Source organism: Triticum aestivum, chromosome 6A (assembly GCF_018294505.1).
Source record: "Triticum aestivum cultivar Chinese Spring chromosome 6A, IWGSC CS RefSeq v2.1, whole genome shotgun sequence".
Lineage (NCBI taxonomy): Eukaryota > Viridiplantae > Streptophyta > Magnoliopsida > Poales > Poaceae > Triticum > Triticum aestivum.
Genome location: NC_057809.1, coordinates 125,453,292 through 125,525,380, shown reverse-complemented (window position 1 = coordinate 125,525,380; position 72,089 = coordinate 125,453,292). Strand labels below are relative to the sequence as shown.

At 47.7% G+C, this 72,089-nt stretch overlaps 1 protein-coding gene and 1 pseudogene across 2 annotated transcripts; one reads left to right on the top strand and one right to left on the bottom strand.

The window, feature by feature from the left end:
- The first annotated feature begins 45,418 nt into the window (after positions 1 to 45,418).
- LOC123132453 (uncharacterized) lies at positions 45,419 to 48,362 on the top strand. The gene is made up of 8 exons (XM_044552246.1): positions 45,419 to 45,977; positions 46,067 to 46,197; positions 46,320 to 46,501; positions 46,610 to 46,894; positions 46,997 to 47,055; positions 47,149 to 47,185; positions 47,296 to 47,367; positions 47,444 to 48,362. The coding sequence occupies exons 1-8, from the start codon at positions 45,893 to 45,895 to the stop codon at positions 48,207 to 48,209; spliced, it is 1,617 nt and encodes a 538-aa protein (XP_044408181.1). The 5' UTR covers positions 45,419 to 45,892; the 3' UTR covers positions 48,210 to 48,362.
- Positions 48,363 to 60,182: 11,820 nt separating this feature from the next.
- On the bottom strand, positions 60,183 to 63,838 carry LOC123132452 (putative FBD-associated F-box protein At1g05080; annotated as a pseudogene). Its single transcript, XR_006464734.1, has 3 exons — positions 62,675 to 63,838; positions 61,032 to 61,155; positions 60,183 to 60,891 (listed from the first exon to the last, which is right to left on the bottom strand). The product of XR_006464734.1 is annotated as a putative FBD-associated F-box protein At1g05080 (transcript).
- Between the last annotated feature and the right edge of the window lie 8,251 nt (positions 63,839 to 72,089).

The window sequence follows — 72,089 nt, the reverse complement described above, 5'->3', positions numbered from 1 at the left end:
TAACTATTTTGGTTCTTTTGGTCTGCTGTCCATTTAACTGTTTGGTTCAATTCTGCAATTTGATTTTTATTTGCTGTGGGTACAATTTTGTATTGTTATGCATGTGACACCAATCGAATTTGGCTGTACTCAATACATATTCTATTGATAGTATGGCAACTCTCAGTTAACCTGATCAAGATCTTCCTTATGTGTGCTGCAGGGAAACAATGAGAGACACTGCGGTTTACCATCGAGGTTTGTTCAAGCAGAGTCCTTTGGCTAATAGCACATTATTGTGCAGTTGCGGGAATCATTTTAATATTTATGTTTCTTACAATTTGGTCTTGCACATGTAGGTCCTGTTGTAAAAGGCTTAGACCCACTGTTCGACCCATTTTGCATATGGGGAAATGAGATGTCCATGAATATCAGCCAAGTTAAGAAACTCAGAAAGATTGTTAGGATGAAGAAACTTGCGACGAATAATAGCAAGATCTTTGTTTGCAAAATGAAGGTGACATCAGTCAACTATAGGATGGTACCAACTCTTTTACCTTGTTTTTACACCTTGCGCCATTTCAAAATTTACAATAGCGACTTAAGCATAGCTTTTTTCAATACTTTTCAAAGCAGCTCACCGATGATCACCTCTCAAACCACCTGCATGGTCAAGAAGCGAGGAAGGTATTCATTCAACACCCACGGTACAATATTGAAGTCTTGCTGAAGAGTACGAAAGTTGGGCGCGCAATTATCCATAGCCACTGGCCTAAAGTTGCAAGGAAATTCAACATCACTGAAGGCTCAATATTTGCCTTCCGCTTCTGCAGTTTTCCAGATGAGATTCGTCTGTCTATTTACCGTGCATGATGCTACTTTCCAAAGGTTTTTTATGCTGCATGTGAAACTTGGTGCTGTTGTGTAATGGCATAATGAGTGCCGAAGCTATCTGATGTAATTCGATTATGAAATCCTGGTTGCTTTTATACAGATATGAAATATCTGGCGTGTTTTATAAGAAATATCAGTTTGATTAGTACATGGATTATCAATAATAGGCTAATTACCCTGCTTATTTGGGGTTTTCTATTGCAGACGGTTACTCAGACAGCACCATGGGCTATGAACTCAAACAACCAACATGGTTTCTAGAAAGTAGGCGTGTTCGATCAACTAACAATCACGCACGGCTTCCGGCAGCGAACTGTTTGCGTTAGACCACCTTGCACAAACGTTTCCACACAAAGAACTGTGTGTGATATACATACGAACGGAAACATTTTTTTTTGGATTGACTATGTGGGATGTACATAAGAACATAAACGAATTCCTTGGATTAACTGTGTTTGATATACATACCTACGGAAATGTTTTTATGGGATTTACCGTGTGGGATGTACATACTTACGGAAATGATTTTCTCAGATTACCGTGTGGGATGTACATACCTACGAAAATGATTGGGTTTCGATGCCTCACCGGATCGCACACGGCCCCAGCCTGGGTCCCAGGAGGGCCTATCCCCAACGATTTCTGGGTCGTGTGGGAAGGACACCCTATCGCACACACTCACTTGACGACGGTTCCAAATGCCGTCACGGAAAAGGGTTAAAAACCGTTTGTTTAGCACGTCGTTGTACCAGTGAACTGGAACATGTTGACCTTCTTGACACGAGCACTCCTCAAAACTGCAGCACTTAGTGGCACAAGACTAGAGTGGAAGTAGGCACACACTACTCTCGTGAGCGGACATATGCCGAGTGCAGATTCTGGCGATTCCGTGCTGGTGTCTTGGTCTAAACTTTCTGTAGAACACTTGGATGGCGCTGACATAGGAACACATGGGAACATGCTGATGGCACATGTGTACGGCTTGAGGTGGAGATCATCTAGGCAAACCAATGGGGTGGCCACACTTGGAGCGGGTTTGATTGTTGCTGACACCTCCACAGCGATAGAGATGAGAGTTGTAGCATTGTCCCCTCGTGGGCTCGTGGTCGAGCAGGTGGTAGCTGATGCGTCGACGGATTCCATAGGCATTGTAGAGGGGATCTGTGTAGATGTCGACGCACGCACAGAGGCCATGGCCGAACCATTATTGGAGACAGCATCGTGCGTGAGGGAGTTCACCGTGGTTGAGTGGTCGCCCGAGATGCCCAACATGGGGGTTGGACTCAAGGCCACGGCCGCTGGCTCGAGGTCGAAGCAACCGCGCTCAGGGACGACACCGATGGTGACCTTGGACGAAGCTAATGTTGAGGCAGGAGTGGGCGCAGACACTGACATGGTGATGGCGCAGCTTGGGCATTGCATCGAACATGTTGCGTGCGACGTGGTAGTGAGGTCAACGCCGTCAGGTGCGGCCATGCCCAGGTCGTTGCCGAGCCGTAGAGTGGCCCCGCGGTTGATGGAGGTCTTGGTGGTGGTCGCAGCAGGCATGAGAGAAGCGATGTTGTCGACACTGTGGAAGCCCACCGCTCAAGCATGGCACACATCTCCTTGATAGCCGGCTGCACCGTGCGTTTGACGGCCGCCTCCACAGCCGCCTTGATGGAGCTAACGAGTCGTGCTTTCCAATCCATGGGATTGAGGATGAGTGGTGAAATTGAAGGAGAAAGGTGGTAGGAATGGCTCTGAATATCAAATATTAACAACACAGTAGTATATATGCCAATTGCTTACTGATTCTAGCTACAAGCCATTGATTTGGAGGATGAGGCCATGGCAGGGGAGGAGAGGAACACGAAAAGAGGAAGAAGATACATAAGCGGTCTAGATTCTAGCCAACTTGCCTATTGCCGATTGCCTCGTATATGTAGTTGCTTCCTTGCCAGGCCTCCGTGCAGCCCAAGCCGAGCAGCATATGGCCCAACCCAGCACACTAGTAGGGTTCGCTAACACATATTTTTTTTGAAGCCAGGCAAAAGATTTGCCATTTTCATTAAATAAGAGAGGAGGTTCAGACATATGTCGCAACGCGACCAAAAGAAAAGACTACTCTCGCAACATGAGACTACTCAAATGCTTGGCCCCAGCCAAAGTCCACAGGTGGGCCTTCTCTTTAATTCTCATGACGATAATTGTGGTCGGAGTCGCGGCGTTGCGAAAAATTCTGGCATTTCGTTCTTTCCATATCTCCCATGAGACAAGCATCATAATGGAGGCAAGAGCCTTTCTGTTATGATCCGCGTTGCTCACCGCATTTTGCCACCAAGTTTGAACCGAAACTTCATTTCGCCAAATCATTGGTGAGCAGTCGTGGATTCCCAGCCAAATGGTAATCTCATTCCAAACTCTATTCGTGAATCTACACTGAAATAGCAGGTGGGCAGAAGACTCTTGAACTTGCTTGCAAAGGGGGCAAAGGTTGCAATTGGGCCATCCCCGCCGAGATAAGCAATCGGCTGTCCAGACTCGGTTCTGGAGAACTAGCCAAGTAAAGAACTTGCATTTGGGAGGAGCCCACGTCTTCCAGATCATGGAAGTATTGGTACTGTAGGTGAGTCCCGCAAATTGCGCCAAGTAAGCGAGGATGTCGTGTACTCTCTGCTGGTAGTGAATTTCCACAAAATAGTGTCTTGTCTATCCTGGCTTAGAGTGACACCGACAACCTTCTTCCAGAGGTTGGCGAACTCCTGCAAGTGCGTCAAGGTGAGGCCCTGTGTGGTGTTGATCTGATGGATCCAAAAATTGTTGTCCAAAGCCTTGCTAACCACACAGTTCTTTCTTTTTGAAATCTCAAAGATTTTAGGCGCGATGTCTTTGGGTCGAAAACCATTCAGCCAAGAGGATTCCCGGAAAATAGCCTTGTTGCCATCACCAATGGTAACCGTCGTGGCCGCCGCAAAGAGATCTTTATCCTTGTCAGAGCAAGGCGTTCCCATCCGGGCCCATGGTTTTGGCGGATCCGCCCACTCAAACCACAACCAACAGAGGCGTAGAGCAGTAGCAAATTTCTCCAGGTTGAGCACACCTAGACCTCCATGAACTTTGGGCTTGCAAACTAGATCCCAGTTCACCTTGCACTTGCCTCCCGTCACCTTATCACATCCTGCCCAGAGATAGGCATGTCTGAGACTATCAATCTTTTTCCTCACTTCTACAGGTAGGTCCAACGGGGTGAGGTGATATATCGCAATCGCCGTAAGGACAGCCTTGACCAGGACGATGCGCCCCGGGGTAGCCACATGTATGGCCGACCAGGGAGCTAACACATATTTGCTTCTTTTTTATTGTAATCGGGCGATGCGGTGCTATTGTGAAATCCGGCGCGCTTTCTAATCAAACAGATGCTTTACTGGCAGACAATATGTGATTAATTTTAGATGGTCGTCTTCCGTGTTCGTGTTTATGGACCAATCTTCGATCCACAGATGAATACGGGTTCAATTTACAGGCCAACGTTAAAGATGACTAACACTAACACAAGGGGGAAGCCTCACGACGCGATGCACGGGGAGTGGATGAGCACCTATGTATGAAAATTCCGTGTGTGTGTGTGTGTGTCGCAGGGGGGCGTCGCGCGCGCGTGGTGGCCGCATGGGGTGGGCGTGCGTGTGGCGGATCGTGGTGCCTATCGGGAGGTGACTGGGGAGGCGCTCGCGCAGCCAAACATGTGGCGGCAAGGAAGCAAAGTCAATGTCCAATCTCCATGTTCAGGCAACGTGAACGCACATGGGTCGCCAGCACTAGTCGCCCGAGATTGTGTCGCAACAACTTGGTCTAAAAGACGGAGTGGTACTCAACAAGTTCGAATCAGTGCTCAGATCAGCTCAGAAGAAGAGAAATACTCCGGTCCTTTGCTAAGTTTGATCAAATTTATATTAGAAATTATTAGCATCTATAATATCTAATAAATATAATATAAAAATATATTCCAAGATGAATTTAATTTGTCCAAAGTCAAACTTTGCTAAGTTTGACCAAATTTATATTAGAAATTATTAACATCTATAATATCTAATAAATATAATATAAAAATATATTTCAAGGTGAATCTAATGATATTTGTGTTGTTATGTGAATGTCTATAATTTTTTATATAAATTTGGTCAAAGTTGGATGAGATTGACTTCGGACAAACCTAATATACAGAGTAGAAAGGACCGAATGAAGTACATGTATACATAACAATCAGTGCTTAGATACTGTTGGTAGTCTGTCTACATGGCTACCTACGTACTCCATGGCGCTACACACGGGATTTGGCTGTTGACGACTTGAGGCAGGGGAGCAGCAACCGGTCCTGTTGTTTGTATATTTCTTTTCTTTTTGTCGGTGTTGTTGCTGTTTGGGTTCACTGTACCTACGAATGCGATTGTTCAACACGGTTTGGCGCGAGACGTATAGATAGCGTACCAATGTGTAGTAGTAAGTGCGTATTTTAATTGCTACGATGTTGACCGCCCACACGAAATTAGGTACAATGATCATCAGAGTGCGTGTACCAAATTTATGAAATACTCTCTTTGTCACATAATGTAGAAGCAGAAAATGCGAAAATTCATCTCTACACCCGAGCTCATCTGCGCCTGGGCTGACGAAAAAATCAAAATAAATATTAGAAAAATTCAAAAAATTCTTTTTTTATGCGGTAGACAATTTGATGCGTGAGATCCGCTTCAATTTTCAAATCATTTGGGCATCTGAGCAGCTCTCGGCAAAAAAAGACAAATTGGGGGTCTATAAAAAAGTTTACCGTTCATGTATTGTTTTGGTCCAATTTGTCTTTTTTGCTAAGAGCTGCTCAGATGTTCAAATGATTTGAAATTTGAAGCGGGCCTCACGCACCAAAGTTTCTACCGCACAAAAAAATGGAATTGTTTGAATTTTTTTATAACCGGGTGCAGATGAATCTTGGCACCGAAACGCCGCAACCCGGAAAACGCTTTTATATTATAGTACAGAGGGAGTAATTTTACTTTTTCTTAAATGATTCACTACGGTCGACTAGCCGAGCCACACGCCGACCACACGTGTCAGCCTTGGCCCACCCACCGCTATATTTCTCCCGTATCACATCCTTATCCCCATCATTTCCATCTCCCCGAGCACAACCCCCTCCCTTTCTCTTCGTTGAGCGGTTCCCGTCATGGATCTTGTCTCCCTGAGACGCCCACCCTCCTCCTCTCCCCACCGGCTCCTGCGCACCAGCGCCACCACGTCGCAGCCTCGCAGGGGTGCTATGAGGCTGGCCGGGGGGCGCTGATTCGAAAGGGCTTGCGTATGGCTGTTACACGGGCATCGTGAGGGGGGGGGGGGTCGATGGTGGCCGCCGGATAGTCCTGCACGGGGCATGGCAGTGTTGCAATATGGGGAGGGGGCAGCGCGGTGACTGGCTATAAGTGGCGGGGGGCAGTGCTATTTTGGCGTCCACAGGTCCTGCAACCTGCGGACGTGCTGGAACCTATGGGCTAAAAAGTTGCAACCAGCGGTTGGTCATGTTGGAAGTGCGAACTGGCCATATTGGAACCGTCGAGCGGAGAAGCTGCAACCGTTGTTGGTGTATGCTCAAACTGGTGACCGCCGATGTGGCGACCAGCGGAGCCAGGTGCTACAAGTGCGACAAGAGGGTTGTTTTTTGTTGTGACCGGCTAAGTTTATGCTAGTAACATGGTGTCAGGGTGTTGGAACCAGTGTGCATAGACGTTGGAACCGCAATGGGCGAAGCTTTGACGACAGAGTGGAAGTTGCAACCGCTGCCGGAGGTGCTGCAACCGGTGAATCTAATTGTTATGACCCAGGCGACCGCGCCTATGGGATGCTGCAACGGTGGAGCTAGATGTTGGAACCGACAGCCACAGTTATGAGTGTGGTGACGTGCGAGCCGAGATTGCCGGCGATGGAGAGGATGTTGCAACCACGATGACGATGGTGTTGTGACCGCGGTGACGAGCTGCTTTGAGTGGCGATGGTGCTTTTCTAGGGAATCTGTAGTTTTTTAACGGCCCTCCCTAGTGCTTGGAGCCGACGTTGGGGAACGGGCCGATAGAGGTGGAGTGGTGTGGCGCCGGGGTGCTGCAAGAAGCATCGAGGGGAGCGACGACCTCGTCGATGGGTGCTTGCTTTTACAGGAGTTGTTAGGATTCCCCTAAGTGTAAGGGTGAAGCAGAATGGTAGCAAGTAACCAAGATTATCAATCTAGTAGGAATCACACACACACACACACACACACACACACTTGTACCCAACATGTCAAGAGGGTTCTCAGTCCCCTTGATTTGCTAGTTACAAGATTAAACGTAAGTGATAGAGATTGATAGTGGCAAAGTAGAATGGAAAAAGAGTACCAATTGTTTAGAAGAATCACCTAATGGAGAATAGACCCAGGGGCCATAGGGTCACTAGTGGCTCTCTCGAAAACAGCAGATGGCATGGTAAACAAATTACAGCTGGGAGATTGACCAGGTTGCAATATTTATGACTATGATCATTTATGGTATAATCTCATATAGACATTACGTCTGTGATAAGTAGACCGTTAATCCAACTACATCTACTACTAATACTCCACCACGAAACCACTATCTAGCATGTATCTCAAGACATTAAGTTTGCAAGAAATAGAGTATCACAATAAGTAAGATGACGTAATGTAGGCAGGAATATGACAACACCCCATTGTTTTATCCTTAGTGGCAGTGATAGAGTAACAGTAATAACAACAACAATAGTAATAAGTACTCCCTCCGTCCCATAATATAAGAGCGTTTTTGACACTACACTGGTGTAAAAAAACGCTCTTACATTACGGGACGGAGGGAGTATAAGTCAATCAATATGACAAAACCTTGTCGTTATATCCTTAGTGTCACTGTAGAGTAATAAAAATTGCAGCAACAACAGTAACAAGTTTGTAGCAAAGCAGAACAGTAGTGATTTAACCGAGACAATAACAGAAAAGCGTAGGCATGGAGTAGCGATGGGGTGTTTAGATGAGATTCAATATGCAACAGTCATAACCTAGAATGAGACAAACTAGCTCCAATTCATCAATCATATGTAGGCATGTATTTGTTGGGAAACATAGTAGAAAACAAAAAAATTGGACTACGAACACCCATGAACAATATGAAGGTGCATTAGAGGATTGGATCATGATCGTTACCAACTCCAAGTTGTAGTGGAAGTAGACGAGTCGGTGTAGGTCATACTTGGAGTCTCTCATACCACCCATGAATGATCATCACATGAACCGCCCTCGAGCGATCCCTCGAACCGAAGACCGAAAGAACGACCTTTCTACAGTTTGCAAGCGTACGGTCTTCACGATCCGGCAATGCTTCATCATCCATAACTAATCACCACCGGAGAATTAGAGGAGAAGATTAGAGCCACATGAGGCTTCTAATTATGAGGATTAGAGGAACTGGAACTAGCTCTAATTGTCTGAATTAGAACTAGTAGTATAGGACTAGAGGAGACTCATAAAGTTGTCTCTCGATTGTGGCCAATACCTCAAGTATATATAGGTTAGAAGGGAAGAAGAGGGCAGTCACCACGGAGGGAAAGTCCCTCCTTGGGGCACTGGCCAAAGGGGGGAGGGGTCTCCAATTCAGCCCCCCACAAGGAAAGGGGGGGCGCCACTTCCTATTGGGACATGGTGGCCCAATACTCCTTCCACCACTTAGCCTTTTAAGGCCCGTTGATACTAAATTAAATATAAAATCCATCTAACAATTACTAGAGCCTTTTATATATAATTTAACACCTCCAAAAACATTTTTCACCTATATATTATTTATCGATAATACCCAATATTGCCCGATAAACTCCGAAACCCTTCCGGTGACCCCGAAACGCTTCCGGTTCCTCCTGGAACTATTACGAACATTAATGGAACTATTTCAAAAATAAATCCTCAATACTCCCATCCTACTAACACTTAGCAGATCATGATTACTATAATCTTTTTACCCTATAGGTTTGGTAAAGCATAGACACGAACGAAGCCCATTCGTTCAATGACCGATAGCGGAACCGCGGACATCCATATTGATCCCTACGATTACATGAATGACATTCGAGTGAACTTTCAACTATCATGTGATGTTCCCTTTACTTTGTGATACTTTACAGAACCCGAGGTGAGATATCTCGGTATCCTCTTGAGTCATAACATGCTCACAATACCGATCTCCTCGTTGCCACTTTTGTTCTACTTTCTCGTTGTCGTGTTCCGCCATTCCCGTGACAAAGTCACCTATGTCTGGCCAGATGATGATGGATGTCGTCACAATGCGAGGGCCCTAAGAATATCTCTCCATCGTCGGAGGAGCAAATTCCACTCTCGAGTTATCAGGTTCCTTGTCAAACTTTTCAATGAACCTGTAAGTTATCGTTATGATCACCAAGTTATCGATGATGTTTGATCAACCCCAAAGCTCATCTTACTGTAAGAAGTGACTATGATACTCTCATGGTCTAAGGAACTAAAATCACAAGTTAAACACTCTGTGTTATAACATTTGACTTATGACGATATTATCTCAAAGCATAAGAAACAAGTTTTGGGTCGATACAATATGATCGTTCTTCTAACGTCATACTCTCAATGTTGTTTTGAGACTATCTTTAAACTTAACAATATCTCAAGATCCAGAAAACATGATCACCAACAACACTTGAACTAGTCTTAGAGGCAGAACTAGGTATCTTATTTTAGCGTTTATCGTTCTACACGTGCATATGAGTTTTCCACTGAATCGCATATTCCAGGATCATAACAGTTATAGCATAGAATATAAACTCTAAATTCTGAACTCAGAAATGTAATGATACAATATTATTGCCTCTAGGGCATACTTCCAACAGAATTTCGTATATAGTCATAGGTGTTTGTGATAAGAACTTACATAACATCTTTTGTCTTACCCTCCCTTGGCAGCGTTGTCCTAATGGAAACTAAGGGTAATTAAGGCACTCCTTTTAATAGATAACTGGAACAAAGCATTAACACATCATGAATACATGTAATCCTGAAATGACAGTTATCCCCATAGAGTATCCCAATTGTTGTCACTTTAGGGTCTAGGGTTCAGAACAATAACATGTGCATACAACTTGTAGTCAAGATCAAGAACTCAAATACATTCATGAAAACATAATAGGTTCACATCTAAAATCATGTCACTTGGGCCCTCGTGACAAGCATTAAGCATACCAAAGTCATAGCAACATCAATCTCGGAACATAGTGGATACTAGAGATTAAGCCCTAACAAATCAGATAACGATTACGTAAGAAATCTCATTCAAATCCCATCTACCTCCATATGCCTACAGAAGATTACTCACACATATATGTGAGAATCATGAAATTGTTGATAGAGAAAGGTTAGTGATGATGATGGAGACAAATCCCTCTCTCCGGAGGCACAAAGGGGCCTAGATTAGGCCTCACAACGAAGAACAGGAGATGGCAGCGGCTTTGTATCGTAAAACGCGATGAAACTATCTCATGATTTTTTGGATGAGATGTGGATTTACAGCACCTGAATCAGGCCAAGGCGGTGTCCAGGGGTCCCACAAGGACATGTGGCGTGACCAGGGGTGGCCGCGCCTCTTGCCCTTGTGGCCCCCCGAGGCTCCTCTGCGGTACTCAATCTCAAGCTCATTGTTCTTGGAGCTAGTGAAACAAGCCTTGAAGCTTTGAGCAATGAACTTCTTCCATTTGGAAATCTTGTGTCGGTGTCAAAACTGGCGGATCTCTGGTAGGGGGTCCCGAACTGCGCGTCTAGGCGGATGGTAACAGGAGGCAGGGACGCGATGTTTACCCAAGTTCGGGCCCTCTTGATGGAGGTAAAACCCTACGTCCTACTTGATTGTTCTTGATGATATGAGTAGTACAAGAGTTGATCTACCACGAGATCAGAGAGGCTAAACCCTAGAATCTAGCCTATGGTATGATTGTATGTTGTTCGTCCTACGGACTAAACTCTCCGGTTTATATAGACACCAGAGGGGGCTAGGGTTACACAGAGTCGGTTACAAGGAAGGAGATCTACATATCCGTATTGCCAAGCTTGCCTTCCACGCCAAGGAGAGTCCCATCCGGACACTGGACGAAGTCTTCAATCTTGTATCTTCATAGTCCAATAGTCTGGCCAAAGGATATAGTCCGGCTGTCCGGATACCCCATAATCCAGGACTCCCTCAGTAGCCCCTGAACCAGGCTTCAATGATGATGAGTCCGGCGCGCAGATTGTTTTCGGCATTGCAAGGCGGGTTCCTCCTCCGAATACTTCATAGAAGATTTTGAACACGAGGATCGTGTCCGGCTCTGCAAAACAAGTTCCACATACCACCGTAGAGAGAATAATATTTCCATAAATCTAATCTGCCGACGTACCCTGTAGTGTGACATCACACCACAGCCATGTCTTTATTCGAATCGTTTTTCATAACCAATCTCAGCGTGTTTCGCGAGGCAGTTTCCTTGTCACGTCTTGTCGAAGCAGAGATCGTGTCCCCTTTATTACGGGATTCCCATCAATACGGACATGGGTAACCCAACTGCGCCATCAATTACGGCGCTTGGGGGATAAGCGAGTTTTGCCAGGCTAGTGGGGGCGCATAGTTTAGTCCGCCCTTATAAAGGGATAAGGGTTCACCTTTTTCAACCCACCCCTTCTTCCTCTTTGCTCATCCATTCTCGCGCACTCGAGCTCCAGCACCCAAGTCCACATCCTTCTCCTCAACTCTCTCCAAACATGTCCGGAGCGGGAGGCAAGTGGATGGTCTCCTCCGTCACAGAGGAACACATCAAAAAACTACGTGGGGCCGGATAATTAGCCGCAGATATCGCGCACCGGCTACCAGCCGCGGGGCAGATCGTCCCTACCCCAGAACCTTACGAAAGGGTGGTTTTCCTCCCCCACTTTGTCCACGGACTGGGGTTTACCCTCCATCCATTCGTCTGCGGCCTTATGTTCTATTATGGGCTGGACTTTCATGATCTGGCCCGGAATTTCATCCTCAACATCTCGGTGTTCATCGTCGTGTGCGAGGCTTTCCTCCGCATCCGGCCCCACTTCGGCTTGTGGCTGAAGACCTTCAATATCAAGCCGAAGGTAGTAGGCGGCCAACAAGCGGAATGCGGCAGAGCTATGGTGGGCAAAATGCCCAACGTTACATGGCTTAAGGGCTCCTTCGTGGAGACCATAAAGGGGTGGCAATCGGGGTGGTTCTACATCACCGAGCCGTGCGACACCAACTGGGTGGCGGCCCCCGAGTTTCGATCCGGAATCCCCACGCGGCTCACTTCCTGGAAGGAGAAGGGCATGTCCTGGGGCTCATCGGTGGAGCTGGACGGACTCCAGAAGTGTATCCGGAACATGATAAGCAAGAAACTTAAGCTTGTCAACATAGTCCAGGTCATGCTCTTCCGCCGGATCCTCCCGTGTCAACAACGGGCTTTCAACTTATGGGAGTCTTGCTCCCTTTGCTCCTGGAGTCCGGAAGGTCGCCTTGAGGCGCCTCCCATAAGTTCGACCTCCCGGAGGCGCCTCAAGGCGACCTTTCGGACTCCAGGAGCAAAGGGAGCAAGACTCCAAAGGGCTCCAAGTTCGGCCCTCAGCCGAACACCGCACCAGAACCTCCAGTGGTTCCGGACTCCGGCAGGCGGCCCCCTTCCAAGAGGGGCAAGCCATCCGTGCCGGTGACCTCTGTCCATCCAGAGGCACCGGACAACCTGTTGGGAGCGCTTCGTGGCGCTTCCATCGACGAAGAGCACCGCACTATTATGAGTGCGGTGATCAAGAAGGCTCAGTCCGCCAAGAGCGGACTGACTGAAGCCTGTGCCAGCCTTCTAACAGGCTTTGAGGTAAGTATTTAAAATATAGGCAAATATTACCGCATAGATAGTATCCCCTGATGCTCTGTTTGGTGTTCACAAAGAAAAGCCGAATAGAGGATCAAATAATATCAGCAGGAGTCTAATATAAGTATGTTTGTATGCGTATGCAGGCTTCGCTGCTGACCTCTGCCGCACTGACTACGGAGGTCGCCGCACTGAAGCAGGACCTTGAGCGGTCCGAGAAAGAGCTCGGCCTTGCCAAGAGGCAGCTCGAGGAGAACAAAGGTAAGTAATACCTTGTCTATATATATAAAAAAAGATGTGGTTGCAAAATGATAGGATCATCATGGATGTGCCAGGGGCCATGACTGAAGTGGCGACCCTGAAGCGAGCGCTGTCCGAGGCCGAAAACAAAGCGGCCGAGGAGCGCACCGAGCGGGAGAAACAAGAGGCACGGGTGGACGAGGTGCAGCAAGAGCTCCAAGCTCTCGTGAAGAAGCACGAGACTTTGGAGCTTGACTCGAAGACGCGACAGTCCGAGCTTGCCGCGGCCCTCGAGAGCACAAAGCATGCCAAGGTTGAAGCCCAAAAGACCCTCCAGGAAATTGAGGCAATGAGGAAGATAGCGGCGGGTAAGGCATTCAATATGCAAAGCAAGCATGTGGAAGTAAATTACTTGTTACTTACCCGAGTCCGGAGCTCTCCAGGAGCATTCGCAGATTTGCCCCACAGCGTGTCAGATGCCGTGTAGTATTACCAGGCCAAGGAGGGAAGCTCGACGGAGAAGTTGTTCTGGTCTCAGTATACTGGGACCGAACACCCGATGCCTGTGAGCGACCAGCTGAAGCAACTGGTCGAGCTGCACAAGGCGGCCGAACAGGCCATGAGGGGCCTTATAGTCCGGATGTGGCATGGCAACTCCCTTCCCAACAGCTACTTCGGCCTGGTGAGGCAGCTTGTGGATGCCTGCCCACGGCTAGAAGTCATAAAGCGGTCCGTCTGCATCGAAGGTGCACGTCGGGCTTTTGCCCGTGCGAAGGTGCACTGGGCCAAGATGAACGCCGAGAAGCTGGTGAAGGAGGGGCCGCCGCAGGGCAAGGAGCATCGCCACCCCGAAATGTATTATGAGGGTGTCCTGAAGGGTGCCCGACTTGTGGCGGACGAGTGTGCGAAGGATGTAATTTTTGAATGAACTTGCTCGTGTGATCCTGTACTATGAAAACTTGTTCATATGCGCTATGCAACGCTTGTTTGAATTTAAAATATTACCTTCTGTGCGGTAGTTTATTAAATCTGAGAGATGTCCAGTCGTCGGCTTCTGCCCCCATGCCACGAGTACTAGGGTGTTCGGGATAAATCTGAGCACTCTTTTTCCCATTGTTGGGTCCTTCGAGGGAGGTGCTCAGCACAACGAACAAGGCAATCAGACTATAATGCTTTATCACTCTCACTTAGCCATAGAAGTCTACAATTTTAAATTTTGGCGAAGCCCCTAGTATTCGGAAGGCTGAATTTGGGGCACTATACACGCCTTAAGTCGGACAAAGCCGACTCCTCGCTCTAAGCGGCATAAGTCTTTAGGGACTCGAGACCTCTCGAACAGCGACCAGCTCTCGCCTTATCATGACAGTCAGTTTTAGCTTTCTCTACTGAGGTGCTTGCCCAGATGAACCGGGGCACAATCGCAGTAGTTCTCCCAGTGCTACCTTATCTGATATAGCGGAACGTAAGGTACCAAAACATGGGAGCCGGGCAAACCCAACTATTGACCCAAGACATGATTCAGAGCTGATGCATATAATGCTATAAGTTCGGGGTGCCGCACTGTCGAAAGTGTTCGGACTTCTCACGCCGTATTATGGGGTATGCTTAAGCCCCTGGCGTATTGGCCGTACCAGAGTGTACGGGTGTTGAATGTCATGAATGAACATATATATATATATATATATAAGAATAGAGAATGCGGTAATACTCTAGTGCTATGCATTGTTTACTCAAAAAGGTGCGTCGAAGCAGAATGATACAAGTAATGCGATAAGCAAAAAGTAGGACTATTTGACATGTCCCCTCCAAGGGAAAGATGAGGAATGGTATTTAAAGCAGGTATTTCACTCGTTATGAGAGACCACCTGGGAATTCCATGATGCAACGTAGCTTTCTGCCTCCATGGTTGTTGTATCGTGTGTCCGGCAATCGTACTGCCGGACGGGGTTTCCAGAGAGTAAAGTCCTGAAAGAGAGAAAAAATAATAAGGCGGGAAGCCCCTAGTGCGGTTGAGCCACGTTTTGGGGCGTGCCGTAGTTGTGACCCCCCCCCATCTATGCCCATGGTATTTTCAATGCGTAATTATGTACGCGTGGCACGGATTTTGCCGTTTGGTGGGGACTGGGGTGGGGGCCGCATTGCTATGCGAGCTTGAAGCGTGCCAGGCGGTCTTGTTGCAGATTACTCTGGGCGTGCTTGACGGTGTCCGGGCGTTTAATCACCGAACTGGTGGATTGCCTAAAGAGGCTGCTTTGTGCTTCTGCTGCGAGGGCCGCAGTGTGCTCCTCCATGCGGAGAGAGCGCTCTGTGTTTCCATTGACTGTGATGACCCCCCAAGGTCCTGGCATCTTGAGCTTGAGGTATGCATAATGCGGTACCGCATTGAATCTCGCAAATGCAGTTCGCCCGAGCAGTGTATGATAGCCACTGCAGAAAGAGACTATATTGAAGATTAACTCCTCGCTTTGGAAGTTATCCGGGGATCTGAAGACCACTTCCAGTGTGACTGAGCCTTTGCAATGGGCCTCTACACCTGGTATGACGCCTTTGAAGGTCGTTTTTGTGGGTTTGATCCTTGAGGGGTCTATACCCATTTTGCGCACTGTGTCCTGATAAAGCAGGTTCAGGCTGTTGCCGCCATCCATAAGGACTCGAGTGAGGTGAAATCTGTCGATGATTGGGTCTAGGACCAGTGCGGCGAATCCGCCATGACGGATACTAGTGGGATGGTCCCTGCGATTGAAGGTGATCGGACAGGAGGACCATGGGTTGAACTTTGGGGCGACTGGCTCCAACGCATATGCGTCCCTTAACACACGCTTCCGCTCCCTCTTGGGGATGTGGGTTGCGTATATCATGTTCACCGTCTGCACTTGTGGGGGGAACCTCTTATGTCCTCCGGTGTTCAGTGGTCGGGCTCCTCCTCGTTATCGCTATGTGACCCCTTATCTTTGTTTTCGGCATTTAACTTGCCGGCCTGCTTGAACACCCAACATTCCCTGTTGGTGTGGTTGGCTGGCTTGTCGGGGGTGCCGTGTATTTGACATGAGCGATCGAGTATACGGTCCAAACTGGACGGGCCCAGGGTGCTTCTTTTGAATGGCTTTTTCCGCTGACCGGGTTTAGAGCCTCTGAATCCGGCATTGACTGTCGTATCCTCGGTATTATCATTGTTGATGCGGCGCTTCTGTTTGTTGCGACGTGACCTGCCATTGCCATCCTTGGTATCTGAAGTACCATGGTCCTTTATTATATTATTGTTGCGAGCCAGCCAGCTGTCCTCTCCCGCGCAAAAGCGGGTATGAGTGTCGTGAGGGCTGCCATAGATTTTGGCTTTTCCTGGCCAAGGTGCCGGGCGAGCCACTCGTCGCGGATGTTGTGCTTAAAAGCTACTAGGGCCTCTGCATCCGGACAGTCGACGATTTGATTTTTGTTTGTCAGGAACCGTGTCCAAAATTGCCTGGCCGGTTCCTTTGGCTGCTGAATTATGTGGCTCAAGTCATCGGCATCTGGTGGTCGCTCATAAGTGCCCTGGAAGTTGTCGAGGAATGCAGCTTCCAGATCTTCCCAACAGCCAATGGATTCTGCTGGCAGGCTATTGAGCCAATGCCGAGCTGGTCCTTTGAGCTTGAGTGGGAGGTATTTGATGGCGTGTAGATCGTCACCGTGGGCCATGTGGATGTGCAGGAGGAAGTCCTCGATCCATACCGCATGATCTGTTGTGCCGTTGTATGATTCGATATTTACGGGTTTGAAACCCTCTGGGATTTGGTGATCCATTACTTCTTCTGTGAAGCATAGGGGGTGTGCGGCACCTCTGTACTGGGCTATGTCGCGGCGCAGCTCAAATGAGTCTTGTCCGCTGTGTTCGGCCTGGCCGGATTTACTTTTACTGTATCCGGCGTGACGGTTATCGTCTCGTGTAGTGGCGCGCCCTCGTGATCCGTAGATTGATCTTGCCTGTTTTGCTTTGTCCTCCAATATGTCTCGCGGGTCTAGAGTGTTTCCCCGTGCCTAGACATTTTTATTTGAGTGGCGTCGGGGTGCAGGCTGAGCTTTTGGCTGAAATGCCTCTCTGTCGCGGCCACGAGGTGGCCGATCAGCCGCGTCATACGCTGGAGATGTAGGTTTTAATGCTTCCTCCTCCAGTCGGGGTAGCAACCTGCGCTTTGGGTAACTCTTGGAGGGGCGTTCGAGTTCATATTCCTCGGCCGCAAGGACTTTAGTCCATCTGTCATCTAGCAAATCTTGATCAGCTTGAAGCTGCTGTTGCTTTTTCTTAAGGCTATTTGCCGTGGCTATAATCCGGCGCTTGAAGCGCTCTTGCTCGATGGGATCCTCAGGCACGACAAATTCGTCATCGTCGAGGCTTGCCTCGTCTTCGAAGGGAGGCATGTAATTATCATCCTCCGCCTCTCCATCAGCCGCTCTCTCGGAGGGGCTGGCTTCTCCATCCTCCTGCTCTAAATCTTGCTGGAGGGGATTGTTGTCATCTTCGGAACTGTCCGGAGTGCTATTATCTCCTGTGCCGGTATCACCTCTTTTGCTTTGGCGAGACTTAGAGCGGCGCCACTGACGTCGGCGCTTGAGTTGCTTCTTGGAGGGGTCATCCTCCGTTGTCTCGTTGCCATTGCCTTCTTTGGGTGTGTCCACCATGTATATATCATATGATGAGGTGGCTGTCCAGTGTCGTGTGGGCAGTGGTTCCTGTTCGTCTCCCGCATCGTCGTCCATACCGTCTGATATAGGATGAAATCCTAGAGGGGGATCTTTTCACACTTGGAGGGGGAAAGGGCAAACTCTCAAGAACACAAAGAGGAAATCACTCAAACAATTCCCCAATTACACATCCACTAGAATAGCAATACAAGATCCACAAGTCACAAACAAAATCAAAGGAAAGATACAATGGCAAAGTTCTTCCCACTCCTAGGAGATGAGGTCTTGAAGATAGTCTTCTCCTAGAGGAGGTCTTGAAATCCACTAGGATTCTTCCCAAAGGGGCCTTGATTCCACAAGTGGGAAGGTAGAAGGAGCAAAGCTCACAAATATCTCATCTCATACTTTGCTAACCCTAAACATAGCCCTAGGTACGGTTTATATAGTCTTGGGGTCGAAGTAGATGAAGAGGGGCTCGGATTGGGGATCACAGCCGTCCATCCTAGGAGGCCCATGCGCACGGGGTAAGTTGGGCCCGTGCGCACGGGGGTCCCGTGGGCACGGTACAGGCCCGTGCGCACGGGGTGCTCCAGCGTCAACTTCCTGGATAGCCCGTGGGCACGTGGTCTCGGGGGCCTATGCGCACGGGGTCACCTGGGACTTCCAGTTTTGCTGCTGTTGCACTCCGTCTTGGTCCGCGTGGCCTTGGGGTGGTTCCTCTTCTCCTTGGGGGGTGCTCCTGAGCCTCTTGGTGGTGTTCCTCTTCGTACCTAATGAGACATAGCGTATCTTGGTGAGGTAGCAACAATGTTCCATTCGTATCCATATGCAAGCTAAGTAGGAAGGAGTTCACCTCAGTTTCCAAAGCACGTGCTCTAGCTCTTGTCATAGGTCCACGTGGGGCTTAATGTGTCGGTGTAGAGTCCATGGGGATGATGGAAGGATGCTCCGCATCATCTCCCCCCCTTGGGAGAGATCCGTCCATGGATCGTGATCTTCATCACCATGGTACTTGGCCAAGTCTTTGACATTGAATGTGTCACTCACATTGTACTTGTCTCGTGGGATGTTGACCTTGTAGGCGTTGTCGTTGTAGCATGCGAGTACCTTGAATGGGCCATCGGCTCTTGGAAGTATCTTGGACTTGCGCTCCTTGGAAAAAATATCCTTGCAGAGATGTAACCAAACTAGTTCATCCGGTTGGAACACCATTGGGGACGTGTTGGTGTTGCTCTTGGTCGCGGGTCATTGTACTTGGCGCTCTATGGTGTGCCTTGTATCTTCATGCATCTTCTTGAGGTGGTGCACTCGGTCGCTCGTGTCCATGTTGATGCTCTCTTGTAGTGGTAGAGGAAGAATGTCCATTGGGGACAATGGGTTGAATCCATAGACGACCTCGAAGGGGGACTTGCCAGTAATCGAATGTCTTGCACGGTTGTAGGCGAACTCGGCGATTGGGAGACACTCCTCCCCCTCCTTGATGTTCTTCTTGATCAAGAGTGTACGGTGCGTCACCTCTGTTTGGCCGTCGGTTTGAGGGTGGTACGCCGTGGAGAAGAGTAACTTGATTCCGAGCTTGGCGCATAAGGTCTTCCAAAAGTAACTCAAGAACTTGACGCGGTAGGGAGCTTTGTTCGGAAGCGGTGCTCCGAGGATGAGGTCGATGCGGTGCTCAATGCCTCGTAGTGGAGGTAGTCCCGGAGGTAGCTCATCGGGGAAAACATCTTGAAATTCCTGCAAAAGAGTAGACAACACTAGAGGAAGAGTGTGAGAAGTGTTAGTTTGTGATGCATTGTCCTTGCACACGAGGACGTAGTATAGGACACTAGATGGGTTCTCACACACTTCTCTCATCTCACTTTTGGTGGAAAATAGAACTAGGTTCTTGTTTTTGCTCATCGTGGAGGCACTCGATTTTGGCTTGTGGCGCTTACTTTATTTTTGGTGGCTCGCTCTCTCACTATGATCTCCACGATGGGTGGCTTGCTTGTCGGTGATCACTTGACTTGGCGACATTGGACGGAGGACGTACTCCTTGCCCTTCATCTTGAAGATGTAGTGGTTCGTTCGGCCATTGTGTATGACTCCTCTATCGAATTGCCATGGCCGTCCAAGGAGAAGATGACAAACAGTCATTGGAATGACGTCGCACTCCAAGGTGTCTTCGTAGGCGCCGATCTTGAAGGAGACTTGTACGCGGTGCTCGACTTGGATAGTGCCGGAGTCACTAAGCCATTGCACTTTGTATGGATGTGGATGCTTCGTCTTGGGCACTTGGAGCTTGGAGCAAAGTTCTTCACTTGCGAGATTATGACAACTCCCTCCATCGATGATGACCTTGACGGATCGGCCATTGATGCCGACCTTGGTGTGGAATATGTGGCATCGTTGGTCTTCTTCTTGGTGATGTTGGAGAGTCAAGACTTTGGAGACAACAAGTGCGGGACTTGAATCTTCATTACAAAGACTTGTTCTTCTTCATTGTTCACTTGGTGGTGCATGGCGACTTGCTCGAGGGCTTCCATTTCGCCTTCGCTCATGGAGTCATAAGTGCCATCATCGTTGAAGACCATGGTTCGCTTGTTGGTGCACTCGTAGGACTTGTGGCCTCGGCCTCCGCAAGTGAAACACTTGAAGGAACTCGTCTTGACAGTCTCATCGGTTGGGGTTGATGATGATGAAGCTCTCGGCTTGAAGTTGCTCGTAGGAGGATGGCTTGTAGTTGACGAAGCTTTCTTGGAACTTGACTTGTCGTCGGTACTTCGTGATTCTCTAGTTGAGGTAGGAGGTGCCGAAGTCGCGGGAGCTTGATAAGAGGAGCCGTAGGTCTTGGACGAGTACTTGGCATATTTGAAATCATCTTGCTCTTGGAGTTCCGCTTTGGTGGCTTGGTGCACTAGCTCGATGAGATTTGAGTATGGTTGGAAGTCGGCGATCTTCTTGATGGGATGGTTGAGGCCATTCAAGAAGCGTGCCATTGTTTGCTCATCATCTTCCGTGACATTAGCTCTTATCATTGCAATCTCCATCTCCTTGTAGTATTCTTCAAGCTCTTGGTTCCTTGCTTGAGTTGTTGGAGTTTCTTGAAGAGGTCGCGGTTGTAGTAGGTAGGAACGAAGTGTGCTCTCATGACATCCTTCATTTGCGCCCAAGTAGTGATGGGTGGATCACCTCTTGCCTCTCGGCGCTCAATGACTTGTTCCCACCAAATAAGGACATAGTCTTGGAACTCAAGGGATGCCATCACGATCTTCTTCTCTTCTTCATAATTGTGTAAACGGAAGATCTTGTCAACTTTCAATGCCCAGGAAAGGTAATCTTCGGGATCGTTGCTTCCATTGAACTTGGGCATGGTGAACTTGAGCTTGCCGTAGCGTTGCTCTTCATTGTATTGGGGTCGGGGATGAAGACGCCCATGTTGTAGATGATTGTTCAACTCATGGTGCTCTTGACTTGGAGGGTTGTCAACCTCATGTTGCTCTTGTCGTGGAGGATTTCCATTGTCTTCATGCTCTCGATGAACTTGATGGTGTTGGCGAGCTTGTGGGGAGCTTCGCAAGCTCGAGGAGGAACTTGACGATGCACGCGAGCTTGAAATCTTTGTTCTTGAATTTCTTCGCAAAGTGCTTCCTCTTGTTCACGGGCTTGACGGCCTCGGTCGACAACAGCTCGACTCGAATCGTGTAGAGATTGTTGTGCCGCAAGTGCTTGAGAGTCACGGAGTTGTTATTCTTGACGTTGTGCCTCGGCATCTTGAGCATTTTGGTGTAGATGCACTCGCTCTTCCTCTTCATGTTGGCGTTGTCATTATTGTTCTCGTGCTAGCGCAAAGTCCTCTTGAGTTTGACGTTGTCGACGCTCTTGAGAGTCGGTGTCTCGTAGGGGATTGAGGCTTGCTTGACGGTCTGTGTGCGCGGCTCGACGAAGAGTGTTCGATGTCGGGGTACTTGAGCCGGAGAGGGTGAAGTCGGAGTGGCGGCTTGAATGGCTCCTTCTTGAAGTGGAAGACGAGCGGTTGAGCAACAAAGCACGAATTTCGTCCATCCTTGTGTCATTCTCTTGCTTGTGATCGTCGAGCTTGTGGTCGAAGTAGTCCCTTGTACGTTGCTCGGAAAGTTGCAAGCCGGCGGCAAGGTTGTCGATGCATTCACTCATAGCTTGTTGCTCTTGATGCAAAGCACGTTGTGCACCAAAGAGGTGACTCTTGGTTATGAAGGAGTTCATGTCATCGTCTTGCTCCATGAAGAGTGGGTTGGTAGAAGTACTTGGCCTATCCATCATGAGAAAGTGGTGGTGAGTAGGAAAAATGAGAGAACAAAACCAAAGTTACCTTTTCCGAAGATTGTGGATGTAACAAGTACGATCTTACGATGCTATAATAGGGGAATTGGTACCGGGAATTGTTTCTCACACCTACAAGTAAAAGGCTTATGGAGGAGCTCGGTCAGGATGGTGGCAAAAATTTCAAGCAAATGTTAGTCAAGATATCGATAAGGTTGAGAAGATTCACAAAAATGCAAGTAAAAACAAATATATCAAACCCAATGATACCACTAGGAACACACACACGGAAGATAGATGGGATCCGCACAACCAAGGGGTGAGCTCAAAATGTGCAACCATGGAAAATGCTCTTGTTGTGCGAATACTAGAGAGACGCTAGCTCGATTACTCAAATGGGCTAGATACGCATGTGCACCAACCTATAAGAGAAACGTGTCGTCTTCAATCCCAACTATGCTACGTATGAGGTGTCGAAGATGATATGCAAAATGGCTCGATGCTAGTGCTTACAACCTCTTTGTTGCTCCTCTTTTGCTTAAAAGCTTTTCTTGTTTTTTTTAAGCTAGAGCTGTTGGGGAACGTTGCAGAAAACAAAAATTTTCCTACGGTTTCACCAACATCCATCTAGGAGTTCATCTAGCAACGAGTGATCGGATTGCATCTACATACCTTTGTAGATCACGCGCGGAAGCGTTCAAAGAACGGGGATGAGGAAGGCGTACTCGACGTGATCCAAATCACCGGAGATCCTAGCGCCGAACGGACGGCACCTTCGCGTTCAACACACGTACGGTCATCGTAACGTCTCCTCCTTCTTGATCCAGCAAGGGGGAAGGAGAGGTTGAGGAAGATGGCTCCAGCAGCAGCACGACGGCGTGGTGGTGGTGGAGCTGCAGTACTCCGGCAGGGTTTCGCCAAGCTCTATGGAGGAGGAGGATGTGTTGGAGAGGGAGAGGGAGGCACCAAAGGCGTGGGGTGAGAGGCCCTCCTTCCCCCACTATATATAGGGAGCCTAGGGGGGGCGCCGGCCCTAGGATATCCAATCTCCTAGGGGGGCGGCGGCCAAGGGAGGAATCCCTCCTCCCCAAGGCACCTAGGAGGTGCCTTCCCCCTTTGGGACTCTTCCCTTCCTTATCTCTTGGCGCATGGGCTTCTTGGGGCTGGTGCCCTTGGCCCATATGGGCCAAGGCGCACCCCCTACAGCCCGTGTGGCCCCCTGGGGCAGGTGGCCCCACCCGGTGGACCCCCGGGACCCTTCCGGTGGTCCCGGTACAATACCGGTGACCCCGAAACTTGTCCCGATGCCCGAAATAGCACTTCCTATATATAATTATTTACCTCCGGACCATTCCGGAACTCCTCGTGACGTCCGGGATCTCATCCGGGACTCTGAACAACATTCGGGTTACTGCATATACATATCCCTACAACCCTAGCGTCACCGAACCTTAAGTGTGTAGACCCTACGGGTTTGGGAGACATGTAGACATGACCGAGACGACTCTCCGGCCAATAACCAACAGCAGGATCTGGATACCCATGTTGGCTCCCACATGCTCCTCGATGATCTCATCGGATGAACCACGATGTCGAGGATTCAATCAATCCCGCATACAATTCCCTTTGTCAATCGGTATGTTACTTGCCTGAGATCCGATCGTGGGTATCCCAATACCTCGTTCAATCTCGTTACCGGCAAGTCACTTTACTCGTACCGTAATGTATGATCCCGTGACCAGACACTTGGTCACTTTGAGCTCATAATGATGATGCATTACTGAGTGGGCCCAGTGATACCTCTCCGTCATACGGAGTGACAAATCCCAGTCTTGATCCGTGTCAACCCAACAGAGACTTTCGGAGATACCTGTAGTATACCTTTATAGTCACCCAGTTACGTTGTGACGTTTGGTATACCCAAAGCACTCCTACGGTATCCGGGAGTTACACGATCTCATGGTCTAAGGAAAGGATACTTGACATTGGAAAAACTCTAGCAAACGAACTATACGATCTTATGCTATGTTTAGGATTGGGTCTTGTCCATCACATCATTCTCCTAATGATGTGATCTCGTTATCAATGACACCCAATGTCCATAGTCAGGAAACCATGACTATCTGTTGATCAACGAGCTAGTCAACTAGAGGCTTACTAGGGACATGTTGGTGTCTATTATTCACACATGTATTACGATTTCCGGATAACACAATTATAGCATGAATAAAGACAATTATCATGAACAAGGAAATATAATAATGATGCTTTTATTATTGCCTCTAGGGCATATTTCCAACAGTCTCCCACTTGCACTAGAGTCAATAATCTAGTTACATTGTGATGAATCGAACACCCATGGAATTCTGGTGTTGATCATGTTTCGCTCTAGGGAGAGGTTTAGTCAACGGATCTGCTACATTCAGATCCGTATGTACTTTACAAATATCTATGTCTCCATCTTGAACATTTTCACGAATGGAGTTGAAGCGATGCTTGATGTGCCTTGTCTTCCTGTGAAACCTGGGCTCCTTGGCAAGAGCAATAGCTCCAGTGTTGTCACAGAAGAGTTTGACTGGCCCCGACACATTGGGTATGACTCCTAGGTCGGTGATGAACTCCTTCACCCAAATTGCTTCATGTGCTGCCTCCGAGGCTGCCATGTACTCCGCTTCACATGTAGATCCTGTAGGGTTTCGTAGTAATTTCAAAAAATTTCCTACGCACACGCAAGATCATGGTGATGCATAGCAACAAGAGGGGGAGTATGATCTACATACCTAGTAGATCGACAACGGAAGCGTTTGGTTGATGTAGTCGTACGTCTTCACGATCCGACCGATCAAGCACCGAAACTATGGCACCTCCGAGTTCTAGCACACGTTCAGCTCGATGACGATCCCCGGACTCCGATCCAGCAAAGTGTCGGGGAAGAGTTCCGTCAGCACGACGGCGTGGTGACGATCTTGACGTACTATTGCTGCAGGGCTTTGCCTAAGCACCGCTACAATATTATCGAGGACTATGGTGGCTGGGGGCGCCACACATGGCTAAGGAATAGATCACGTGCATCAACTTGTGTGTCTCTGGGGTGCTCCTACCTCCGTATATAAAGGACTAGAGGGGGGAGGCTGGCCGGCCAAGGAGGGCGCGCCAGGAGAGTCCTACTCCCTCTGGGAGTAGGATTCCCCCCCCCCCAATCCTAGTTGGAATAGGATTCGCGGAGGGGGGGGGAAAGAGAGAGAGGGGTCGGCCCCCTCTCCTTGCCCTATTCGGACCAAGGGAGGGGAGGGGCGCGCGGCCCATGTAGGGCTGCCTCTTCTCTTTTCCACTAAGGCCCATCATGGCCCATTTAGCTCCCGGGGGGTTCCGGTAACCTCCCGGTACTCCGGTAAAATCTCGATTTCACCCGGAACACTTCCGGTATCCAAACATAGGCTTCCAATATATCAATCTTTATGTCTCGACCATTTTGAGACTCCTCGTCATGTCCGTGATCACATCCGGGACTCCGAACAACCTTCGATACATCAAAATGCATAAACTTATAATATAACAGTCATCGTAACCTTAAGCGTGCGGACCCTACGGGTTCGAGAACAATGTAGACATGACCGAGACACGTCTCTGGTCAATAACCAATAACGGGACCTGGATGCCCATATTGGCTCCTACATATTCTACGAAGATCTTTATCGGTCAGACCGCATAACAACATACGTCGTTCCCTTTGTCATCGGTATGTTACTTGCCCGAGATTCGATCGTCGGTATTCTAATACCTAGTTCAATCTCGTTGCCGGCAAGTCTCTTTACTCGTTCTGTAATACGTCATCCCGCAACTAACTCATTTAGTTGCAATGCTTGCAAGGCTTAAGTGATGTGCATTACCGAGAGGGCCCAGAGATACCTCTCCGACAATCAGAGTGACAAAACCTAATCTCGAAATACGCCAACCCAACATGTACCTTTGGAGACACCTGTAGTACTCCTTTATAATCACCCAGTTACGTTGTGACGTTTGGTAGTACCCAAAGTGTTCCTCCGGTAAAGGGGAGTTGCATAATCTCATAGTTATAGGAACATGTATAAGTCATGAAGAAAGCAATAGCAACATACTAAACGATCTGGTGCTAAGCTAATGGAATGGGTCATGTCAATCAGATCATTCTCTCAATGATGTGACCCCGTTAATCAAATAACAACTCATTGTTCATGGTTAGGAAACATAACCATCTTTGATTAACGAGCTAGTCAAGTAGAGGCATACTAGTGACACTTTGTTTGTCTATGTATTCACACATGTATTATGTTTCCGGTTAATACAATTCTAGCATGAATAATAAACATTTATCATGATTATAAGGAAATAAATAATAACTTTATTATTGCCTCTAGGGAATATTTCCTTCAGTCTCCCACTTGCACTAGAGTCAATAATCTAGATTACACAGTAATGATTCTAACACCCATGGAGCCTTGGTGCTGATCATGTTTTGCTCGTGGAAGAGGCTTAGTCCACGGGTCTGCAACATTCAGATCTGTATGTATCTTGCAAATCTCTATGTCTCCCACCTGGACTAGATCCCGGATGGAATTGAAGCGTCTCTTGATGTGCTTGGTTCTCTTGTGAAATCTGGATTCCTTTGCCAAGGCAATTGCACCAGTATTGTCACAAAAGATTTTCATTGGACCCGATGCACTAGGTATGACACCTAGATCGGATATGAACTCCTTCATCCAGACTCCTTCATTTGCTGCTTCCGAAGCAGCTATGTACTCCGCTTCACATGTAGATCCCGCTACAACGCTTTGTTTAGAACTGCTCCAACTGACAGCTCCACCGTTTAATGTAAACACGTATCCGGTTTGCGATTTAGAATCGTCCGGATCAGTGTCAAAGCTTGCATCAACGTAACCTTTTACGATGAGCTCTTTGTCACCTCCATATATGAGAAACATATCCTTAGTCCTTTTCAGGTATTTCAGGATGTTCTTGACCGATGTCCAGTGATCCACTCCTGGATTACTTTGGTACCACCCTGCTAGACTTATAGCAAGGCACACATCAGGTCTGGTACACAGCATTGCATACATGATAGATCCTATGGCTGATGCATAGGGAACATCTTTCATATTCTCTCTATCTTCTGCAGTGGTCGGGCATTGAGTCTTACTCAACTTCACACCTTGTAACACAGGCAAGAACCCTTTCTTTGCTTGATCCATTTTGAACTTCTTCAAAATATTGTCAAGGTATGTGGTTTGTGAAAGTCCAATTAAGCGTTTTGATCTATCTCTATAGATCTTAATGCCTAATATGTAAGCAGCTTCACCGAGGTCTTTCATTGAAAAACTCGTATTCAAGTATCCCTTTATGCTATCCAGAAATTCTATATCATTTCCAATTAGTAATATGTCATCTACATATAATATCAAAAATGCTACAGAGCTCCCACTCACTTTCTTGTAAATACAGGCTTCTCCAAAAGTCTGTATAAAACCAAATGCTTTGATCACACTATCAAAGCATTTATTCCAACTCCGAGAGGCTTGCACCAGTCCATAAATGGATCGCTGGAGCTTGCACACTTTGTTAGCTCCCTTTGGATCGACAAAACCTTCTGGTTGCATCATATACAACTCTTCTTCCAGAAATCCATTCAGGAATGCAGTTTTGACATCCATCTGCCAAATTCCATAATTATAAAATGCGGCAATTGCTAACATGATTCGGACAGACTTAAGCATCGCTACGGGTGAGAAGGTCTCATCGTAGTCAATCCCTTGAACTTGCCGAAAACCTTTTGCGACAAGTCGAGCTTTGTAGACAGTAATATTACCGTCAGCGTCAGTCTTCTTCTTGAAGATCCATTTATTCTCAATTGCTTGCCGATCATCGGGCAAGTCAACCAAAGTCCATACTTTGTTCTCATACATGGATCCCATCTCTGATTCCATGGCTTCAAGCCACTTTGCGGAATCTGGGCTCACCATCGCTTCTTCATAGTTCGTAGGTTCATCATGATCTAGTAGCATGACTTCTAGAACGGGATTACCGTACCACTCTGGTGCGGATCTTACTCTGGTTGATCTACGAGGTTCAGTAGTATCTTGTTCTGAAGTTTCATGATCATCATCATTAGCTTCCTCACTAACTGGTGTAGGTGTCATAGAAACAATTTTCTGTGATGTACTACTCTCCAATAAGGGAGCGGGTACAGTTACCTCGTCAAGTTCTACTTTCCTCCCACTCACTTCTTTCGAGAGAAACTCCTTCTCCAGAAAGTTTCCGAATTTAGCAATAAAAGTCTTGCCTTCGGATCTGTGATAGAAGGTGTATCCAATAGTTTCCTTTGGATATCCTATGAAGACACATTTCTCCGATTTGGGTTCGAGCTTATCAGGTTGAAGCTTTTTGACATAAGCATCGTAGCCCCAAACTTTCAGAAACGACAACTTTGGTTTCTTGCCAAACCACAGTTCAAAAGGCGTCGTCTCAACGGATTTTGATGGTGCCCTATTTAACGTGAATGCGGTCGTCTCTAGAGCGTCTCCCCAAAATGATAGCGGTAAATCAGTAAGAGACATCATAGATCGCACCATATCCAGTAAAGTACGATTACGATGTTCGGACACACCATTACGCTGAGGTGTTCCGGGTGGCGTGAGTTGCGAAACTATTCCACAATTTTTCAAATGTACACCAAACTCGTAACTCAAATATTCTCCTCCACGATCAGATCGTAGAAACTTTATTTTCTTGTTACATGATTTTCAACTTCACTCTGAAATTCCTTGAACTTTTCAAATGTTTCAGACTTCTGTTTCATTAAGTAGATATACCCATATCTGCTTAAATCATCTGTGAAGGTGAGAAAATAACGATATCCGCCATGAGCCTCAATATTCATCGGACCATATACATCTGTATGTATGTTTTCCAACAAATCTGTTGCTCTCTCCATAGTACCGGAGAACGGCGTTTTAGTCATCTTTCCCATGAGGCACGGTTCGCAAGTACCAAGTGATTCATAATCAAGTGGTTCCAAAAGTCCATCAGTATGGAGTTTCTTCATGCGCTTTACACCGATATGACCTAAACGGCAGTGCCACAAATAAGTTGCACTCTCATTATCAACTCTGCATCTTTTGGCTTCAACATTATGAATATGTGTGTTACTACTATCGAGTTTCAACAAGAATAGACCACTCTTCAAGGGTGCATGACCATAAAATATATTACTCATATAAATAGAACAACCATTATTCTCTGATTTAAATGAATAACCGTCTCGCATCAAACAAGATCCAGATATAATGTTCATGCTTAACGCTGGCACCAAATAACAATTATTTAGGTCTAATACTAATCCCGAAGGTAGATGTAGAGGTAGCGTGCCGACTGCGATCACATCGACTTTGGAACCGTTTCCCACGCGCATCGTCACCTCGTCCTTAACCAATCTTCGCTTGATCCGTAGTCCCTGTTTCGAGTTGCAAATATTAGCAACAGAACCAGTATCAAATACCCAGGTGCTACTGCGAGCATTAGTAAGGTACACATCAATAACATGTATATCACATATACCTTTGTTCACCTTGCCATCCTTCTTATCCGCCAAATACTTGGGGCAGTTCCGCTTCCAGTGACCAGTCTGCTTGCAATAGAAGCACTCAGTTTCAGGCTTAGGTCCAGGTTTGGGTTTCTTCTCTTGAGTAGCAACTTGCTTGCCGTTCTTTTTGAAGTTCCCCTTCTTCTTCCCTTTGCCCTTTTTCTTGAAACTAGTGGTCTTGTTGACCATCAACACTTGATGCTCCTTCTTGATTTCTACCTCCGCAGCTTTCAGCATCGCGAAGAGCTCGGGAATAGTCTTATTCATCCCTTGCATATTATAGTTCATCACGAAGCTCTTGTAGCTTGGTGGCAGTGATTGGAGAATTCTGTCAATGACGCAATCATCTGGAAGATTAACTCCCAATTGAATCAAGTGATTATTATACCCAGACATTTTGAGTATATGCTCACTAACAGAACTGTTCTCCTCCATCTTGCAGCTATAGAACTTATTGGAGACTTCATATCTCTCAATCCGGGCATTTGCTTGAAATATTAACTTCAACTCCTGGAACATCTCATATGCTCCATGACGTTCAAAACGTCGTTGAAGTCCCGATTCTAAGCCGTAAAGCATGGCACACTGAACTATCGAGTAGTCATCAGCTTTGCTCTGCCAGACGTTCATAACATCCGGCGTTGCTCCTGCAGCAGGCCTGGCACCCAGCGGTGCTTCCAGGACGTAATTCTTCTGTGCAGCAATGAGGATAATCCTCAAGTTACGGACCCAGTCCGTGTAATTGCTACCATCATCTTTCAACTTTGCTTTCTCAAGGAATGCATTAAAATTCAACGGAACAACAACACGAGCCATCTATCTACAATCAAACATAAACAAGCAAGATACTAATCAGGTACTAAGTTTCATGATAAATTTAAGTTCAGTTAATTTACTTAAAGAACTCCCACTTAGATAGACATCCCTCTAATCCTCTAAGTGATTACGTGATCCAAATCAACTAAACCATGTCCGATCATCACGTGAGATGGAGTAGTTTCATTGGTGAACATCATTATGTTGATCATATCTACTATATGATTCACGCTCGACCTTTTGGTCTCCGTGTTCCGAGGCCATATCTGTATATGCTTGGCTCGTCAAGTATAACCTGAGTATTCCGCGTGTGCAACTGTTTTGCACCCGTTGTATTTGAACGTAGAACCTATCACACCCGATCATCATGTGGTGTCTCAGCACGAAGAACTTTCGCAAGGGTGCATACTCAGGGAGAACACTTCTTGATAATTTAGTGAGAGATCATCTTATAATGCTACCATCAATCAAAGCAAGATAAGATGCATAAAAGATAAACATCACATGCAATCAATAAAAGTGATATGATATGGCCATCATCATCTTGTGCTTGTGATCTTCATCTCCGAAGCACCGTCGTGATCACCATCGTCATCGGCGTGACACCTTGATCTCCATCGTAGCATTGTTGTCGTCTCGCCAAGCTTGTGCTTCCACGACTATCGCTACCGTTTAGTGATAAAGTAAAGCATTACATCGCGATTGCATTGCATACAATAAAGCGACAACCATATGGCTCCTGCCAGTTGCCGATAACTCGATTACAAAACATGATCATCTCATACAATAAAAATCAGCATCATGTCTTGACCATATCACATCACAACATGCCCTGCAAAAACAAGTTAGACGTCCTCTACTTTGTTGTTGCAAGTTTTACGTGGCTGCTACGGGCTTAAGCAAGAACCAATCTTACCTACGCATCAAAACCACAACGATAGTTTGTCAAGTTGGTGTTGTTTTAACCTTTGCAAGGACCAGGCGTAGCCATACTCAGTTCAACTAAAGTTGGAGAAACTGTCACCCACAAGCCACCTCTGTGCAAAGCACGTCGGGAGAACCGGTCTCGCGTAAGCGTACGCGTAATGTCGGTCTGGGCCGCTTCATCCAACAATACCGCCAAACCAAAGTATGACATGCTGGTAAGCAGTATGACTTATATCGCCCACAACTCACTTGTGTTCTACTCGTGCATATAACATCAACATATAAAACCTAGGCTCAGATGCCACTGAAGGGTTTCGTAGTAATTTCAAAAAAATTCCTACGCACACGCAAGATCATGGTGATGCATAGCAACGAGAGGGGGAGTATGGTCTACATACCTAGTAGATCGACAACGGAAGCGTTTGGTTGATGTAGTCGTACGTCTTCACGATCCGACCGATCAAGCACCGAAACTACGGCACCTCTGAGTTCTAGCACACGTTCAGCTCGATGACGATCCCCAGACTCCGATCCAGCAAAGTGTCGGGGAAGAGTTCCGTCAGCACGACGGCGTGGTGACGATCTTGACATACTACTGCTACAGGGCTTCGCCTAAGCACCGCTATAATATTATCGAGGACTATGGTGGCTGGGGGCGCCGCACACGGCTAAGGAATAGATCACGTGGATCAACTTGTGTGTCTCTGGGGTGCTCCTGCCTCCGTATATAAAGGACTAGAGGGGGAGGCTGGCCGGCCAAGGAGGGCGCGCCAGGAGAGTCCTACTCCCTCTGGGAGTAGGATTCCCCCCCCCCCAATCCTAGTTGGAATAGGATTCGCGGAGGGGGGAAAAGAGAGAGAGGGGCCGGCCCCCTCTCCTTGTCCTATTCGGACCAAGGGAGGGGAGGGGCGCGCGGCCCATGTAGGGCTGCCTCTTCTCTTTTCCACTAAGGCCCATCATGGCCCATTTAGCTCCCGGGGGGTTCCGGTAACCTCCCGGTACTCCGGTAAAATCCCGATTTCACCCGGAACACTTCCGGTATCCAAACATAGGCTTCCAATATATCAATCTTTATGTCTCGACCATTTCGAGACTCCTCGTCGTGTCCGTGATCACATCCGGGACTCCGAACAACCTTCGGTACATCAAAATGCATAAACTCATAATATAACAGTCATCGTAACCTTAAGCGTGCGGACCCTACGGGTTCGAGAACAATGTAGACATGACCGAGACACGTCTCCGGTCAATAACCAATAGCGGGACCTGGATGCCCATATTGGCTCCTACATATTCTACGAAGATCTTTATCGGCTAGACCGCATAACAACATACGTCGTTCCCTTTGTCATCGGTATGTTACTTGCCCGAGATTAGATCGTCGGTATTCTAATACCTAGTTCAATCTCGTTACCGGCAAGTCTCTTTACTCATTCTGTAATACATCATCCCGCAACTAACTCATTTAGTTGCAATGCTTGCAAGGCTTAAGTGATGTGCATTACCGAGAGGGCCCAGAGATACCTCTCCGACAATCGGAGTGACAAAACCTAATCTCAAAATACGCCAACCCAACATGTACCTTTGGAGACACCTGTAGTACTCCTTTATAATCACCCAGTTACGTTGTGACGTTTGGTAGTACCCAAAGTGTTCCTCTGGTAAACGGGAGTTGCATAATCTCATAGTTATAGGAACATGTATAAGTCATGAAGAAAGCAATAGCAACATACTAAACGATCTGGTGCTAAGCTAATGAATGGGTCATGTCAATCAGATCATTCTCTCAATGATGTGATCCCGTTAATCAAATAACAACTCATTGTTCATGGTTAGGAAACATAACCGTCTTTGATTAACGAGCTAGTCAAGTAGAGGCATACTAGTGACACTTTGTTTGTCTATGTATTCACACATGTATTATGTTTCCGGTTAATACAATTCTAGCATGAATAATAAACATTTATCATGATTATAAGGAAATAAATAATAACTTTATTATTGCCTCTAGGGCATATTTCCTTCAGATCCCGCCACGACGCTCTGCTTGCAACTGCACCAGCTTACCGCCCCACCATTCAAAATATACACGTATCCGGTTTGTGACTTTGAGTCGTCCAGATCTGTGTCGAAGCTAGCGTCAACATAACCCTTTACGACGAGCTCTTCGTCACCTCCATAAACGAGAAACATTTCCTTAGTCCTTTTCAGGTACTTCAGGATATTCTTGACCGATGTCCAGTGTTCCTTGCCGGGATTACTTTGGTACCTTCCTACCAAACTTACGGCAAGGTTTACATCAGGTCTGGTACACAGCATGGCATACATAATAGAACCTATGGCTGAGGCATAGGGGATGACACTCATCTCTTCTATATCTTCTGCCGTGGTCGGACATTGAGCTGAGCTCAATTTCACACCTTGTAACACAGGCAAGAACCCCTTCTTAAACTGATCCATATTGAATTTCTTCAATATCTTATCAAGGTATGTGCTTTGTGAAAGACCTATGAGGCGTCTTGATCCATCTCTATAGATCTTGATGCCTAATATATAAGCAGCTTCTCCAAGGTCCTTCATTGAAAAACTCTTATTCAAGTAGGCATTAATGCTGTCCAAGAGTTCTATATCATTTCCCATCAAAAGTATGTCATCTACATATAATATGAGAAATGCTACAGAGCTAACGCAGGCTTCTCCATAAGTCTGTGTAAACCCAAACGCTTTGATCATCTCATCAAAGCGAATGTTCCAACTCCGAGATGCTTGCACCAGCCCATAAATCGAGCGTTGGAGCTTGCACACCTTGTCAGCATTCTTAGGATCGACAAAACCTTCCGGCTGCATCATATACAATTCTTCCTTAAGGAAACCATTAAGGAATGCCGTTTTGACGTCCATTTGCCATATCTCATAATCATAGAATGCGGCAATTGCTAACATGATTCGGACGGACTTTAGCTTTGCTACCGGTGAGAAAGTCTCATCGTAGTCAACCCCTTGAACTTGTCGATAACCCTTAGCGACAAGCCGAGCTTTATAGATGGTCACATTACCATCCGCGTCTATCTTCTTCTTAAAGATCCATTTATTTTCTATGGCTCGCCGCTCAACGGGCAAGTCAGTCAAAGTCCATACTTCGTTTTCATACATGGATCCTATCTCGGATTTCATGGCTTCTAGCCATTTGTCGGAATCCGGGCCCGCCATCGCTTTCATAGTTCGAAGGTTCACCGTTGTCTAACAATATAATTTCCAAGACAGGGTTGCTGTACCACTCTGGTGCGGAACGTGTCCTTGTGGACCTTCGAATTTCAGTAGGAGCTTGATCAGAAGTATCTTGATCATCATCATTAGCTTCCTCTCTAGTCGGTGCAGGCACCTCAGGAACATTTTCTTGAGCTGCGCCATTTTTCGGTTCAAGAGGTAATACTTCATCAAGTTCTACTTTCCTCCCACTTACTTCTTTCGAGAGAAACTCTTTCTCTAGAAAGGATCCATTCTTGGCAACAAAGATCTTGCCTTCGGATCTGAGGTAGAAGGTATACCCAATAGTTTCTTTAGGGTATCCTATGAAGACGCATTTTTCCGACTTGGGTTCGAGCTTTTCAGGTTGAAGTTTCTTGACATAAGCATCGCATCCCCAAACTTTTAGAAACGACAGCTTAGGTTTCTTCCCAAACCATAATTCATACGGTGTCGTCTCAACGGATTTTGACGGAGCCCTATTTAAAGTGAATGCGGCAGTCTCTAAAGCATAGCCCCAAAAAGATAGCGGTAAATCGGTAAGAGACGTCATAGATCGCACCATATCTAATAGAGTGCGATTACGATGTTCGGACACACCATTACGCTGAGGTGTTCCAGGTGGCGTGAGTTGTGAAACTATTCCACATTTTCTTAAGTGTGTGCCAAATTCGTGACTCAAGTACTCTCCTCCACGATCTGATCGTAGGAACTTGATTTTTCTATCACGTTGATTCTCAACCTCACTCTGAAATTCCTTGAACTTTTCAAAGGTCTCAGACTTGTGTTTCATCAAATAGATATACCCATATCTACTCAAGTCATCAGTGAGGGTGAGAACATAACGATAGCCACCGCGAGCCTCAACACTCATTGGACCGCACACATCAGCATGTATGATTTCCAATAAGTTGGTCGCTCGCTCCATTGTCCCTGAGAATGGAGTCTTGGTAATTTTACCCATGAGGCATGGTTCGCATGTGTCAAATGATTCGTAATCAAGAGACTCAAAAAGTCCATCTGCATGGAGGTTCTTCATGCGTTTGACACCTATGTGACCAAGGCGGCAGTGCCACAAGTATGTGGGACTATCATTATCAATCTTACATCTCTTGGTACTCACACTATGAATATGTGTAGCATTACGCTCGAGATTCATTAAGAACAAACCATTCATCATCGGAGCATGACCATAAAACATATCTCTCATATAAATAGAACAACCATTATTCTCGGATTTAAATGAGTAGCCATCTCGTATTAAACGAGATCCTGATACAATGTTCATGCTCAAACTTGGCACTAAATAACAATTATTGAGGTTCAAAACTAATCCCGTAGGTAAATGTAGAGGTAGCGTGCCGACGGCAATCACATCGACCTTGGAACCATTCCCGACGCGCATTGTCACCTCGTCCTTTGCCAGTCTCCGCTTATTCTGCAGCTCCTGCTTTGAGTTACAAATGTGAGCAACTGCACCGGTATCAAATACCCAGGAGCTACTACGAGTACTGGTAAGGTACACATCAATTACATGTATATCACATATACCTTTCGTTTTGCCGGCCTTCTTGTCCGCTAAGTATTTGGGGCAGTTCCGCTTCTAGTGACCACTTTCCTTGCAATAAAAGCACTCAGTCTCGGGCTTGCGTCCATTCTTTGGCTTCTTCCCGGCAGCTTGCTTGCCGGGCGCGGCAACTCCCTTGCCGTCCTTCTTAAAGGCTTTCTTACCCTTGCCCTTCTTGAACTTAGTGGTTTTATTCACCATCAACACTTGATGTTCCTTTTTGACTTCTACCTCTGCTGATTTCAGCATTGCAAATACTTCAGGAATGGTCTTTTCCATCCCCTGCATATTGAAGTTCATCACAAAGCTGTTGTAGCTCGGTGGAAGCGACTGAAGGATTCTGTCAATGACCGCGTCATCCGGGAGATTAACTCCTAGCTGAGTCAAGCGGTTATGCAACCCAGACATAGTGAGTATGTGCTCACTGACAGAACTATTTTCCTCCATCTTACAGCTGAAGAACTTTTCGGAGACTTGATATCTCTCGACCCAGGCATGAGCTTGGAAAACCATTTTCAGCTCTTCGAACATCTCATATGCTCCGTGTCTCTCAAAACGCTTTTGGAGCCCCGGCTCTAAGCTGTAAAGCATGCCGCACTGAACGAGGGAGTAGTCATCGATACGTGCCTGCCAAGCGTTCATAACGTCTTGTTCTGCAGGGAGAACAGGTGCGTCACCCAGCGGTGCTTGTAGCACATAATCTTTCTTGGCAGCTATGAGGATGATCCTCAGGTTCCGGACCCAGTCCATGTAGTTGCTGCCATCGTCTTTCAGCTTGGTTTTCTCTAGGAACGCGTTGAAGTTGAGGACTACGTTGGCCATTTGATCTACAAGACATATTGTAAATATTTTAGACTAAGTTCATGATAATTAAGTTCATCTAATCAGATTATTCAATGAACTCCCACTCAGATAGACATCCCTCCAGTCATCTAAGTATAACATGATTCGAGTTAACTAGGCCGTGTCCGATCATCACGTGAGACGGACTAGTCAACGTCGGTGAACATCTTCATGTTGATCGTATCTTCTATACGACTCATGCTCGACCTTTCGGTCTTCTGTGTTCCGAGCCCATGTCTGTACATGCTAGGCTCGTCAAGTCAACCTAAGTGTTTGCATGTGTAAATCTGTCTTACACCCGTTGTATGTGAACATTAGAATCTATCACACCCGATCATCACGTGGTGCTTCGAAACAACGAACCGTCGCAACGGTGCACAGTTAGGGGGAACACTTTCTTGAAATTATTATGAGGGATCATCTTATTTACTACCGTCGTTCTAAGTAAACAAGATGCAAAAACATGATAAACATCACATGCAATCAAATAATAAAAGTGACATGATATGGCCAATATCACATAGCTCCTTTGATCTCCATCTTGGGGCTCCATGATCATCTTGTCACCGGCATGACACCATGATCTCCATCATCATGATCTCCATCATCGTGTCTCCATGAAGTTGCTCACCAACTATTACTTCTACTACTATGGCTAACACGTTTAGCAATAAAGTAAAGTAATTTACATGGCGTTTCTCAATGACACGCAGGTCATACAAAAAATAAAGACAACTCCTATGGCTCTTGCCGGTTGTCATACTCATCGACATGCAAGTCGTGATTCCTATTACAATAGCATGAACATCTCATACATCACATATATATCATTCATCACAACTTTGGCCATATCATATCACAAAGCACTTGCTGCAAAAACAAGTTAGACGTCCTCTAATTGTTGTTGCAAGTTTTACGTGGCTGAAGTAGGGTTCTAGCAAGAACGTTTCTTACCTACGTGAAAGCCACAACGTGATTTGTCAACTTCTATTTACCCTTCATAAGGACCCTTTTCATCGAATCCGCTCCAACTAAAGTGGGAGAGAAAGACACCCGCCAGCCACCTTATGCAACTTGTGCATGTTAGTCGGTGGAACCGGTCTCACGTAAGCGTACGTGTAAGGTTGGTCCGGGCCGCTTAATCCCACAATACCGTTGAAGCAAGATAAGACTAGTAGCGGCAAGAAAGTTGACAACATCAACGCCCACAACAAATTGTGTTCTACTCGTGCAAGAGAACTACGCATAGACCTAGCTCATGATGCCACTGTTGGGGAACGTTGCAGAAAACAAAAAATTTCCTACGGTTTCATCAAGATCCATCTAGGAGTTCATCTAGCAACGAGTGATCGGATTGCATCTACATACCTTTGTAGATCACGCGCGGAAGCGTTCAAAGAACGGGGATGAGGAAGGCGTACTCAACGTGATCCAAATCACCGGAGATCCTAGCGCCGAACGGACGGCACCTCCGCGTTCAACACACGTATGGTCAGCATAACGTCTCCTCCTTCTTGATCCAGCAAGGGGGAAGGAGAGATTGAGGAAGATGGCTCCAGCAGCAGCATGACGGCGTGGTGGTGGTGGAGCTGCAGTACTCCGGCAGGGCTTCGCCAAGCTCTATGGAGGAGGAGGATGTGTTGGAGAGGGAGAGGGAGGCACCAAAGGCGTGGGGTGAGAGGCCCTCCTTCCCCCGCTATATATAGGGAGCCTAGGGGGGGCGCTGGCCCTAGGAGATCCAATCTCCTAGGGGGGCGGCGGCCAAGGGAGGATTCCCTCCTCCCCAAGGCACCTAGGAGGTGCCTTCCCCCTTTGGGACTCTTCCCTTCCTTATCTCTTGGCGCATGGGCTTCTTGGGGCTGGTTCCCTTGGCCCATATGGTCCAAGGCGCACCCCCTACAGCCCATGTGGCCCCCCGGGGCAGGTGGCCCCACCCGGTGGACCCCCGGGACCCTTCCGGTGGTCCCGGTACAATACCGGTGACCCCGAAACTTGTCTCGATGCCCGAAATAGCACTTCCTATATATAATTCTTTACCTCCGGACCATTCCGGAACTCCTCGTGACGTCCGGGATCTCATCTGGGACTCCGAACAACATTTGGGTTACTGCATATACATATCCCTACAACCCTAGCGTCACCGAACCTTAAGTGTGTAGACCCTACGGGTTCGGGAGACATGTAGACATGACCGAGACGACTCTCCGGCCAATAACCAACAGCGGGATGTGGATACCCATGTTGGCTCCCACATGCTCCTCGATGATCTCATCGGATGAACCACGATGTCGAGGATTCAATCAATCCCGCATACAATTCCCTTTGTCAATCGGTATGTTACTTGCCCGAGATCCGATTGTCGGTATCCCAATACCTCGTTGAATCTCGTTACCGGCAAGTCACTTTACTCATACCGTAATGCATGATCCCGTGACCAGACACTTGGTCACTTTGAGCTCATAATGATGATGCATTACCGAGTGGGCCCAGTGATACCTCTCCGTCATACGGAGTGACAAATCCCAGTCTTGATCCGTGTCAACCCAACAGACACTTTCGGAGATACCCGTAGTATACCTTTATAGTCACCAAGTTACGTTGTGACGTTTGGTATACCCAAAGCACTCCTACGGTATCCGGGAGTTACACGATCTCATGGTCTAAGGAAAGGATACTTGACATTGGAAAAACTCTAGCAAACGAACTATACGATCTTATGCTATGTTTAGGATTGGGTCTTGTCCATCACATCATTCTCCTAATGATGTGATCTCGTTATCAATGACATCCAATGTCCATAGTCACGAAACCATGACTATCTGTTGATCAACGAGCTAGTCTACTAGAGGCTTACTAGGGACATGTTGGTGTCTATTATTCACACATGTATTATGATTTCCGGATAACACAATTATAGCATGAATAAAGACAATTATCATGAACAAGGAAATATAATAATAATGCTTTTATTATTGCCTCTAGGGCATATTTCCAACAAGAGCCAAGTATGATATTAGACAAGTATGTAAGATATGCACGGGAGAGACTTATGGCACTAAGATGGTAACAAGATCACTATGGTGCACAATAGGGTGGCCCGACAATTCTCAACTTGCTAGTCTCAATGGGTAAGCTACGCGAAATGGCTCGCGTTATCAATGCAAAAGCAAGGGTGAGATGTCGTCGCGGTTACCGTCCAATCGTACGGTAAGAATGAAGTCGTTGAAGCCGGTGTGGTGTCCGAGTTGATGATCGAGTGGCGGCGATGATGATGTCCAAATGCGCCTAAGTAGCCGAAACACCTTAGGACACAAGAGAAACCGCAGTCCGAAACTCAAACAACCACGAGAAATAGTGCGGAAGAACACGAGTGTCGGTATGGAAGCAAAATGGTGCAAACAAAAGATGGTCGAAAGTTCTTGGATGGTCCGTGCGCACGGGGTAAGTGAGGCCCGTGTGCACGGGGTCTCGAGGGCCCGTGTGCACGGGGTGTGCTGGGAGCGGAAGAAAAGCTCTGGATCCGTGGGGATTTTCCAAGGTAAGGCAATTTTCAAGGGTTCGGAAGGTGGGGAAGCAGGAAGATGGGTAGATCCACTTGCCAAACTCCAAATTCGTGGATCAAAACAACCAAATCTCACAAGATCCAACAAATTGCAAGAAAAAAATTTGGGCTATTTTTGTGGGGATTTTCGAATTTGGACGAAAAACAACAAAATCAAGCTAGCAAATGGGGGGATGGGACTCCAAGATGTGAATCAACCTTGCTCATGATACCAATATGATATAGGATGAAATCCTAGAGGGGGGTCTTTTCACACTTGGAGGGGGAAAAGGGCAAACTCTCAAGAACACAAAGAGGAAACCACTCAAACAATTCCCCAATTACACATTCACTAGAATAGCAATACAAGATCCACAAGTCACAAACACAATCAAAGGAAAGATACAATGGCAAAGTTCTTCCCACTCCTAGGAGATGAGGTCTTGAAGATAGTCTTCTCCTAGAGGAGGTCTTGAAGATAGTCTTCTCCTAGAGGAGGTCTTGAAATCCACTAGGATTCTTCCCAAAGTGGCCTTGATTCCACAAGTGGGAAGGTAGAAGGAGCAAAGGTCACAAATATCTCATCTCATACTTTGCTAACCCTAAACATAGCCCTAGGTACGGTTTATATAGTCTTGGGGTCGAAGTAGATGAAGAGGGGCTCGGATTGGGGATCACAGCCGTCCATCCTGGGAGGCCCGTGCACACGGGGTAAGTTGGGCCCATGCGCACGGGGGTCCTGTGGGCACAGTATAGGCCCGTGCGCATGGGGTGCTCCAGCGTCAACTTCCTGGATAGCCCGTGGGCACGGGGTCACCTGGGACTTCCAGTTTTGCTGCCGTTGCACTCCGTCTTGGTCCGCGTGGCCTTGGGGTGGTTCCTATTCTCCTTGGGGATGCTCCTGAGCCTCTTGGTGGTGTTCCTCTTCGTACCTAATGAGACATAGCGTATCTTGGTGAGGTAGCAACAATGTTCCATTTGTATCCATATGCAAGCTAAGTAGGAAGGAGTTCACCTCGGTTTCCAAAGCACGTGCTCTAGCTCTTGTCATAGGTCCATGTGGGGCTTGATGTGTCGGTGTAGAGTCCATGGGGATGATGGAAGGATGCTCCGCATCACCGTCGATGTCTTCGGAGTCGAAGTCGAGCGTGTCGGTCAAATCGTCGACAGTGGCTACTAAGTCGGTGGTGGGTGGGCGGCGAATTTCTTCATCATCCGCATCCCAATCCTGCCGGACATAGTTCGGCCAGGACTCTCCTGACAAGGAGAGAGACCTTAATGAGTTCAGTATGTCGCCGAAGGGAGAATGCTGAAAGATATCCGCGGATGTGAACTCCATGATCGGCGCCCAGTCGGATTCGATAGGCACGGGCGCAGGCGGTTCGGAGTCCGTGGCCGGGGAAGAATCCGGCAGTTCGGCGTCACGGCTCTCGTGAAGGGTAAGGTCGATACTCGGCTCGATCGCCGCTGAGGATGCGGCCTCCGTGGCGGGGTCTATCCACCCGTCCATGGATGGCGCGATTGGCTCCGAATTGAGGGTCGCAGCGGTTGCCGGTGCGATCTCCTGAACACTGTCCGATGGTAGAGCTAAATCATGCTCACCGTCACCGTGTGGCGCACTTGGCAGGGGCTCGAATCCGTCGAAGATCAAGTCTCCACAGATATCGGCCGTGTAGTTTAAGCTTCCAAATCTGACCTGGTGGCCAGGGGCGTAACTCTCGATCTGCTCCAGATGGCCAAGCGAGTTGGCCCACAGTGCGAAGCCGCCGAATACAAAGATCTGTCCAGGGGGAAAAGTCTTACCCTAGACTGCATCGCTATCAATGATTGAAGGAGCCATCAAGCCTAACGATGACGACACAGAGGAACTCTCAATGAAAGCACCAATGTCGTGTCAAAACCGGCGGATCTCGGGTAGGGGGTCCTGAACTGTGCGTCTAGGCGGATGGTAACAGGAGGCAGGGGACGCGATGTTTACCCAAGTTCGGGCCCTCTTGATGGAGGTAAAACCCTACGTCCTGCTTGATTGTTCCTGATGATATGAGTAGTACAAGAGTTGATCTACCACGAGATCAGAGAGGCTAAACCCTAGAAGCTAGCCTATGGTATGATTGTATGTTGTTCGTCCTACGGACTAAACCCTCCGGTTTATATAGACACCGGAGGGGGCTAGGGTTACACAGAGTCGGTTACAAGGAAGGATATCTACATATCCGTATTGCCAAGCTTGCCTTCCACGCCAAGGAGAGTCCCATCCGGACACGGGACGAAGTCTTCAATCTTGTATCTTCATAGTCCAACAGTCCGGCCAAAGGATATAGTCCGGCTGTCCGGATACCCCCTAATCCAGGACTCCCTCACCTTGGACGGAGGAGGAGCATGAGTGGATGATTGTTCTGAAGGCCCCTTGGCCATGTTAGCAAGCCTGGCCTTTTCATGCATGACATATATTGATTAGGTTAGGGTTGTTTATTCTCGGCAGGGGCAGATGACGATGCTTCATCTTCAAGTTGGTCTTTCGAACTTCTATTCTCTTCGAACTCCCTTGTTAAAACCGAGCTCCTTGGAGCTCTGCCGTAGATTCCTGATGTCTCCTTAGGACAGTGAGGTTAGGGTTCCTCGCCGTAGTGCGGTATGGAAATCTCTAGTCTCAGGCAAGTCAGGTCGATTCAAGGGTTCAACAACGATGACGAATGCGTCTTCAGAGCGATGGTCCTTAGGGACATGTGCACAAAGACTTTCTGACTCTCATCAAGGTAAGGCCGACTCTGGTATGGGAGCGGCAACAATAGCGCATTAGCGGCTTGTTCTGGCGGCGGTAGTGGTCATTCCATTTGTTGAGGGACCTCGACACAATTTTATTAGTTTTGGCATGATCTGCACTACCGGTGAACTTTTATACGTAATAGATTCGTGTCTTTTCGAAAAAAAACTACACCTGCAACAAACAACTAAATGAACTAAGCATGCATCACAAATGTTAGACCTCAGTTGAAGGCCTGGAGTGTGTTCCGGTCGTCGCAGAATCGGTTTCTTTGGAGCTTGTCGGTGGATTCAATGGAACAATCCAGGCTAGGACCCCCATACTCAATAATTCTTGCTAAGACTACCCACAGTGGGAGTAACATAGATAGTAACATCACACATATCTAGATAAAATAGATGATGTGGGAAGCAATAAATGTAGTAAGAGAAGCATGTGGTAACATAGCTAGTTACTATTACTATGAGTAACATCACACATATCAAGGCAAGATGAGTCTATAGCCTAATAAATAAAGTGTTGCATGTTACCACACATATGTTACTCCCCACTATAGAGGTAGGAGTAGTAACATAGAGTAGTAACATGCCCATGTTACTACTCTATGTTACTACCCATTGTGGCTAGTCTAACTGATTTCAAATAGCTCACATAATTGGTCCAATTACGGTACAACACTGCAACTGGGAAGCGAATTACATGACACATTTTTTCTGCATGGTAATACGTGTCTCATTTATATTATACGGTTCATAGCACAAGCCATGTACATACCGACCTGATAAAACTGAAAAGACAGCAGAACATCAACCTTTGCATACAGGAACACTAGCCAAGAAGTAAAATTATAAGTAAGACCGAAAAATCCCCTGAGCTTGACACTAACACCCATCACCTGCCTATGACACCACCACATTAGCCACCAAAAGAAAGAAGACGAACCACCTCCACACTTGAGCTCAAAGCGGGTCCATCACTGATATGCGGCTTTACAGACCTTCAAGGTGGCTCGTCAATAAAGACGAAGCCATTACCATTGAACGAATCAGACCGGAACAACACCCCGACACGCCATCGAACTTCAGACCTAGCACCACCGCACGACTAAGATGTCGAAGGAGAAAACCATACATGCCTGCCATGCACCACGAACCCAGCACATGATCCACCATATTCTAGATGTTGTCGATGCAGACCACAATCTGCATTTGCTCCTGGACTACCTCCCAAGCTTCATGCGGACGCTGGAGCAAACGGCATGGCAACGACAGAGCCCGAGGACACAAGTCCACCACGAGGATGTCGCTGTCGCCGCACCATTCTTGCTTGAACAGCCTGGTTCTCAAATCCAGCCCCAACATTGATCACCTCGTCGGGGAAGGATATGAAGATCTTTTATTTGGCGCCGTCATCGCCACCGCGGAAGCCAAGACAAGAACAACCCAATCCCCTAAGATACTAACGCCTAAAATGATCCATACGCGTGGATCCGGTGAGCCCCTCGCCACCGACGATTGGTTGTCGGCGGAGGGGAGCCGCCGGAGGACGTGGGCGGATGGAAGCGTAGAAATACCTGCCTTTGGACGAATTACATGGCGCATAACTTGGCCGACATGCTGTCAGTTCTAATTCTGCTTGGAGTATTTTTGGGATGATATTCAACCCAGCTTTATTGTTTTGGATATAATAAACGATGTACGCTTGTTCGAGTTGTTGAAATAATAAAGCGCGCCGTGAAGGCTTTGCAAAAAGAAAAAGGGGAAAAAGCGCATGCGTCACAAACGCCGGAAGGCGATCGCTGGAAGGCACCTATCACGGCTCACGTCGATGCATCGCCGCGGCCGTTCACATGGCATGCCACACGGCACGATCCATTCACCCCACGTCTCCGATTTCTGGGTGGAGGAGATCATGCCGTCGCCCAATGGACTTCAATAAATACTCCAACAAGCGACGTGCCACCTGAAAGTAAAAACATCGCAATAACTCAGTGCCGAGTTCCCAAAAATTACCAAGCAGTGCTCAGTGCCGAGTACCAAACGCACTATAGATGGACATGTCTACGCCTGCGCGCAAACATCCAAGATCAAACGCAATTGCATCTGGAGCAGTATCCGGAAAAAAAATGCCAAACCCAGCATGAAAAGTGATTATTGCTCATCATCAATTTTCATTCTTCTGGAAGAGGCCCTAGCAGTAATATCGGCACTAAATTCTCATTCTCGCCAGCTGTGAGCCGCCCCCCTGCACTCGCACTGAGATTCGAGAATTAGTTGGATGAACCCAACAGCAGTAATAAATAACTTGAAAGAAACAGCGTACGCGGCCGCTCAAGAACTGCGGGGAGCCTTTTTCCTGCGAGAAGCGACGCGACGCGACGTCACGCCCACGAGTTCGTCGCGCGTCGTCACGATCTTCTTCTTCCACGACCACCCCGTTCGTGCTCGCACAACCAGCAGATAGATCTTCCGATCTCACAACCAGCAGAAAGATATTCTGCGGATATCACGGCGGAAGTCCCGGCCCTTTCAAATTTGGTTGGGAGAGCGACGCCGCATTGACCGGCCGCTCCGATCGCCGCGTGCCGTGATCATGGCGTCTCGCGCAGCTCCTCCCGTCCTGCTGCTGCTCTTCTTCTTCCTCGTGATGGCGTCCCTGCTCGCCGTCGATGCGTCAGGTGCGTAACTTCCTACCCGTCTTCCTTTCCACCGATCGCGCTCGCCGAATTGTCAGGTGTGTGACTTTGGTGGGTGGGGTCATGTGCAGCGGCGGCGGCGGCGCCTGGCGTGAACTCGCCGTTCGTGCTCGCGGCGGCGCGGACGCAGCGGAAGGACCCTCTCGACGGGCTGAGGTACTACACCGGCGGATGGAACATCAGCAGCGAGCACTACTGGGCCGTGAGTTCTCGTCCTGAATATTCTTGATCCGTTGGTTGCAATCCGCATTCGTAGGTAAAATTCAATTCTGATGAATTCCGGTTCCTGAATTCTGCTGTTGTTTCCGCGATGCGATTCTGCAGTCGGTGGGCTTCAGCGCGGCGCCGGTCTTCGCGGCGGCCGGAGTCTGGTTCGCCGTGTTCGGCGCCGCCCTGTTCCTCGCCGGGTGCTGCTACTGCTGCTGCCCCAGCCGCAGCACCTCCTACTCCCGCGCTGCCCTGGTCGTCTCGCTCCTGCTCCTCCTCGCCTTCACGGCCGCCGCCGCGTAATTCTTTTTCCCCCGATCACCTCGCCACCGTCTCCTCTTCCACGAGTCACAACCACCGCCGCTCTCCTGACCATAACCAGTCTTCGGTGCGTGTGCGCGTTGCAGCATCGGGTGCGCTGTCCTGTACGACGGGCAGGGCCGGTTCCACGGCAGCACGGCGGCGACGGTGGACTACGTGGTGAAGCAGTCGGGCGACACGGTGGACAACCTGCGGGCCTTCTCGGGGTTCCTGGAGGCTGCCAAGGCGGCCGGCGTGGGGGCCGTCTCGCTACCCGACGACCTCAAGGGGAGGATCGACGGCGTGGTGCGCAGGGTGAGCTCCGCCTCCGACGAGCTCGCCGCCCGCACCGCCAGCAACTCCGCCAAGATCCGAGACGCGCTGGACACAGTGTACGTCACTGAAACAGCAGTACTCATTTGTCACGAAACCTTAATTTCCATCACAAAATGAAGAACCGCTTGACCCCTGATTAATTCGCTGCCGCGTCGCAGAAGGAAGATCCTCATCGTTCTTGCAGCCGGGATGCTAATCCTCGCCTTCGCTGGCCTTGGTGAGCAGCACTGGTCACTGAAACTTTGAACTGAAATATTATTCTGCTTCCGCTACGATGAAATGATCTGAAGAACTTGTATATATTTTGCAGTGTTCTCGGCGTGTGGATTGGAGTCGCTGGTCTACGTGTAAGCATAGTTAATCTAATCCAATGTAGCTGCATGCGGTGCGAGACTTGGGTGTTAAGCTAAGATTGCACGGCTGACTGTTCGTCCGTCCGTGATCCGTCCGTCCGCAGGTTGGTGTTCCTCGGGTGGATTCTGGTTGCGGCAACGTTCGTGATGTGCGGCACGTTCCTCCTCCTGCACAAGTAAGCGCGCCACCAACCTCAACCTCAACTCCTCACGCAAGAAGAAGTGCAGCAGTGACATGTGTTTTTCTTTCAGCGTGGTGGGGGACACGTGCGTGGCGATGGGCGAGTGGGTGCGGCGCCCGCAGGAGCACACGGCGCTGGACGACATCCTGCCGTGCGTCGACACGGCCGCCGCCTCGGAGGCGCTCGGCCGGAGCAAGGAGGTGAACTACCGCCTCGTGGACGTGCTCAACGGCGTCATCTCCAACGTGTCCAACCGCGACTTCCCGCCGCAGGCGCCGCTCTCGCCGCCGCTCTACTACAACCAGTCGGGCCCGCCCGTGCCGCCGCTCTGCAACCCCTACACGCCGGACCTCCGCGACCGCGCCTGCGCGCCCGGCGAGGTCGCCGGCCCGGACGCCGCGCGGCAGTCGTGGGGCGGCCTCGTGTGCCGGACGGCGGACGCCGGCGGGTCGGGGGTGTGCGCCACCGCCGGGCGACTGACGCCGTCCATGTACGCGCAGATGGTCGGCGCCGCCAACGTGAGCTACGGGCTGTCCCGGTACGGGCCGGTGCTGGTGGACCTGGCGGACTGCGCGTTCGTGCGCCGCGCGTTCCAGGCCGTCGGCGAGGACCACTGCCCCGGCCTGCGGAGGTACAGCGAGCAGGTGTACCGGGGCCTGCTGGCCGTCGCGGCCGCCGGGCTGCTCTCGGTGCTGCTGTGGGTGGTGCACTCGAGGGAGAGGCGGAAGAGGAGCGACGCCAGGGAGGTGGAGCTCATGGCGCCGCCGCCGCCCTTCAGGTACCCGCTGGAGGAGAAGGCGCTGCTGCACAGCCCCAGAAGAAGGCCGTACATGTGATGTGAGCGTGCCGGTTTGTTAGGCGGATATCATGCTAGTGCTAGTCTCCAACCGGCAGGGGCTTCCTGCAGGGTTGCATTATGCTTTGTAGCCTACTGCGAGATTGCATTGACAGTGTTGAATATGATAGCAAGGCACTAATTCAAACTTGAACCGTGATTTCCTGCTGCGAGCTAGTACCATATTCGTTGTGAAAAACGCTTAGGCTTTGTTCGATTACACCTCCTCACAGGGGGATTGGGGTGGATTGGAGGAGGTTTTGACTTCTAGAGGATGTAATCCCTGCCAATCCCTGTCAAACCCTTTCATTTTTCCTGTCAACCGAACAGGCCCTTATGAGTAATCCAACCAAAAAAATTACAAATACAAAGCAAACCGGAACCTAGGACACTGTCCGACAGCAAGAGGAACTCCTGCAGATTTGTGTAAAAAGCACTACTCCCTTCGTCTCAAAATAAATATCGCTGGTTTAGTATTTTGGGACGGCGGGAGTATATTTGGAGGGAGTATATTTGTGATAATCTTATCTGGTGAATGTCGGCTGAAAGAGGGATGTCAAACGAACGCTTTTCCTGCAGTTTTAGTAAACGAAAAATGCCTTCTTCTCAAGAAACTGTCATGTTATTCTGAAGAAGTTGTCATCCCCGCAACTAAAACCGCCAGCGAAATCGTTCGAAATGTCACCCACTCTCAGCGAACGTTCGCCAACTAAGAAGGCTCTTTTTATTTTTGGATTTAAGCATGTTCTAGTAGATCGGCCTAAAACCCAAATTTCCTCGTATATTTTTTTCTCCTAAAACTTTTCTCCACTAGCTGAGATATAGTCTAGAGTAGGCACTTCTTGAAAAAAAAGATATGTGTTGCATTGCTTCCTGCTCGTCCGCAACTTTCCCGCCCGATCCTAACACAACAACCATCGCTCACCTTGCCACTGGCCGTTCGCGGCACCGACGATTGGCGGAATGGAAAGCCTCACCCTCGCCCATGCCCGGAGACCCACCACAAAATTGGCTCTGCAAGGGAAAAACTTGATAAAGAGCTCCAGGTCGCCGGCGGTGGTCGCTATAGTCGCTCAACCGCCACAACCCTACCGCCCTTGGCCCAGTCATCCGGTAAGCGGGACTATTGGTCATCGACCAAGGCGGCGAAGAACATGACTACATTGGCAAAGAAGAAGAAATCAATGGTCGCCTCGACGCCACCTCCTCAACGTCCCGCGGCATCGATGACTACTGCTCGGCCTTCTACAACCGCACAGCCACCACATCCACCTTCGACGACCAAAGAGTAGAAGGATTCAGACGAGAATTGGAGCAAGGCCGATGTGCTCGAGGCTCGAAAGGTTAGTAAAATCTTTTTGTTCTGCAATTTTGCAACTGAATGATGCATGATTTGACTTTGATTGCTAGTTTTTTTTTTCTTTGTTATTGTAGTGAGCAAGTGAATGATGATGTAGAAGATTTCATGGAACAATTAAATGCAAGACATATAGCCAAGAGATGGCGAGAAATGCCGAGAGGTAGGAGGAGGATGAGGAGGTGGATGTGCCGGACACCCAAACATTGAAAAGGAGGAGCAAGTCATTCAACTACAACACTGAGGAAGATGAAGCTTTGTGGTGGCGCCAATGGTGGTGCCGGCAGGAGATCGTGAGGCCATTGTGAACTATGTTATCTTTTGGTCCACCATATGTTTGGTGGACTTCTTGAAATGAACTTGATCATTTGGTGCCTTTTGGCACAAATTACATTTATATTCGTTGGGTTGGATGAACTTCATTTATACTCGTAGTTGAACTGCGATGTGGTGTATTCGATTTGTTTATGTTTGTTTCAATTGTTTGAGCAAACGTTTGGAAAACTTGACAAAAGAAAATTTAGGGAGTAAGTTTTAGAAAACATTCTAGATAAGATTTTCTTAAATATAATTCATTTATTTTTGCGCGGGGGGGGGGGGGGGGGGAGGATATTTTTTTGGGATATTAAATACGTCTTGTGATTATAGGATAGGGAATATGCTACAGTTGCTCTATCTCTTACGAGACTAGAAGTAGAATTATATGCACTTCCAGTCTTTTGTATTCGGTAATGTTACCCAGCTTACGTTCGTTGGGAGAGGGGTGTCAAGTGGACGCCATTTGATGGCAGTTTTAGTTGTAAAGAAAAACCAGACGACAAATGTCTTCGTTGAAGAAACGGGCATGTCGCCGAGAAACAGCCACTGTCTCAAAAATAAAAACGCTAACGTTCGCATGTGCCACCCTACCTGGCGAACGTTCGCCGGTTCATGAGAATTCTTTGTACGTATTTTACACATGGTGGTTTTCATCGGTTTGGATAAACGAGACGCCATGTTTGTAGGATCGCCGGCGCCCCTTTTCTGTTCACCCTCCCTCCCATCCCTGCACGCCTCCAAACAGTGAGGCGGTTGCGCTCCGCAACAAAGGCGATCACACCATGCATGCACACTAGTGACTGATGCCGCGAGATAAACAACTAACACATGCGCTCATCCCCGGCCGGTTACTTGTTACCCCGGTTAACACAACACAGAAGCTCCCATGGCCACCGTGACCTCCTCCTCCCCCTCGTGCTCCAAGCCCAAGGCCGCCAAGCCGGCCAGGTACTGCCTGTGCGCGCCGACGACGCACCCAGGCTCGTTCCGGTGCAGGCTGCACCGCCCCACGGCGGCCAAGGCGGCAGCGGCGGCGCCTTCGTCGGAGCCTGAGGCGGCCAAGGAATCGGCTGAGAGGAAGGAGGCGGCGGCGGCGGCCGCACGCGCATTGCTCGCGCGGGTGGCGCGGGCGCCCGGGCGGGACGCTGGGAGGGTCAAGGGGTTTCAGCCTGGGCCTTCCAGGTTACGGATCATGGACCGGACGGGTGAGTCGGTGCAGACCGCAGAGGACGCAGTCTCGTGCCGTCACATGATGAAGTGCTATATATATGCGATATTTACTTTGAATCGGATCGTGTTGTAGTACGTGTTATAGCTAGTGTTTAGCTTGGCCTAGGGTTGGTTGGATGTAATGTACTAAAAGATTGGGAACTTTGGGGTGCCGATTGAAGTAATTCGGAATAACCATTCGTGGTTCATGTTCTTTCTTTGCACTCACAAATGTGAAATGTCCGTGTAGAACTCTACCAGTATGGTAGGGGAATCTCTATAAGTTTGGCATTTCTTTTTTTTTTTTTAAGAAAGACACGGCGGTTTCATTTTTTCCGAACAATGCGGACAAACTTTTCGTTACCGCCATTATTACCCTTCAGGATATCAAAGAGTGATACAAGGGTTTGAATCCACATGTTCAAAGATACACAAGAGGCGAGATCTCGAGCCACCTTTGGAAATGGACAATCACTGCAATGATGAGTCGGTTTTCTTGGTAGACATGAAATCTTTTCTTTCTATAGATGTGTGTGGTCGACTGGATAAATAATACCCCATTTTAGAAAGGGAAACGTTTGTCACCGGCAGGCCATACTAGCGTTGGGCCGGTCGCTTCGCCAGGCTGGCTCTTTTGACAAAAATAGCTAATATGAACACGACACGTGCTACCTTATCTTTTCCCAACGTCTGCATCCACTCTTTCTTCTTCCTCGCGCACGGAACCCAGGCCGACCCTCATTTACCTCTCCTCTATCCCTTCATGGAAGCACTCCAGCAAGCTTTTTTGAGTGGAGTGCGCCACGAGTCGCCGATGCTACGCCTACGGAAGTACTACCAGCAGGCATTGCTCGAGGGCCGCAATGGGGAACTCTGTCGACGGCCGCGGCCATGTGTTTTTCTCTTCTGTGATCCATCTAGGCGATGATGTGAGTCGGCAACACCACTTGCCGTCGTTGAGTGGATGGCTGCGCCCGCACACGTTCTCCTCCTCTCCGGTAGTGCCGTCGGCGGTGCTGGAGCTGCAACCTGCTGTAGTTTTTTCCGCGAGACCAAGCTAAAGCTGCAACCGGCCTTCACAAACACTGCAACCAACGTCGCGCCCTGCTACAACGGGCGTCAGGTTTTTGCTACAACCATGGCACCGGTGCGAAGAGCAGACTACGGTGGCACCGTTTTTGCTGCGACCGCATAAAGAAAAGCTACAATGGGCATCACGTTTCGCTACAACCATGGCGCCTGTGCAAAGAGCAGACTGCCGTGAACTTTTTTTGCTACAACCGCATAGCGAAGAGCTACAACGGGCGTCGCATTTTGCTACAACCATGACGCCGGTGTGAAGAGCGGACTACGCAAGCACTTTTTTGCCGCGACCACATAGCAAAAAAGCTACAACCGTTGTCGCATTTTGCTACGCCCATGACCGCCGGTGCTGGAATAGCATTCCTCGTCAGTGCCGGATGAGCTGCAGGTGTTTTGACGGCACTCCGTGGTGCTGGAACCGTCGACATGAAAAGTTGCAACCGACATCTCCGATACTGGAAGTGTTGGCCTGAAGCCCATCTATGATTCAACAGGAAGACCGGTACGTCGCCGGTGTTGTGATGCTACAACCGGCACCCCACCGTGCTGGAACCATCGACATGGAAAGCTGCAACCGGCAATCTCCGATGCCGGAAGACGGAGGCAATGGATGCTGGTACTAGAGATGTCGACTGCTGGAACCAGCGAATTTAGGCGCTGTAACCGTCGACTCTATTTGCTACAACCGGCCAACTGTAATGCTACAACCTGCTTTGCCGGCGTGCGATGCAATCCGATGCTAGCTGGGATGCTACAACCATTGCCGGTGATGCTGGAACTGAAGGCGCAATGTGCTGCAATGGAGGGCCATGCTACAACTGTCGCCGTCGTTGCTGGCACCGACGGCACGACGAGGGGCGAGTAATGGACGCCCAAAGCTACAACCAGCTGCCGCGATGCTACAACCGTTGCCGGTGATGCCGGAACCGACGGTGTGACAAGCGGCGAGCAGTGGACAGAGGGCGAGCATCAGGTAGTGGACAGCGGGCGAGCGTCGGGCAGTGGCGGGCAGTGGACGGCGGGCGAGCGTCGGGCAGCAACGAGCAGTGGACGGCGGGCGAGCGTCGAGCAACGGCGAGCAGGCTGTGAAACAGTGGCCGGCGGTTGCGGTGACAAGCGGAGATGTCGGGAGTGCTACAGAGGAGATACACACACGCGCAGTCGTGAAGATTTTTTCCTTTTTTTGCGTTGAATGTGCTCTGCGGGAAGCCAGGAAAGAAGACAGCTGCCAAATCCAACAGACGTTGCCGGTTGAATCGGGTGGCCCTGGTGCGACCGGCCGAAATTTCGGCCACGCACCGGCGTCTAGCGTTGCCCTTTTAGAAAGCGTTGAGTTGAGTATGGTCCAGTCGGACATCCTGACCTGTAGAACACTCCAACTCGGGGTCCAACACAACCACATCCAGTGACCACTGGACAACGTCAGATATAGGGTCGGACATAATGTTGAAGGTCCGGGCATGTCGGACACCAGGTTGGATAATCTGACCTAATGTGTACCCCATTCTAAAGAGCAAAGCGATATGCTGCACATTTGATTAGATAGTCTGACCCAGTGCCCGACCCTGGTATGTAGCACATAACAAGGTGGAATTTGGGGGTTCTCTCTCACATAGGTGTGAGTGGTATTTGGCTGATCTTATTTGTCAACTCCCACACTTATACACGACGTATCGCCTCTTTATACTATGACATACCTGCGACTCAAAAATGAGAAATCGGCGGTGGGAAAATTGACTAGTCGTCTTCTTTTATGCTTCAGCTACATTATTTAATCACCATTGGCATTAACACCAAAACCCTCATTAGGGCGGTTATCCTTTCAATCTCCCAATTTTTGGTGGCTGATGACAATATGATTAGACCAATTTCATAAAATATTATAATAAGCTTATTAATGGTTCTAGAGGTTTAGGTTGAGCTCCCCTTACATTTGTGCACACATAAGAGAATTCTTTGCATTTGAATACAAAGTGCACAAAGTAGGGTCAAGGCTTCCCCTAAATCCAAAGAAATAGGAGGGTGCAAAAGTGAAAATAGATGCACAAGGTGAGTTCCACTTTTGCAACAAACTTATGACATAAGAGATGACTTCAAAATAATTCATGCATATAACATAGTCATCTCAAATGACAGCAAGTGTGTGTGTGTGCGCGCGCGTGCGTGTGCGCGTGCGAGGGGGGTGACATGGCATGGCATGACATAGCAAGACAAGAACATGAAATGAGAGAAACTATGATTATGGAAATAACAAGATAAGCATCAAGCATAGCCACAAGTCACAACATATAACATGCTCTCATACATAACATAAAGGTAGCCCCACACACAAATAAAGTACTACGTATGTCATGCGAAGTATTAGACATCAGCAAGCTCAAAAAGATCCAGCGAGAAGTGAGAGCTTGTCAAATAACCATATATAGCTCGAAGCAAAACCTAAATAAAGCAACTGTAACATCCCAAAATTCAATTCTGTTTGGAATGATAACTATTTAAAATAGGATTAATTAAAATTTTCTTGTGTTGCTTGCTTAGCTAGATTTGACTACCATTTGAAACTTTTGGGGTTTAAATGAGCTTTAAATTGAGAGGGAAAAGATATTTTCCCAATATCCAATTATGAATTTGATTGGATTTTTTATTATTTGGAGTTCAAAAACATTTTTGGGAATTACTTAGAACCCTATGGCCCAGAATAGTGTTTATAAAAATATTTATGTCATTTTATGGCTGGAAATAAATTTCACTAAGCTCCAAAGATTATGCTGGGCTTATTTGGATATTTGTGGAATTTCCCAATTTGAAATGGATTGATTTATAAACTTAGTTGGAATTTCAAATAGGAAATAAAATAAGGAAACCTAACCCTAAAGCCTAATAGGATGCAACACATTCCTATATAGCGCACTCGAAATAATGTTAGTTTCTAATCATCATTGTCATTAACACCAAAAACCCTCATCGCAGACAGCCTTTCAGATTTCATTTCCTACTCCAATATAAAACCTTGTTTTCAATGTAATGATGTCATCAATAAGAGAAAACTGAGTATCATCAGTAACATCTTGAGCTAATTTCTGTAAAATCTTGGAGTTGTCAAGATCTCCTATGTAACTTTTTTAATGTTAGTGAGCCGGTTTGGTTGAACCACTGTAATTTGTGCAGAAAATGATGCAGTCTAATCTTTTCTTGACAGTGCATCAACAACATGATTTCACTTCCCTTTCGTGCATTCAATGGAATAGTCATATATAGTCCAATAACTTCAAAAATCAACAGTGCCTTATGATGCATGTCATATGTCAATTTATGCGTAGTCATGAATTGAGAGATAGTTGATGTGTTTTGATAATCAGGGGATTTCCTAGAAGATAGTGTCTCCATTTCTTAATTGTCTCTAAACTTGCCATGGCCTCTTTTTCATAAACTGACTTCCCAGAGACTGTGGACTAATAGCTTTGCTAAACAATGCTAATGACATGCCTCCCTCCATGAGCATTGCTCCCAAACCTGTTCCACCAGCATCAACCTCAATTGTAAAAAGCTTACTACAATTTGGGAGTGCTAGTACTAGGCATGAAGTTCTTATATGTTTCGGTTGGTGGAAAGATTGCTTGTTATGGTGCAGCTAGATGGAGGGCGTGAGAGGGCCGGCCGGGGGCCTTTTGCCCACGGCAGGGCAAGAGGGAAGGGATTTCCTTCTTAATTCTTGCTTGATTAGATTGATACATCTCCTCCATTTATATAGAAAAGAGGTTTAATTGACTCCCAAGCAAGGCTTACTTGACCCCTAAGCAAGCGACCCTTATCTCTAATTAACCCTAAGACTAACGGGCTATACCGCCAGCCCAGGCCATTAGGCCCATTACGTACTCTAACACTACACCCCACCTGGACATGCAGCTTGTCCTCGAGCTGCAGCCTAACCAACTTATAACCATGACTCGACGCAACACAAACCTAACACCTAAAAACAAGTCTTTTACATCTCGGCTTGTTTTATTACTCTCAACCTGAAATGAACTGGGATGATTTATTTTGGACCCCTTAACAAAAAATGGACACCATCCGCACGTCAGACGTGCACGTGTACAGCCACCTGGATCCCATGGACACCATCTGGACAAAAGGAGTGCATGTGTATGGCCACCTGGAAGTGGTCGCAAGAGCGACCAGCAGAGGCGCCCTCATGGCGGCCGCCGGAATGCAGTGGTGCTACGCGGTGCGCTCCTGTCGGTGACACCCTGCTGTCTCCCCGCCAGAGGGTTGTTGGTATGCACCGCACAGAGAAGAGTGGAGGGCTTGCGATGGAAAATGACGAGGAGGGGTGCGCCCCCCAACCGCCGATGTCGCAGACTTTGAGGTCGCTGCCCGCGGGGAAAACAATATGCCCAAGATCCCCGACGCAGCGGACGAGATCGAGGTCCTTTGCGCAGCGAAGCGTAGCTGGGAGGAGCGGTAGCTGCAGACCACGCATCTCCCGCACACGCCGATGCGCTAGGAGGCCGCGCGCAGCAGCCTGCAGCCTCACCGCAGTCGACACGTGGCGGGTAGTGATCCAAGCCGGAAGCGGTGACGGCGACGGCGGGAACTTGATCTGCTGGATGGAGACGCCCTGGGGAAGCGGTAATGGCGATGACGGGAACTTGATCTGGTGGATCGGGACTCCCGCCGGCGCGGTCGATGCGGGGCCGGAGCTGACCGGCGGTGGCTGCTGCAGCGGAGCGCCGGGCGTGGCGGAGGCCGCCAGGAGCGGCGACTGCCACTGTAGCCCGGGCGGGGTGGTGGTGGCGGTGGATGGCAGCTGCAGCAGCGACCCGACGAGCGCGACGGGGACGCCCTGGGGCAGCGGCTGCTGCGGCGGAGGCTGCCAGGAGTGGCGACTGCCACTGCAGCCAGGGCAGGGCGGTGGATGGTAGCTGCAGCGGCCCGGTGAACGCGGCGGAGGCCGCCTGGTGCAGCGGCTGCTACAGCAGCCACGGCGGCGTGGTGGCGGCGATGGACGGCGCAGCCAGGTGCGATCCGTGGGACCCGACCAAGAACATGTGGATCTCCTGGACCGCCTGGGTTAGGTCCCGCAGTGCCTCGGACAACTCCTCCGGGGTGAGGACGATGGGGCAGGCGCGACGGAGGATCCCAGCGCAGGCAGGAGCGGGGCGACGGTGGTCGCCTAAGGCGACGAGGTGACCGGCAGCGGAAGAGACGGGTTGGGTGGCGGTAAAGACATGATCGAACCGAAGCTAGCTGATACCAAATTGTTATGGTGTTGCTAGAAGGAGGGCGTGAGAGGGCCGGCCGGGGGCCTTTTGCCCACGACCGAGCAAGGGGGAAGGGATTTTCTTCTTAATTCTTGCTTGATTAAATTGATACATCTCATCTCTTTATATAGAGAGGTTTACTTGACTCCCAAGCAAGGCTTACTTGATCCCTAAGCAAGCGACCCTTATCTCTAATTAATCCTAAGACTAACGGGCTATACCGCCAGCCCAGGCCATTAGGCCCATTACATACCCTAACATTGCTCATGTATCTCTTCCCACTGAAATTAATCTTTTTTTAAAAGCATCATGAAGTGGTCTGCATATTTTCCCTATAATATTTAACAAATCTTCTACAATAACAGCAAGTCCCAAAAATCCTCTCAGTTTGGTAATGTTATCAGGAGAGGGCCAGTTTACTATGTCTCCCACTTTGCTTGAATATGTAGCAACCCCATGAGCAGACAAAATGTATCCCATACTAGAAGAACGCCCGTGCGTTGCAACGGGACCACATTAACTTTAAGAGTTCAATATTAATCATGTTAATAATACATTTAATATTCTCATACATATCAAGTGACACTGGCGGCCTTTTTTGTCAATTTAGCAACGGGCTCAGTTGCAACGGGCTCTTTATACATATCAGACAACTCGCTACTACTTAAACTACAACTATGGCTACCAATATTTTTTTATCAATTTAGCTCAGCAATAGTGCCTGGCTTAATAGACTGCTTTGCATTCACCCCCTCAGAAGACAGAGAGAACCAACTCAACATGTCAGAAGATTAACAGAAATTTCATTTGTATGGCATGAACATATAGCAGGAGCACCAACACATAGATCAGCAGAGAGCAGAGCACAGCATGCACACACTCGGGCCATCTATATCATACACACACAGCAACGCACACACGCATCACGCTGGCATACACATACAGAAAAGCAGGCACACACGCATCATGCGCATTGGCCGGTGCGACGCACGCAGAGCAAGTACGTACGCACGGAGAGCAAGCTAGCAAGCACGCACGCGTCCAACCCCGCCGCTGCATGCGCTGGCAGAAGGTGAGGCAGCAAGGGAGACTGCACATTGAAGCTGTCCATGCAAGGCTGGAGGTGCTGGGCCGGCGACGGCGGTGTCGGGACGGTGCTTGATTCGTTCCCGGTGGCGTGGAGCTTGGGGCGACAACGCGGCGATAGCTAGTGCTCGGGGATGGGGGTTTGGGGCGGGGGCAGTCGACCCGATGGCTGGCGAAGTTAACGGGCTCGGGCGGCTGGAAATTCGGCGGGTGGCGGCGGCACAGCGTGAGGATGGGACATGCGGAAAACCTAGCGGGCGTTCAACTACCAATACCCACGCCTTTTTTTAGGGGAATTGCTTGTGAAAATAAGGTGCGACGACGACTTAGCGAGCGGATCCCCTTAAAAGAGACATAGCGAGCAGATTCCCTTAAAACTGGTAGGAATGGATACGATTGATGACGTTGATAAATAGTGGTGAATGTTGGCCTAATTTACTATCATCATGCATGAAAACGAATCATCAAGAAAAAGAATACTTCCTATTACTACACTCATAGGAAGCTTCCTAATCTCTGCTACCAAACAGTTTCTGCCCAAACAAGGAAGGAAAGTTATGGACGTGATTCGGAAGGAAACAAACGTTATGAAGATTAATTAATTTAGATTTGATATTTAGAGATTGATTGTGATTGATTCTTTTACATAAAGACATTACTAAATAATTTGCGTTAGTATTGAAAGTTCTGATCCGTTCAGTTTTTTTCGTTGTGTGAGAGGGTGAAGTGAAAATAAACCGATGAAGTGGGGGAAGCGACGAAAAAAATCTACGACGGTTAACCTACGAAAAAAACCGGACGAAAATGATGGGACGAAAAAAAACCTGGAAGCGAGACTACCAACTGCTCCATTAGGAGTAGAGATAATTAACTTCAGATGTAGCAAATGAGTACTTGCTTTTTTAACTGGCAAATTGTTCATTCTGAGCATGACCCAGTGTGATTTGTAGATGCTGCAAACATGCTCCTCCAGTGTTTTTCGCTATATGCCGATACACCATAATTTTTTTTATCAGAATGAATTTTCTAATATAAGGCGCAAACACACTGTTCGTTAAAAATTGAGAAGTAGCATGGGCATTAGTAAGGCCCAAGGGAATGTTGCCTTGGGAATATCATGTGTTGTCATTCTGATTTGATGGAAACCTGACCTAAGGTCCAAGTTTGTGAAAATTGTTGCTCTGTTTAACTCATATAGTGGAAATTTATTTTTGATAGTCAAGAAATTTAATTGCTTGTAGTCAATACACAATCTCCAACCCCCATCTTTTTTTCCTGGCCATAACAGCTGGTAAAGAAAATGGGCGCTTAGTGATAGTAATACGTATGTGAAGATATACAACAACGAACATGTGCGTCACATCGATAATACATCTGTATACGTAATACAGTATATTTGTATACGCATGCGAAGATATACAGAAGCAAACAGGTGTGTCACGTCGATAAATATATCTGCATACATATGCGAAGATATACAGAAGCTACATTATCTTGCAAAACATTCCAAAAGAATACCTTGCGGCGTGCGAGATAGGAGATAAATTTGGAATGCCAATCAAGGAATCTGGTGCCGTTTAGGCTAACAAGATGGAGTAGATGATTTGAAATCCGGCTTGGTTTCAGCCCGAGACAAGATAGGATGCATACAAGGACTACGTGGTGCGAAAACCCAACTCGTGATTGGGTTAAGGAGTTCTAGCCGATACACAATTTTGTGATGCAACATCGACGAAACACATTGATTACATCAGTCATCATTCCGATAGCAGCAACAGCTTCAGGCAGACTCTTAATAGAATATGCTACATATAAATTTAGCAAACAAAGCTACCCATGCTAGTAGAAGTAGAACCCTGGCTAACAGAACTCTGTCCAGCCTTCACAGAGCACATTCCAACAACCGAAACCATTACCCAGAATGGATACTGCAGACAGAACACTTGCGCTTCTTGTAAGATCTTGGGCGCCGAAATATGCAGGCACGTTTGAGTTCAGAGGCAGGAAAAGGGATCATCAGAAGACAAATCTGATCCCGCTTCGATGCTCCAAGAACTTCCGATAGGATTGCTACTGACCTCGAATCGCACTTTGCAGTTCGTATTGGCCCAATTAGCACAACTAAGATACCCCAGTTTGGCAACCACCACTTGCCTCTCAGTGTAAGTTAGGTCTTGTTTAATTTGGATGATCAACCTCTCCAGCTTCAGTGCATTCTCCACGATGAACATGATGAAATCAAACTCGTGATCATTCCCTTGTAGCTCACAGAACGACAGAGTCTTGAGGTACGACTGGACACACTCAATAGGACTTGTCTCCTGCCAGAACTTGAGACTACGGTTGCTGGTGTTTTCTTCAAGAAAAGACTGCAAATTGGATGAGCAAACAGTTCAGCTGCACGTGGTGCTGATTACGCAGGCAGCAGCATCTGATTCAATGTACTGATGATGCTCGAAATGCCAAATGAAGCGGGGGGGGGGGGGGGGGGGGGGGGGGGGGATGTTACCTCGACAATCAGCGTCTCCAAGTTAGGAAAGCATCTTGACTTGACTGCGATCTCCAAAATGCACTTGCAAAGCCAACATCTGGAGGCTTGACACAGTGGTACGTGCGCTCGCCTTTGTTCCAGCCTTCAATGCATCGAAAGAGCACAAATTGATCACACATGATTGACATTTAATCTTCTAACATTTGGTGAAGGTTATTTGCTCGGTAACCTTACCAGCTTACATGTGCTAATTATGCGGTGATCGACTGGGTACTTGCGTTTTACTCAATCCGTTTATTTAGAATAACAGATTAATAATATAGAGTGTTTAAGGTGCACCGGACATATTTGAGACCTAACGTTAGGACTCAATAAAGCTGCATGTATTATTAATTTCTGAAAGATACATTACTAGCATTGCGATATCAAATACAAACACAGAAATGATCGGGTTTTGGATTCTAAATACTGGGAACCAAAAACATTAAAATATAGTTCATCAAAACAAATATCTAGATTTCAAATATCTCTAAATAGTTCAAAAATATTTAAAGAAACATGATTCAAAGCAATAGAAGAAAAAAGTAATGTTAGGATATTGTGGTCACAACATGCTTTTCCGACACCCTATATATTCAAAGCCAGTGCTACCAAAAAAATGTGATAAAGCACGAGCAGATCGCTGTTTTCTGCACTTTCAATGCTTCACGAGAATATGTAAAGAGGTAGTAGTATAAAAGTCTAGACCTACGAGGAACTAGGCAACCTTCCATTGATGGAAGAAATAAGCATCCAAATGGTAAAGAGATATATGTCATGTACTCCCTCCGTAAAGAAATATAAGAGCATTTAGACAACTTAATTATAAAAGATAATTAATCCTTATAAAACCCCTATCTTTCTAAAAAGTGATATAACATGCTATAGATAGAATGGCCACATGGTAAAACCTTACCTCCTAAGAGACAAGTAGAGTACCTTAAAAGTGTTCTTGTATACTAACAGAATCAAAACTATCCTTTGATTCTATTGTTTGGATGTATACTAAAAGTAAAAACACATTAGTTTGGTCTAGGAGTACGAAAAGCAGGGCCACCTCATGAAAGAAACAGATAACTGGAGATCAATTAATCATGTAAAATTTTAAACGGAGAAGGAAGGGGTGCAAAAGGATCGAAACTTGAGCTAAATTATTATAAGCAAGCAATTATGTAATTGTAAATGAGGATCAAGGAGCTATGACTTGTAACTGCAAATGAGCAACAAACGGATGCGAAATTGGAAATGATATATGGCCCATAACTCATGTTACACTGTTCAAAGTTTCAGCCATCAATCCATATCACCGTAAGGCAAAAGTATGATTACCAATGTTCTAAATCCTAAACAAGCAGTCATACATACTCACCATGTACCCCGTCCAGTAATTGATTGCCTGACTAATTGCCCAGTATTTCGGTTTATCATGTCAATTGCCCGTTTTTGCTAATCTTACTCGGTGTCGGCATATAGTATGACTGTATGACTACTGCTCAATAAACTGAATTTTAGAACATTGGTCGCTTTTAGCATTTGACTCATCTATTGCTTCATGCAGAAACCTTGTTCATGAGAAGAAATGCAATCTGAGATATGAGTGGACAATTTGCCGTTGCGCGTACCTTGATGATGGTGCTGCCAATCTGCAGAATGTGCACTCCTGGCTCCAGATATCCCAGCACACGCAGCTTAGGGGCATGGCCAATCTTGACTGTCGTGCTCATTGCGCCTACACGGCCCCGCTCGCTCCAATTTCTCCAGAGGAAGAGACGCTCCAGGCTTGGGGCGTTCACCACGGCGACCTCCTCCAGGATGGACAAGCAGAACTGCGCACACCGTAGGCTCTGGTTGGCGATACGAGCTTGCAATGAGGCCAGGCTTCCATGGAACGCGAGGATCTCCAGCACGGGGCTCACGGCGAGCAAGAACTCCAAGTCTTTGTCCTTCATGACGACGCAGCCAAGCACAAGCTCCCGAAGGTTGGGGAAGCCGGCGCCGCGTGGGAGGGCGGTGGTGTCCGGGAACACCCAGGCGCCGAGGCAGAGCCGGGAGAGGGAGGCGCAGCTGAAGAGCGAGGATGGGAGGGGCAGGCCGGGAAGGGGCCAGGGGCGATTGACGAAGACGAGCTCGTCGACGCCCTTGGTGGCAAGGATCTGGAACCAGCGCGCGAGCACGCGGCGGTCGGTGGCGTCCATAAAGCTGCAGGTGAGGCTGACGAAGGGGAATGGCCCAGGATGCGCCTTGAGGGCGGCGGAGACGGCGTCGGTGACGGCACGCGAGACGGCACCGGCGCGGGCGGGCCGGCACTCCGCGTCGCCCCTGGAGAGGAGGTGGGTGTCGACGAGGACGAGCGGCACAGAGCGCCAGAGGCCGCGCCAGCGGGAGGAGAGCACGGTGGTGCGCGCGCTGTCCTTGGCGGGGAGGCGAGAGAGGACGCGACGGAGGAGATCGTCGGGTAGGCAGCTGAGGCGGTCCGCGCTTCCGTCGGCGGCGGCGGCCGTGGCGGCGCAGCACAGGGGGGCGAGTGTGGAGACGGGTGGCTTGGGGAGGAAGGAGTAGAGGAATGAGAGCATCGTGTGCGTGTGGAGGTTCAGCGTCTCCGGGGCCAGCCCGTGCAGCATCCTCAGAGGCACCGTCGTGTCCTCCCCGACGGGGACGGTGGTGGGGCAGCTTGGCCCGGACATGGCGATCGTGGCCGCGGCGGCGGCGGCGGAGGAGGAGGGTTTTGGGGGAGGGCGACGCGAGCAAGGTGGGGGTGGTGTGTCAGGCCAAAAATGCTACACGCACAAGGAGATTGCTATAGATTGATTTTTACGGGGAGACGTGGCCTCCTCCCAAACACAAAGCTCCCTTTCCCCGAATTTCACTATGGCCCCTCTCCCATCCTCTTTCAAGCTAGATTTTGTCATCTCATTAAGTTCAACTAGGGCAAGTTCAACCCGGTCCATCAAATCTCGTTTCTAAATGTTCAGACCAGACAGTCCAAAATCTATTGCCATCCAACGTCGGTCACCAAATTCGTCTGAACCAATTTGAATGTCTAACCGAAACCAAACACGTGGGAGGTTTGCGGGTGTCCGGACCTCAGCCACGTCGGACTCTGACATGCCCGATCCACCCAAAAAACCCATCTAGAGCTCGCGCATTTGGACATCAACCGCTGTTTCCACGCCAAAACACACCCTTTCTCACTGCCTCTGCCCCCGATTGCCCTATACCTTTGCGGGTCATTCCAACATCCGCCACCACCGGAGGACGTGACGGAGACCAATGGCTTCGCCACCACACTCTTGGAGTCGGGGCAAGATCTAAGTACAAACAAGTTTATTAGCTTTTTGCTCGCACAAACTTCTAACGGAACTACTTTTCTCTGCTAGAGCTCTAATGAGATGCACGGTAGGAGCATGGGCAACTGCCCAGGCTCGCCGGGTATTGCCTCCTCCAATTCTCTTCCCATTGAAGTCGAACGATGATGGTCGCCCGCAAGGTAGCATCCGGGAAACTGTGGTGGTGGTGGTGGTGCAGTTTTTTAAATTATCTTTAACTTATTGCCTCTTTGATGTTGTAGTAAGCATAAAATATGTTGGGTCTGCAGTGCTTTCATTGTTTGACGTGCTACATTTTTATGGCACAAGATCTTTAAATTTGTTGCATAAGTACTTTTTTATCACAATGGTATTAATTTTTTTGATAAAATTCTCCTCTCTTTATTACACTGCAACCATTGTTACATTCCTTAGTAAGAGAGGGATGAGCTCGGTAGAAGGCTCATCAAGAAAACTATTACAAAGCGGGCCCTTGGTCGAAAAATCTAATTCATGAGCAGCAGTATTTGCCTCTCTTGGGCAATATGATAACAGTCATCCAAGATTGCAACAGCTCCTCCTGTAGATTGTCCTCCCTCATTCATCATGTTGATGATATCGATATTGCATAGTTGACTATAATCCTATTACACCTGGTAGTTTGAGATAGAGAAAGTCTGTACCGCAAAGCAATGTCTATAGCGGTGATACAATCATTGCGGTAGTTTGTTCTCCAGTTGCATGTGTTAATAAACTTTTCTCCATCATCTCTTATAACTGTATCTATTGTCCCTTTAAGAAGACCATGATTGAACGAGGCATCTACGTTTAGTTTTACATGTCCCCTAGGAGGTTATACTCCCAACGTCATGTTTTACTCTTGGCCTTTGGAGCAGCGATCGTAGTGTAGTTCATTGTTAGAACTCGAATGGAAGATGAAATTTGTATAGCACTTTGATTTTTGTCGCCGGTAAAGCTTCATTCTCTCCCGCCATAAGTACCAACACGTGATCGCATAATTTCATGCACATTTACTTGCTCCAAACTCATTCATCTCATGTTCATATTGTTCCAGGAGAAAATCGAGCACTCTCTCATGCCTTGTCCATCAAGCATGCATTTAGGCCTAAGTTCCCACCAAACATGTATAACTGATGGGCATTGGAACAAGGCATGTAGGGGATCGTCGGCTCCTCTTGGGAAGAGATTTTAATATGCATGTTTGATAGATTGACTCTCCATGGAAGAGTACCATGGAGATTCTTCCATACAAAGACTTTTACTTTCGTCGGACATTGTAGACCCCAAACTTTCTGTCATACACCACCAATTTATCCTCCTCCTTGTCCATTAGAGCGATGGAGATTTGCACCATATCTAAGGTCCCATTCAACATTTTAAGATGACTTAATGATACGTCTCCAAGGTATCTACTTTTCCAAACACTTTTTCTCTTGTTTTGGACTCTAATTTGCATGATTTGAATGAAACTAACCCGGGATGGCGCTATTTTCAGTAGAACTACCATGGTGTTATTTTTGTGCATGAATAAAAGTTCTCGAAATTGGCTGAAAATTTACGAAGAATTATTTTTAAATTAATAAAAAATATTAGCAAAAAGATCTACTATAAGGGGCCAGCACAGGGCTACAAGCTCAGGTGGCGCCCCCTAGGGCACGCCACGTGAGCTTGTGGGCCCCTCGAGCCTCTGTTTGCCCTACATTCAGTCCCATAAGTTTCTGAAGGAAATATGCCCTAGAGGCAATAATAAAGTTGTTATTTATATTTCCTTATATCATGATAAATGTTTATTATTCATGCTAGAATTGTATTAACCGGAAACTTAGTACATGTGTGAATACATAGACAAAACTAAGTGTCCCTAGTATGCCTCTACTTGACTAGCTCGTTAATCAAATATGGTTAAGTTCCCTAACCATAGACATGTGTTGTCATTTGATGAACGGGATCACGTCATTAGAGAATCATGTGATGGACAAGACCCATCCGTTAGCTTAGCATAATGATTGTTTAGTTTTGTTGCTATTGCTTTCTTCATGACTTATACATGTTCCTCTAACTATGAGATTATGCAACTCCTGAATACCGGAGGAACACCTTGTGTGCTATCAAACGTCGCAACGTAACCGGGTGATTATAAAGATGCTCTACAGGTGTCTCTGATGGTGTTTGTTGAGTTGACATAGATCGAGATTAGGATTTGTGTAGGATCGAAAGTATGTCTAGAGGGGGGTGATTAGACTACTTGACCAATTAAAAATCTATCATTTTCCCAATTTTAGTCTTTGGCAGATTTTAGCTATCTTAGCACAAGTCAAGCAATCTTAACACAATTCAAGCAAGCATGCAAAGAGTCTATGAGCAGCGGAAAGTAAAGCATGCAACTTGCAAGAATGTAAAGGGGGTTTGGAGAATTCAAACGCAATTGGAGACATGGATGTTTTTGTCGTGGTTCCGATAGGTGGTGCTATCGTACATCCACGTTGATGGAGACTTCAACCCACGAAGGGTAACGGTTGCGCGAGTCCACAGAGGGCTCCACCCACGAAGGGTCCACGAAGAAGCAACCTTGTCTATCCCATCATGGCCATCGCCCACGAAGGACTTGCCTCACTAGCGGTAGATCTTCACGAAGTAGGAGATCTCCTTGCCCTTACAAACTCCTTGGTTCAACTCCACAATCTTTGTCGGAGGCTCCCAAGTGACACCTAGCCAATCTAGGAGACACCACTCTCCAAGAAGTAACAAATGGTGTGTTGACGATGAACTCATTGCTCTTGTGCTTCAAATGATAGTCTCCCCAACACTCAACTCTGATATGGATTTGGTGGAAAGAAGATTTGAGTGGAAAGCAACTTGGGGAAGGCTAGATATCAAGATTCATATGGTGTGAGTGGAATATCTTGGCCTCAACACATGAGTAGGTGGTTCTCTCTCAGAAAATGTGTATTGGAAGTGTAGGTATGTTCTGATGGCTCTCTCCACGAATGAAGAGTGGGTGGAGGGGTATATATAGCCTCCACACAAAAACTAACCGTTACACACAATTTACCAATCTCAGTGAGACCGAATTGAGAAACTCGGTCGGACCGATTTAGCAAACCTAGTGACCGTTAGGATTTTCGGTGGGACTGAGATGCAACTCGGTAGGACCGATATGGTTAGGGTTAGGGAATAACGTAATCTCGGTGTGACCGATTACACAAACTCGGTGGGACCGATTTTGGTAATAAGCTAACCAGAGAGTTGGTCAGGTAAACTCGGTGGGACCGATCGCTCATTTTAGTGGGACCGAAATGTTACAAAAGGGAAACAGAGAGTTTACATTGCAATCTTGGTGGGACCGATCGCTCATCTCGGTAGGACCGAAACGTTATGAAGGGAAACAGAGAGATTACAACCCCATCTCGGTGTGACCGAGATCCCTATCGGTGGGACCGATTTGCCTAGGGTTTGTGGCAGTGGCTATGACATCTGAACTCGGTGGTGCCGGATAGAAAGAATCGGTGGGGCCGTGTTTGACTTTTGGTTTAGGTCATATGTGGATGTGGGAAGGTAGTTGAGGGTTTTGGAGCATATCACTAAGCACTATGAAGCAAGAACCTCATCAAGCAACACCTCATCCCTCCTTGATAGTATTGGCTTTTGCTATAGACTCAATGTGATCTTAGATCACTAAAATATAAAATGTAGAGTCTTGAGCTTTGAGCTTGAGCCAATCTTTTTGTCCTTAGTATTTTGAGGGGTCCACTTTCCTCATCCATGCCATGCCAATCATTGAGCTTTTCCTGAAATATTAATCTTGGAATAGCATTAGCTGAATGAGCTATATGTTGTTAGGAATTACCAAAACCACCTAGGAATAGTTGCACTTTCAATCTCCCCCTTTTTGGTAATTGATGACAACATATAGATCAAAGCTTCGACGAATGATAATAAGAGTGAAAAACATTGTCGCTTTGAGAAGTATGTGAAAAGCAAGAGCTCCCCCTAAATTTGTGCATAGTTTATGATTTGCTTTGGACTGCAAATGCACAGAGAATTAGGCTCATGGGTTACTCTTCCATGTCACATACATCTTGGTGGAGCGCTCAAAATGATAATAATTAAATACATGCACTCATCACCAAGCAAAGTGAATGATCATATAGGGATAAAATGATAATGTCATCCAACAAGCATTAATGTAGCATATGATCAAACACACATGATCATCCAAGTATCACACAGACAGAAAGTATCTCAAACAAGCAAATAAAGTTCAACCACCAAAGCAAGAGAGAATAAAAAAAAGCAACGCTCTCTTTCGAAGCCTATGATCTATACATTTTTCTCCCCCTTGGGCAACAAGTTACCAAAAAGTTCCTAGAAAATGCATAGCACTAAATCGTCTCTCAGACTTGGTCTTCAGGTGGTGGTGTCTGGATAACTCCAAGAACGAAGGCTTCAGTCGATGTGGATGGAGCTGATGGAGTAGGTGCTAGAGCTGGTGGCACTGAAGCTATAGCTGGTGCAGATGAAGTGGCTCTGGTGTCTGGAACAGGCACTGCAGCAGACCTCTGAGCTCTAGGCACTCTGGCAAATGCATCAGTGGTTGTCTTGCCCTTCCTCTCCTGCATATCATCCTGAAGTTGCTCCACAATAGACTGGATCTCAGTTACCTTCACATCCAAGTCATAGAACTTCTGCTCCACGATCCTTTCCAAGCTCTACTAGTTTTGAGTCAGGGTGGCCAGTCCCTTCTCAATCCTCAGAGTGGAGGCAATCAAGTAGCCAAGCTGATCTTGCTTGCTCTTCAGAAGATACTGAGATGCTTCTTCAGTAGTTGGCATCCTTACAGCCTTTTCAGCCTTTGCCTTCTCCTTCTTGGCTTGTGCGTGCACAGAAGATGGTTCATTTTCATCCATCACCACAGTCTTGTCCTCAAATTCTGGGTAGATGGGCAGGTGCTCCTTGTCCAACAGATATGTGCCGGTGCCCATCTTGGAGTTAATCAGCTCCTGGATCTGTGGGGCATACCCACAACTCCTCTTTTGATCTGTAGTTATCCTCTTTATGGTTTCCACTATTAGGCTCATGACTTTGAACTTCTGTGGGACATCAAAGATGTGAAGCAAGTTTATTGCATGGCCTCTGATCATCTTGTGATCTCCTGACTTTGGCAAGAGTGTGCCTGAGGATCCAGTTGATAATTGGCAAGCCTGACAGAAGGTAATGTACAGATCCAAACTTGTGTGTCTCAAGAGCAGCATCTGGGATCTCCTTGTACATGTGTGCCATGGTGTTGTGATCCTTCTTCTTCTTGGCATAGACATCCAAGTCATCTTCACTCTCTTCTGGAGCATTGATAAATTTCGCCCATTCAGCAACCGTTGATTGGTACCTAGTGCCTTCAGACATCCAGACAATCCTTCCATCTGGGTAGAAGTGAGCTGTGGAGTAGAACTGCATGATGAGCTCATCATTCCATTTTGTGAGCTTCTGAGCCACAAACTCATCAACTCCACAAGCCTTGAAGCTGTCATATACACCAGGGAAGTGATCCTCATTTTCCTTAATGAATGTCCAATCGACCCATCTCATGTCACACACTATGGGCTTCTTGTCAAGCAAGATGGTCTCATAGAAGTCCTGCTGTTCCTTTGTATGGAACCTGTAGTCCACAACAGTCCTTCTCCTGGTAGCATATGGATCAGACTCTCTCCATAGCCTTAGACCAGAGTCCTTCCTGACTTTCATGTTCTCTGCAACTGGATGAGCATCATTGTGATCTGGAATTTCTGGCTTCAATTTCCTCAAGACAACAGAATCATCTTCTTCTTCCATTGTAGCTTCAGGCATTGGGGCCTTGTTCTTCTCTGCAGCTGGAATGTTCCTGGTACTCCTCTTTGGTGCAGTTTTGGGTTTTGGAGAAGCTGGCTTAGAAGCTTCTTTGGGCTTAGATGAAGCAGCCCCTGACCTTATGGCATCTCCCATAAGTTTCTGTGCCTTAGGTGCTGGTGCAGCATCTTCTTCCTCTTCCTCTTCAGAGTCTCTTATGATTGAGGATCTCCCAAGCACTCTGGCAGTGGTCTTTTTGACCCTCTCTTTCCTCTTCTTCCCTTCTGCAGCAGCCTCTTTGGGTTCAGATTCCAAAGGTACTTGAGTAGAGGCTCTGGCTTTAGACACGGGAATTCTCTTTGCAGGTAATTTGGTCTTCATACCAGGCTTAGTTGCAGCAGCAGTGCTATATTCCTTCTTAACCACTTTATTCTTGGAAGTGGCCTCATCCTCAACTGCCACATAGTCTTCATCCTCAAATTCAGAAGTTTTCTTCTTTCTAGCCCTGGTGGCAGCCTTTGGCATATTGCTTGGTGTGCTCCTACCGCCATCATCTAAGTTGCTAGAGGGACTAGTGCCCTCACTCAAGTGAACCCGCTCCTCTGACTTGTTCTGGCTGTCACTTTGATCAGACATATTGCAATCTCTGACAACTGACCCTGTGAATAGATTATAGATGAGGTAGAGTGGATGAGCATCAAAAAATACAGAGGTTTTTGCAAAAGAATGAATCAAAAACTTAGTTTTAGTTTTCCTTAGAAAGTATTTCGGATCAACCGATTTGTAAACTCGGTGATACCGAAGCAGCTTTTGGAACCTAAACTAGTGAACTCGGTCAGGCCGAGTCACAGTTCGGTGGCACCGAGACTGCTAGGGTTTCACAAAGTTCTGAACTCGGTCACATCGATTTGCAATTCTCGGTCAGACCGAGAATCGCATGTGCAATGGCCTGAGCCGAATCGGTGGTACCGAGTTCCACAACTCGGTTGGTCCGAGATGGTTTCGGCGGAAACCTAACCCTAAATTGTCAATTCACGACTAAACTACAGAGTGTTTTCGATGGATAGAACGGTTTCAATCGTGGTAAGATTCATGGCGAACACAATGTGCTAGGAATCAGATAAGGATAGCACAGTGATCAAGTTCATACCCTAGTTCGGCGATGAACTCGCTACGGCCGCAACAGCAGGGATGATTCCCATTGACGGTGACGGAGACCAGCGGTAGGAGGCAACTGGCAACGAGGAGGACGATCCGGAGACCCTGGAGGCAGAGCGGGCTAAGTGCGGGCGAAAGAGTTCAGAGAAAATTTCCAAAATTTTGCCCGTGGGTATATATAGCCCGACCCTGTCGGTGTGACCGAGTGGAACAACTCGGTGGCACTGAGATGCATAACTGCAAGCAGTTGCTGCAACTCGGTGTGACCGAAAAGTTCAAATCGGTTGCACCGAGATTGAAAACCTAGATCTACTTAGTGATCTCGGTATGACCAAAATGGGTGAATTGGTCAGACCGAAACGCACAAAGAAGTTTTGGAACTTTAAGTCTATGACGAATCGGGGACTCCGAGTGCTCCTCACACAGAGTGGTTCGAATCTGACTTGATCTAACTTTTTGATGCAACATGAATAGAGTTTGAGACGAGAAAAGCATAGATAGCTCGAGAAGGATCTTAGGCATTCTTGTCCATACACTTGGCCAAAAGAAAAGGAAACCAATCAATCAAAAGAACAAGTGGATGTCCTCGAATGAGTAAATTATGCAACCAACATGCTCACACAATAAAATGACAAATGAAATATGTGGCAAAGCATGCACAAACAATTCTAGCATCTATCAAGCAATTGGTGATGACTAGGTCATCTATATATGAGTATATTGACTTAGGAGT

What these genes read in the sequence shown, in the direction of transcription:
- LOC123132453 (XM_044552246.1), top strand. Translation starts at nt 45,893, where the DNA reads ATGGCGTCTCGCGCAGCTCCTCCCGTCCTGCTGCTGCTCTTCTTCTTC. An exon ending in CGAGACGCGCTGGACACAGT is followed by an intron (nt 46,895 to 46,996) that starts GTACGTCACTGA and finishes GCCGCGTCGCAG; the next exon opens with AAGGAAGATCCTCATCGTTC. An exon ending in TTGGAGTCGCTGGTCTACGT is followed by an intron (nt 47,186 to 47,295) that starts GTAAGCATAGTT and finishes GTCCGTCCGCAG; the next exon opens with GTTGGTGTTCCTCGGGTGGA.